This window comes from Peromyscus eremicus, unplaced genomic scaffold (assembly GCF_949786415.1).
Source record: "Peromyscus eremicus unplaced genomic scaffold, PerEre_H2_v1 PerEre#2#unplaced_2684, whole genome shotgun sequence".
Taxonomy (NCBI): domain Eukaryota; kingdom Metazoa; phylum Chordata; class Mammalia; order Rodentia; family Cricetidae; genus Peromyscus; species Peromyscus eremicus.
The window spans coordinates 1-55457 of NW_026736918.1; the positions used below are offsets into that span (position 1 = coordinate 1).

A 55457-nucleotide genomic window follows, 5' to 3' on the forward strand; every position below is an offset into this window, starting at 1 on the left:
GTTCTCCCTCCCTCAAAGAACAAGACCCTCCCCCTCTTCTGTTACTTCTTTTTAAGTCTCAAATCTTGTTATTCTTTTTTATTATGATTTTACATTACTTCTGAGTATGATTGTTTTGCTTACATGTATGTCTGTGCACCATATGTGTTCCTGGTGTCAGTAGAGAGCACCAGATCTTCTGGGGCTGGAATGGCAGACTATTGTGAATGGCTATGTGGGTGCTGGGAATCAAACTGAGGTTTTCTGCAAGAGCAGCCAATGCTCTTAACCACTGAGTCATATATCCAGCCCCAAGTTCCTGGGTTTGTTTGTTTGTTTGTTTGTTTGTTTTGTTTTTTACAACTGTAGTTTACAAAGCTAATAAAGCAGAAAGAGGGCGCCCTTCTTTTTATTTAACCTGCTAATTACTGACTAATTATGACTAGTTTTAAATGATGACATCATAGCCTATTGGCGTTTTTTTTTTTTTTTTTTTTTTTTTTTTTTTTTTTTTAACAAAAGCATAGTTTTTACGATTAAGGTTTTGCTGAAATTTCTAAACATCATTAATTTGGTTATAGCGTCTTTCTTTGTTTTTACTACTTCAGGTTTCCCAGTAGATACTGAGAATACATTATTTTGTTTTTACATCTTTATATTGTCCAGCACTTAACACTAATGGATTATTTTAATGGGTTTTGGCTGAAAAAATGTTATTTGTAATTATCTGTTATTTTTCCCTAATTGAAAAAATACTTTCCTGAGGATAGGTATGATTGCTTGATTTCAGTATCTGGAATCTAGAATGTACCACATGACATTTTTTTAAGTAAGATTTTATTGTATGTAACAATTGAACAATTAGTAAGTGAATAATAATATTAGTGTACAATAAGTGCAAATTATTTGTATGTATATATTAATAATTATAATAACATTGTCAAGTTATCTGGCCAGTGTTCCTATTTTTTTAATATTTTTTGGTATATTTAGCTTTATATATTAATTACATTTTATACATAAAAGTGACTTGCTGAGAAGTGAAATTTCAGGTACAACAGATCATTATATTGAGTAAAAAATAGTAGTTATGTTTTTAATATCTTGCTTTAAAAATCATGGCTTTAGTTCATTTTATGTCATAAAATGTTCTTGGAAACCTTACCCACATATATTATAAAATTTATTAACACAAGACATGGATTGCAATTATTAAATAATAGAAAGTGGTTGGTAGAGTTCAAGAAGGTATATTAGAAGTTTATGTAAATAAATGGCCTATGATTGTGATTATATTAAAAACAAAAGAGATTACCAAGGAGCTAAAATATATAGTATTCTAGATTCTTAAGAATAATGCATGGAGAGTGATGCTGACTGACAACGCAAGTTGCTTTCTTTCAGGATTACAGGATAAAATTTATAATCTGAGCACAATTTAAGAACAGAAACTACTTTATATGCCAAACTAAAATTTTCTGTCATTGTAAACTGCCCTAAGTCCTTAATTCATTCAAGACTGAGTAATAATTCAATTAAAAAAAAACTTCATTCAATATTTAATTTTTAATTCATCAATAGATAATTGGAATATTGGTTTGTATTTAAAAGAAATAAAGTTATTCAGCTCAAACTGTTGCAGGCTGCAATCACTCCATCTCCAATAGCGCATGTGAATAAAATGTGAGCTGGATATTTTGATATGAGTATGAATTTTTATGTGAATTATGTCACACATATAAATGGAGCAGCAATCAAACAAAGAATCAGTAAATTACAATAACAACACAAGTCTACATTCTGGATAGTCCAGGGTGTCAATTTCCTACAATTAAATACTAGAATTTAAGGATTCAGAAATAATGAACTGTGAATTACAGTATGTAGAGGCGAGAGAATTTTTGCATAGTCTTGCTTGCTCCAAAAGCCCTCTGCTGTGCCCTAATTGGCTTCTATTTCTCATGGATAGCAAGGCTCTGGAAATTTCTTCCTGCCCACGCTTCAAGGGATTCTGTGATATTTTTTTCCTGCTCTTCGCTTGAAGTAGGATGAATGAAACTCAGTAGAATGCTACTCAATGAAATCAAGCTCTCGATGAAGGATGAATATGACTTTGGAAACATTTGGTTTTGATTCCTAACATAAACATTTGTTTCAAACACTAACTTCTTTCAAGGAGCCATAGTTTGTGAATGAATGAGATATCTGAATGACCCTCTAGAGACTGGCTGCTGTGTGTAATTAACATAAAAAAATCTGCAAGTTGCTTGAGAATTCTCAGTGCATAGATAGAAGTCACCGTGGATAGTTTTAATTGCAAAGTGTAGCAGAGGTCCCGGACTGCGGTGATGCAAAAGCATATCTTTGTGGTTGGAAGGAAGTGCAGCAACATTTGTCAGAAGCCAATGCTTCTGTACAGACATGTGATCTGCACTTCATATTCTGCAATATTAAATAAAGCATGCCAGCAATATCCAGGAGATAAAAATCACCAAACAGAGGCTTTCATCACCTAGTCACCTTGTTCTCTTCATGACTATTGTCTGAGGAAAGTAGCAGGAAGGCAGAGAAGCCAGAATTTACTCAGAAAGGCTCATCATTAAATAATAGTTTTAATTGCTTACAATAAGTAAGTAAAGCTATCAGTAAATAATGCAATAATAAATGTCCTTATGTTGTACTTCACGGTATAACTGTCATGCGCATCAGCAAAAAATGGTTGTATTTATTTTTTCACACATTAATACATGCATTCACAAGACCATAGAATTCCAATTTAGAAAGTGTCTCAGGGGACTAGTTCTGATAGCACTTTCCAAGTGAAATATCACAGCATGGATTCTTCGAGAAGTATTTCCTCATACAGCTTAACCTTGACTTTACGTTAAAAAGAAGTTTGTATGTAAAAGTACAAAACTATTTTATCAAGTTACTTGTCTCATAAATTTAAATATTTCATAAATATAAGAAAAAGCAGTTATACTGATGATTTTTAAAAATAAAAAGATTGCATTCTGAAATTCTTTATTATTTTGTCTCAGTTGATGTAAATTATTGAACAGATTCTAAGAAATGGTTCAAGAAATAGTAGTTAAAACATTATGACAAAAGAAAATCAGATAATAAGCACTATGCTCTGAATTTATGTTAGACACTATGAAAACTGTTGAAAAAGATAAAAATATTACAAGTAATAGGATTGGCATAAATGAGTGATTATTGTAATAAATCTTTTTTTCTTTGTTTCCTATGCTATGAGACTTTATCAATAAGAGGATAACAATTAACACAGTCTCAGCCTATTGTTTATTGTGTGAGATATCTCTGGTTGAGGTTTTAATCAAAGCCAAATGGTTAAGAGTGTAACAAAGGAGGGAGAGGAATGAGCAAGCATAACAAATGCCTACAGAACATTTAGAAGCCAAGTCTTTCCACTTTTGCCTTCCAATCTAATCATGCATTTGTTGTTTATAGTTTTTCACACCACTCTTTAGGAGAATGGCTGCATGATACAAATCTACTAGCCTTCCTTGTTTCCTGCTCAGGAGTCAACCGAACACATAATTACTGAAGACTACTTCCTGTGCCAACCATTGAGCTGAGCTCATGCCACGATGACAAACCAAACACACTGTTCCCAAACATCCTCTCCAGTGGCCAGGGGACAAGAGTCAAAAGGTGAAATGAATAACTCTAACAGAGTCTATTTGAAGAGGTTTCAGCCCAATCCGAAAAGTCCAAGGAGCCTTGTGAAAGAGTAACAGTTGTTTTACTAGAAGACAAAAGAATGGAAGAGGATGAAGGAAATCCATAAAAAGGCAGCCTAGGGTTCTGCACCCGACTGACAAGGAGAAGCAAAGAAGAGGTTCCACAGTGGTCCCAGTGATTTTAGTTGTAGGTTACAAACTACGAGGAAATTGCCCTGACCTATCTTGTTTGTCACCTAATAACTGCGACACTGTGGGAGTTAAAATTTGTCTTCCTTTTTCTTCTATAAACTCCTCCACATAGGCATACACAAGATGTGGATTCCTCCTATCTCCTCATTCTTTTTTTCATTAAGATACAAATATTACAAGTAAACTCTGTGAAATCTTCTTTGTGCCATCCATGGTACTTACTGAACAGAAGCTACTTTGCATATAAAAATGCATACTGAAGAAGTATGAGCTGAAGTGAAGCTGTTAGCCTTCCTTCCTTCCTTCCTTCCTTCCTTCCTTCCTTCCTTCCTTCTTTCTTTATCCATCTTTTTCTTTCATTTTCTCAATTTCAATACCTACATATTTCTGTGACTATTAGTTACAAGCACTCTTTCAAACTGTTTCATTTTCTTTTCTTTAGCAAAAAAGAACATATTTTGATCCTTTACATAACATTCAGCATTATGTTACTGTATGGTAAACTCAATATAATAAAATAATTTATCACCTTCTATTCAGAAGTCATGACTACTAAATGCATTGCTGTCCACCTACCAGAGCTGGTTAATATTTCTTCTATATAAACTGTGTAAAACTTTATGGAAATCAGTGTTCAGATTACCATACATCAGTGGCTACATGTGCAAAAACACAAGTATGCAAACATATGTGTGTGTGTAAGGACAAGTGTATGAATAGATAAGATATAGTTTGTTTTTAGAACTTTCAAGTGTATTAAATATGAACCTGGGAGTTGCTGGGAATAAATTTTGTAGTTAGGATTACTATCTTTAATCAATCAGCCTTAAAAAAAAAAGAAAAGAAAAGAAAATTCTTAAAACTTAGGATGATCTGAAAGACTACACTGAGTATAATTGTAGAATCTGTAGGAAGATATTTGTCCCTGACCTGCACTTCCATCTCTCCTTGAACATGTCTATACTGTTCTTCCTCACAGTCCACTAAAGTATGCTAGCTGTTCCTTCTTTTCAATCAGATGCCATGAAAAATCCTGGCAATCAATTAATCAATCAATCAAAGAGTCTCTGTCTTTGCCTTTATCTGTCTATCTGTCTGTCCCTCCCCACCACACACATGTTCAGGCACACAATAAGGCCCATATGCACAAAGAAAAAAATACTAGCACTATTTCTCTGCTAAAACTCTGAAAACTGTAGATCCAGTATTTAGAAATAGGTGGAAAAAAATAACATAGTGATGTACAAATTTATTTGACAAGGATATTTTAATATATTTTAAAATAAGTTGAACACAAAAGGAGCTAAAAAGGAGCAACTTAGTTTTGTAAATGACAACCCAAGGCAAAACCATATCTTATTGTCTATATAAATGTGGCTTTATTGTTAGACTTCGATACTGTAACAGCACCACTTCCAGAAAACTTTATGCAAGAAGAAAAAGATGTTAGATGCAGGCTAGTCTAGCTAAGTAGTAGACCTCTTGCCCAGCCTGTGTGAGTCTCAGGATTTAATTACCAGAACTATAAAACTAATATAAAAGCATTTCAGAGCCTTTTAAAAAATTGTTTCAATAATATTGCTCACCTGAGAAGCCTCCTGAAAGATACAAAAACTCTTCACTAGAAAGCATCAAATGATTGCAAAACACCTCTCCTAAAATCTTGCAGTATTTACTGAGCAGAAATGATATTAGTGGTCAACATCCTAGCCAACTGACTATCTGAAGGACCTGCAATAACTAGTTCCCTAAATTTTAGTTATCATTTTGACCTTTCCTTCTCTCCTCTGATGCATTACTATCACTAAGATAAATTGTATTTTCTATGACACTAAAAAGCAAAACAAAACAAAACTCAGATGCTTTAAAAAGCAGGGTCATTTTGGTCACATTTGTAGGAGGTGACATTCTACAGGGTGAATAACACATCCAGGCTTATCATCCAGAATTGTATACTACGAAGGTTTTACCAGGTTTGATTCGCATCTCATTGATTTTAGCAATTAACAGACTACATGTATTTATTCATATTGTTTTGTTAGAAAATTATGCTATTTCACAGTTTTATACTATGAAAAGCAATGATTTAATATCCCAGAACAAGTGTATGAATATCCTGGAGCACTAAGTATGGAACATATTACTGGAACATGAAATGCTATCCAGGGAACCTGTAGCTCCACATGATCACATATTATGTACCAGTATCTCCATTTTGTAGGAATTGGAACAATTTCCTAAAAAAGTAAGAAATTCAGTAGTCATACAGATTGTCAATGATTGTCAAAGTAGAATGATAAACACAGATTTGTTCGGCTCCCTACACATCATCTCAAACACTCTACCCCCAAATGCTGCATCAAGAATATTCTTTGGAAATATGAAAGTTTTTAAAATGGTTTGTAGGTTCTGGGTTTCTAAACCTCCTTTTTGTTCCTGTGCTTAGATGCTGAAAGACTCAAGCTACTCAGTTTTCATGGGTAGTTATGGATGGAGGACGTTTGTGATGCATCAGCTCGGACATGTTTCTCATGATAGACAGCTAAAGAAAAGCTCAGGCAGAGGAGTACAACAGCTTAACATTTTACAAAAGTGTTGTTTTGAAATCTTATTTTGAAGCAATTGTTGGAGACAAAAACAACTGAAAGGGAGCAGGTATCCAGCATTGGTCACCACAGTGAAAGTAGCATTCAGTGCACAGCATCACATGAAGCCAATGCAAAGTGCAAATAGAAACTCTCCCTCTCCTAATCACCCTCTCAGTCACCCTCCCTTGTTCAACTCCCCCACTTGCCCTTTTTCTCTCACCCTTCCCCATCCCTCCTTCCAGATAAACGTCCTTTATAACATGCAAGCTTTTGTGGAGTTTTACTTTAATATTTCAGTAGGGGTCTGGCTAAGGCAAAGTCTCCAATACTGAAACAAGCATATACATTAATATTTTGGTGTAACCTATGATTCCCACATTACAGTGTAAAGAACTGATTTCTCATCATAGCTCTCAGTCCTGTACCTTCTGGGTGGCCTCTGACAAACTGCAGCTGAACCTCCTCCATCCATCCTCTGCTCTGCCTTCTTCACAGAGGATTTGCATTTCAGTCTGCCCCAGATTTCTAACACTCGCCTGAATTTCAACTATGCACAATTCTCAAAACAAGTAATACAAAGAAGAGAGCTAGGAACTACATTGTTTACACCAAAAAAGTTTGTTTTAGGCTACACAAAAGGCATTATTTTAAACCTTTGTGGAACTGCACCTATTATAAGTTACTACTATCGAGAATAAGATAAGCCAAGTCAGTGTATTTCAATATTCTTAAAATGAAGAAACTATTGATGAAAAGGTTATAATACTTATTTTTTCATCTTAAAAATATTCTATATACATCTCAAAATCAAACAATGGTTTTCTATTGTACATTTTATAATTTTCATACTTAATATAAAAGCAAAGTCAAGTTATTACGTCTTTTTGAAGAGGTACTATGAAATTAGAAACAAATGTTATAATTCATGCCTCACAGAGATATAAAAATGCGAGAAAAGAAACACGGAGGTAAAGAAACTATATTAGTACACAGAGATACCTGTTACATACTCTCTCTTAAAATAATTTTTTGAGATTTCAAAAATGTTTTATAGGAACAGCACAAGAATGTCAGCACTGTTCTGTTTTTAACAAATCAAGTGTTTATAATGATGCAAAAATTTTCAGATTAAAAGGACTTGTTTTTCTGTCTCGATGACAAATATCTTGCCTCTGAAGTAGTTCAGAGAAAATATGGTGAATTGACATACCAATTATTTCTAGTTAAAATCATCTGAGGAATTCTGGTTTTCTTTATTTGGATCACTGACCTACTCTGTCCCTGTGCAGCCAGTCTTCCGTACACAGTGTTTGATGGCACTTGTCCTTCATGGATCAAGGTGGGATAAATCTGACCACTACAAAGTGGAAACTTGGTTACAGTGAATCTGAATAAATAAACACTGAAGTAGTAGTTGCCTTCTGTCTCATAAATCCCATCTGCACATATCTGTTAGAAACATCTCTGCAAAGCACGGCCATGGCACGGATTTCCCCTGTTGCACATTCCGTCTGCATTAGCTGTTCTTTGTCTAAGGGCAAGTATCATGCTTGGACATTTCTTTGGACTTCACAATTACCTGAAAACCCTCATGTTCATGTGAATTTAGCCAAACTTTTAGAATTTTCTCTTACTAATTAGCTCTTGTGCTAAATAGGATCCTAGACCCAAACAAAGAGCATTTAGTAGAAAATTACTAAAATTACTAAAAAAGAATTTAGTAGGCTTATTTATACATCTCTATTCTCTTCCATTGATCTACATATTGGATTTTGTGTCAGCACTGTGCAGGTTTGTTATTGTAGGTCTATGCTGTAGTTTGGGATTGGGCACAGTGAAATGTCTAGCTTTTTCTAGTATTGCTTTGGCTATTTTGGATTTTGTATGCTTCCATGCAAATTTACAGATTAACTTTTTTAGTCCCATGAAGAGTGTAATTGGAATTTTGATGGGGATTATATTACATATGTAGATAACTTCTAGAATAAATTTAGTTTTATATTATCGATCACTCCCTAAATATGGAAAATCCATCCACCTTTCTGTCTTTTTCAGTTCCTTTCTTCTTTGTCATGTTGAATCCCCTTGTAGCTTGTATTAGGTTTGCCTACCACATGCTAAGCAAAAACTTTCTACTAAGCTACTGAATGTTATATGTTGATTTTTGTATCCTCCTATTTTGCTAAAGTTATATTACAAGTTTATGAGTTATTTTTGGTGAAGTCACGAGGACCTTTCTTGTGTTGAAACATATTTCACATACAGCATGCACTGGGAAGCAAAAAGTCTTTTCAACAAGTGTTGCAACCAGACAGTCACATACAAAAGACTGGTAGCAAATCTGTATCTCTACACTGTACAAAGTGAACTCAAAATGCATCAAAGATATTAACACAATATCTAGAATTCTGAAACTTCTCAAAGGAAATGTAAATAAAACATCAAGTATAGGTCTGGACAAGGACCTTCTGAAAGGGAAATATCCTTGAGAATTGACAAATAGGATTGATGATATTGGAAATAGGATTGATGATATTGAAAATAGAATTGATGATATTGGAAATAATGGGACTGATGATATTGGAAATAGGATTGATGATATTGAAAATAGAATTGATGATATTGGAAATAATAGGACTGATGATATTGAAAATAGGATTGATGATATTAGAAAGCTCTTGCATGACAAAGGAAACAACTGTCAGAGTGAAGAGACAGCGAGACATTGGGAGAAAAATTGTGCCAATCACACACTGGACAGAAGGTTACTATACAGAAAATGTGAATAACTTCAAAAATTAAACATCCAAAATGCCAAAATAACTAGTCAATACATGGCCCAATAAATTGAATTGATGATTCTCAGGAGAAGAAATCGAAACTACCAACAAACAGTGGGAAAAAATATCCAACGCCCTTAACCATGGAAGAAACGTAAATTAGAATTCCTTTAGGAGCTGGGGAGGTGGCTCAGCCAGTAAAGTGCTTGCCACATAAACATTGAGACCTGACTTGAGTACCCAGCACCCATGTAAAAAGCCAAGTGTGCTGGTGTCCACATGTAATCTCAGAGCTGAGGAAGAGCCTAGGGGCTTCTTGAACATCCAAGTCTAGTATCCACAGAAGCCTTGGGTCCTAGCCTCAGACACAAAGTGGACAGTTTCTAAAGCTGAGGCTGACCTCTGACCTCCACATTTATATGCACACATTTTCTCACACACACATATATATATACCCTCACACATGAAACGTATGCAGGTACACAGACAAAATAAATAATATTTAAATTAAAAAAATCAAGAATAGTGTTATTGTATGATTCAGCTCCATCAATCCTGGGCATGTACCTGAAGGACTTTAAGTCAGCATAACACAGCAATACTTGCATATCTGTAGTTATAAATAGCTTACATTACATAGAAAAATCAAGACAGGGAATGTGGTTAGAGGTTCAACAGAAAAACTGATAAAAACAAATATGACACATAAATAGAACAGAATTTTATTCAGTCTTTATGGCTTTATGCAGAATATGATCATGGCATCTGCAGGGGAAAAAGATGGAACCTAAGATTATTATTTAAAGTAAAACAGGCCAGACTCACAAGATAAACACTACATTTTCGTCCATACATGTATCTGTATTTAAATATCCTCATCTGAGTATGACATAAAAGTGGAAAGGGATCCATGAGAAGAAAGGAATTGGTCTAGAGAAAGGTGTTCCAGCTAAGTTTTGTCAACTTGACACAGGCTAGAGCCATCTGAGAAGAGAGAACCTCGATTGAGAAAATGCCCCCACCAGACTGGCCTGTGGGCAAGCCAATAGTATGTTTTCTTTTTTTTTTTTTTTTTTTTTTTTTTCTTTTTTTTTTTTAATTTTTATTTTGCAATACAATTCAGTTCTACATATCAGCCACAGATTCCCTTGTTCTCCCCCCTCCTGCCCCCCTCACCTTCCTCCCAGCCCGCCCCCCATTCCAATCTCCTCCAGGGCAAAGCCTTCCCCACAGACTGAGATCAACCTGGTGGACTCAGTCCAGGTAGGTCCAGTCCCCTCCTCCCATGCTGAGCCAAGGGACCCTGCATAGGCCCCAGGTTTCAAACAGCCAACTCATGCAATGAGCACAGGACCCGGTCCCACTGCCTGGATGCCTCCCAAACAGATCAGGCCAATCAACTGTCTCACCCACTCAGAGGGCCTGATCCAGTTGGTGACCCCTCAGCCATTGGTTCATATTTCATGTGTTTCCGTTTGTTTGGCTATTTGTCTCTGTGCTTTATCCGACCTTGGTCTCAACAATTCTCTCTCATATAAACCCTCCTCATTCTCGCTAATTGGACTCCCAGAGATCCACCTGGGGCCTAGTCATGGATCTCTGCCTCCAGATCCATCAGTAGTTGGATGAGGTTTCTAGCACGACAATTAGGGTGTTTGGCCATCCCATCACCAGAGTAGGTCAGTTCGGATTGTCTCTCGACCATTGCCAGCAGTCTGTTGTGGGGGTATCTTTGTGGATTTCTGTGGGCCTCTCTAGCACTTTGTTTCTTCCTATTCTCATGTGGTCTTCATTTACCATGGTCTCCTATTCCTTGTTCTCCCTCTCTGTTTTTGATCCAGCTGGGATCTCCCACTCACCCAAGCTCTCTTTCCCTCGACCCTCGCCCTTCACTACCCCCACTCCTGTCCAGGCTGTTCATGTAGATCTCATTCCATTTCTCTGTCGTTGGGCGATCCCTGTGTCTTTCTTGGGGTCCTGTTTTCCAGGTAGCCTGCCTGGTGATGTGAGTAGCAGTCCAGTCATCCTTGTTCCACATCTAGTATCCTGTTATGAGTGAGTACATACCATGTTTGTCTTTCTGAGTCTGGGATACCTCACTCAGGATGATTTTTTCTAGATCCATCCATTTGTCTGCAAACCTCATGATGTCATTGTTTTTCTCTGCTGAGTAGTATTCCATTGTGTATATGTACCACATTTTGTTTATCCATTCTTCAGTTGAAGGGCATCTAGGTTGTTTCCATGTTCTGGCTATTACAAACAACGCTGATATGAACATAGCTGAACAAGTGCTCTTGTGGTGTGGTTGAGCATTCCTTGGGTATATGCCCAAGAGTGGTATAGCTGGATCTTGGGGGAGATGGATTCCCAATTTTCTAAGAAATCGCCATATTGATTTCCAAAGTGGTTGTACAAGCTTGCATTCCCACCAGCAGTGGAGGAGAGTTCCCCTAGCTCCACATCCTCTCCAGCATAAGGTGTCTTCAGTGTTTTTGATCTTAGCCATTCTGACAGGCGTAAGGTGGTATCTCAGAGTTGTTTTGATTTGCATTTCCCTGATGATTAGGGAAGTTGAGCAATTCCTTAAATGTCTTTCAGCCATTTGAGTTTCCTCTGTTGAGAATTCTCTGTTTAGTTCTATAGCCCATTTCTTAATTGGACTGTTGGGCATTTTGATGTCTAATTTCTTGAGTTCCTTATATATTCTGGATATCAGTCCTCTGTCAGATGTGGGATTGGTGAAGATCTTTTCCCATTCTGTAGGCTGTCGCTTTGCTTTGTTGACCGTATCCTTTGCCCTACAAAAGCTTCTCAGTTTCAAGAGGTCCCATTGATTGATTGTTTCTCTCAGTGTCTGTGCTACTGGTGTTCTATTTAGAAAGTGGTCTCCTATGCCAATGTGTTCAAGACTACTTCCTACTTTCTCTTCTAGCAGGTTCAGAGTAGCTGGATTTATGTTGAGGTCCTTGATCCACTTGGACTTAAGTTTTGTGCACGGTGATAGATATGGATCTATTTGCAGCCTTCTACATGTTGATATCCAGTTTTGCCAGCACCATTTGTTGAAGATGCTTTCTTTTTTCCATTGTGCACTTTTGGCTTCTTTGTCAAAAATTATTTGTTCATAGGTGTGCGGATTAATATCAGGGTCTTCAATTCGATTCCATTGGTCCACATGTCGGTTTTTATGCCAGTACCAAGCTGTTTTTATTACTGTAGCTCTATAGTACAGCTTGAAGTCAGGGATCGTGATGCCTCCAGAGGTTGTTTTATTGTACAGGATTCTTTTGGCTATCCTGGGTTTTTTGTTTTTCCATATGAAGTTGAGTATTATTCTTTCCAGGTCTGTGAAGAATTGTGTTGGTATTTTGATGGGGATTGCATTGAATCTGTAGATTGCTTTTGGTAAGATTGCCATTTTTACTATGTTAGTTCTGCCTATCCATGAGCATGGGAGATCTTTCCATTTTCTGACATCTTCTTCAATTTCTTTTTTCAGGGACTTAAAGTTCTTGTCATATAGGTCCTTCACTTGCTTGGTTAGTATTACCCCAAGGTATTTTATGTCATTTGTGGCTATAGTAAAGGGTGATGTATCTCTGATTTCCTTCTCCGCTTTTTTGTCCATTGTATATAGGAGGGCTACTGATTTTTTGGAGTTGATCTTGTATCCTGCTATGTTGCTGAAGGTGTTTATAAGCTGTATCAGTTCCTTGGTGGAATCTTTGGGGTTGCTCAAGTATACTATCATGTCATCTGCAAATAGGGAAAGCTTGACTTCTTCCTTTCCAATTTGTATCCCCTTAATCTCCTTATGTTGTCTTATTGCTCTGGCTAGAACTTCAAGTACTATATTGAATAAGTATGGGGAGAGCGGACAGCCTTGCCTCGTTCCTGATTTTAGTGGAATTGCTTTGAGTTTCTCTCCATTTAATTTGATGTTGGCTGTTGGCTTGCTGTAAATTGCCTTTATTATGTTTAGGTATGTTCCCTGTATTCCTGATCGCTCCAAGACCTTTATCATGAAGGGGTGTTGGATTTTGTCAAATGCCTTTTCAGCATCTAGTGAGATGATCATGTGGTTTTTTTCTTTGAGTTTGTTTATATGGTGTATCACATTGACAGACTTTCGTATGTTGAACCATCCTTGCATCCCTGGAATGAATCCTACTTGATCATGGTGGATAATTGTTTTGATGTGGTCTTGGAGTCTGTTTGCCAGTATTTTATTGAGTATTTTTGCATCAATGTTCATGAGGGAGATCGGTCTGTAGTTCTCTTTCTTTGTTGTATCCTTGTTTGGTTTGGGAATCAGGGTAATTGTAGCCTCATAGAAGGAGTTTGGTAATGTTCCTTCTGTTTCTATTGTATGGAACAATTTAGAGAGTATTGGTATTAACTCTTCTTTGAAGATCTGGTAGAATTCTGCACTGAAACCATCTGGTCCTGGGCTTTTTTTGGTTGGGAGACTTTTAATGACTGTTTCTATTTCGTTAGGGGTTATTGGACTATTTAAATAGTTTATCTGGTCTTGATTTAATTTAGGTATGTGGTACCTATCCAGAAAATTATCCATTTCTTTTAGGTTTTCCAGTTTTGTGGAATAGAGGTTTTTGAAGTATGACCTGATGATTCTCTGGATTTCCTCAATGTCTGTTGTTATGTCCCCCTTTTCATTTCTGATTTTGTTGATTTGGATGCTCTCTCTCTGTCTTTTGGTTAGTTTGGATAAGGGCTTGTCTATCTTGTTGATTTTCTCAAAGAACCAACTCTTTGTTTCATTAATTTTTTGTATTGTTCTCTTTGTTTCTATTTTATTGATTTCAGCTCTCACTTTGATAATTTCCTGGCATCTATTTTTCCTGGGAGACTTTGCTTCTTCCTGTTCTAGAACTTTCAGGTGTGCTGTTAAGTCACTAGTGTGAGATTTCTCCAGCTTATTTATGTGGGCGTTTAGTGCTATGAATTTCCCTCTTAGTACTGCTTTCATAGTGTCCCATAGGTTTGGATATGTGGTGTCTTCATTTTCGTTGATCTCTAGGAAGTCTTTAATTTCTTTCTTTATTTCTTCCTTAACCCATTGGTGATTCAGGTGGGTATTGTTCAGTTTCCATGAGATTGTAGGTTTTCTGTAGTTTTTGTTGTTGTTGAAATCCAACTTTAGACCATGGTGGTCTGATAGAACACAGGAGGTTATTCTAATTGTTTTGTATCTGTTTAGATTTGCTTTGTGACCAAGTATGTGGTCGATTTTAGAGAAGGTTCCATGGGGTGCTGAGAAGAAGGTATATTCTTTTTTGTTAGGATGGAATGTTCTGTAGATGTCGATTAAGTCCATTTGAGTCATGACATCAATTAAGTCCTTTATTTCTCTGTTAAGTTTCGATTTGGGGGATCTGTCCAGTGGTGAAAGTGGGGTGTTGAGGTCTCCCACTATTAATGTGTGGGGTTTTATATGTGATTTAAGCTTTAATAATGTTTCTTTTACATATGTGGGTGCCCTTGTGTTTGGGGCATAAATGTTCAGAATTGAGACTTCATCTTGGTGGATCTTTCCTGTGATGAGTATGTAATGCCCTTCTTGATCTCTTTTGATTGATTTTAGTTTGAAGTCTATTTTGCTGGATATCAGGATGGCTACACCCGCTTGTTTCTTAAGACCGTTTGATTGGAAAGTCTTTTCCCAGCCTTTTATTTTTAGGTAGTGTCTATCTTTGAATTTGAGATGTGTTTCTTGTATGCAGCAGAAAGATGGGTCCTGCTTTCGTATCCATTCTGTAAGCCTATGTCTTTTTATAGGTGAATTAAGTCCATTGATATTGAGGGATATTAATGTCCAGTGATTGTTCATTCCTGTTATTTTTTGGTGGTGATGTGTGTGTACTTTTCTTCGTTGGGGTCTACTGCTGTGGCTTTATCTATTGCCTGTGTTTTCGAGGTTGTATCTGACCTCCTTAGGTTGGAATTTTCCTTCTAGTGCTTTCTGTAGGGCTGGGTTTGTGGATAAATATTGTTTAAATCTGGCTTTGTCATGGAATGTCTTGTTCACTCCATCTATGACGATTGAAAGTTTTGCTGGGTATATTAGTCTAGGCTGACATCCATGGTCTCTTAATGTCTGCATTACATCTGTCCAGGACCTTCTGGCTTTCAAAGTCTCCATTGAGAAATCGGGTGTTATTCTGATAGGTTTGCCTTTATATGTCACTTGGCCTTTTTCCTTTGCTGCTCTTAATATTCTTTCTTTATTCTGTACGTTTAATTGTTTAATTATTATGTGGCGAGGGGACTTTTTTTGGGGGTCTAGTCTGTTTGGTGTTCTATAGGCTTCCTGTATCTTCATAGGCATTTCCTTCTTTAAGTTGGGAAAGTTTTCTTCTATGATCTTGTTGAATATATTTTCTGTGCCCTTGAGTTGGTATTCTTCTCCTTCTTCTACCCCTATTATTCGTAGGTTTGGTCTTTTCATGGTGTCCCAAATTTCTTGGACATTTTGGTTCATGACTTTGTTGACTTTAGTGTTTTCTTTGACTGATGAATCCATTTCTTCTATTGTATCTTCAACGCTAGAGATCCTCTCTTCCATCTCTTGCATTCTGTTGATTATACTTGCATCTGAAGTTCCCAATCGTTTTCTCAGATTTTCTATTTCCAGCATTCCCTCTGTTTGTGTCTTCTTCATTTTTTCTATTTCCCTTTTCAGGTCTTGGACTGTTTCCTTCATTTGTTTCATTGATTTTTCTTGATTTTCTTTCAGTATTTTATTGTTCTCTTCCAGGACTTTATTGATTTCTTCTAATTTGTTTGCCCTTTCCTCTAGTTGTTTACAGCGTTCTTCACATTTTTTTTGTCTTTTCCTCTACACGAGCCTCTAGCTTCTTCATGATGACATTCATAAGGCTATTTTCTTCTGCTTCTTCCAATTTCTGATGTTCAGGTCTAGGTGTTGGAGGAGGGCTAGGGCCTGGTGATGGTGTATTACTATTCATTTTGTTGTATGTGTTTCTGCCTTGACGTCTGCCCATCTCCTTGTGGTTCGTTCCTGGCCTTATTCGCACACTTGGTTCAGAGCTGACAGATTCAAGAAGTCTCTCTCTCTTGTCCAGATGGGAGCTCTCTTGTCCAAATTGGAAGTCCGGGACAGGATGGAAGCTCTTGTTCAGAAGGGAAGTCCGGGGGAGGATGGGTGCTCTCCTCTCTCTCTCTCTCTCTCTCTCTCTCTCTCTCTCTCTCTCTCTCCTCCAGATGGGAAATCCACGGCAAGATGGGAGCTGGGGGCCAGCCTCTAAGTCTCAAGAAGAGGCTTGGGGCTCAGGCAGATGGGCGTGGGGGCAGGGCGTGGAGACTGCAGGGTCTGCCAGGGGTCTTGGAGAAGGAGATCCTTCCCGGTTGTGGTAGAAGGGCACCTGCCCAGGGACCAGAACCTGGGGCCAAGTTGGGCAGGTCTTCCCTGGAGTTGCTGGTGCCCAGGGATGGGGTCCGGGGCAAGCTAGGGCACTCACCTGTGCTTCAGAAGGGAAGTCCTGGGCAAGATGGGAGCTGGGGGGCCTGGCCTCTAAGTCTCAGGAAGAGGCTTGGGGCTCAGGCGGATGGGCGTGGGGGCAGGGCGTGGAGACTGCAGGGTCTGCCAGGGGTCTTGGAGAAGGGGATCCTTCCCAGTGGGGCTAGAAGGGCACCTGCCCGGGGAGCAGAACCTGGGCCCAAGTTGGGCAGGTCTTCCCCAGAGTGGCTGGTGCCCAGGGATGGGGTCAGGGGCAAGCTAGGGCACTCACCTGTGCTTCAGAAGGGAAGTCCTGGGCAAGATGGGAGCTGGGGGCCGGCCTCTAAGTCTCAGGAAGAGGCTTGGGGCTCAGGCAGATGGGCGTGGGGGCAGGGCGTGGAGACTGCAGGGTCTGCCAAGGGTCTTGGAGAAGGGGATCCTTCCCGGTTGTGGTAGAAGGGCACCTGCCCGGGGACCAGAACCTGGGCCCAAGTTGGGCAGGTCTTCCCCGGAGTGGCTGGTGCCCAGGGATGGGGTCGGGGGCAAGCTAGGGCACTCACCTGTGCTTCAGAAGGGAAGTCCGGGGGAAGATGGGAGCTGGGGGCCGGCCTCTAAGTCTCAGGAAGAGACTTGGGGCTCAGGCAGATGGGCGTGGGGGCAGGGCGTGGAGACTGCAGGGTCTGCCAGGGGTCTTGGAGAAGGGGATCTTTCCCGGTTGGGGTAGAAGGGCACCTGCCCGGGGACCAGAACCTGGGGCCAAGTTGGGCAGGTCTTCCCCGGAGTGGCTGGTGCCCAGGGATGGGGTCTGGGGCAAGCTAGGGCACTCACCTGTGCTTCAGAAGGGAAGTCCTGGGCAAGATGGGAGCTGGGGGGCCTGGCCTCTAAGTCTCAGGAAGAGGCTTGGGGCTCAGGCGGATGGGCGTGGGGGCAGGGCGTGGAGACTGCAGGGTCTGCCAGGGGTCTTGGAGAAGGGGATCCTTCCCGGTTGTGGTAGAAGGGCACCTGCCCGGGGACCAGAACCTGGGCCCAAGTTGGGCAGGTCTTCCCCGGAGTGGCTGGTGCCCAGGGATGGGGTCGGGGGCAAGCTAGGGCACTCACCTGTGCTTCAGAAGGGAAGTCCTGGGCAAGATGGGAGCTGGGGGCCGGCCTCTAAGTCTCAGGAAGAGGCTTGGGGCTCAGGCAGATGGGCGTGGGGGCAGGGCGTGGAGACTGCAGGGTCTGCCAAGGGTCTTGGAGAAGGGGATCCTTCCCGGTTGTGGTAGAAGGGCACCTGCCCGGGGACCAGAACCTGGGCCCAAGTTGGGCAGGTCTTCCCCGGAGTGGCTGGTGCCCAGGGATGGGGTCTGGGGCAAGCTAGGGCACTCACCTGTGCTTCAGAAGGGAAGTCCTGGGCAAGATGGGAGCTGGGGGCCGGCCTCTAAGTCTCAGGAAGAGACTTGGGGCTCAGGCAGATGGGCGTGGGGGCAGGGCGTGGAGACTGCAGGGTCTGCCAGGGGTCTTGGAGAAGGGGATCTTTCCCGGTTGGGGTAGAAGGGCACCTGCCCGGGGACCAGAACCTGGGGCCAAGTTGGGCAGGTCTTCCCCGGAGTGGCTGGTGCCCAGGGATGGGGTCTGGGGCAAGCTAGGGCACTCACCTGTGCTTCAGAAGGGAAGTCCGGGGGAAGATGGGAGCTGGGGGCAATAGTATGTTTTCTTAACTAGTAATTGATATGGGAGGCCCCGGCCAATTATGGGTGGCGCCACTCCTGAGCAGGTGGTCCTGGGGTGTAGAAGACAGTAAGCTGAGCAAGCTGTATTGAGCAAACCAATAAAAACACCCATCCATGGCCTCTGCATTGGTTGGTTCCTATCTCCAGCTTCTGGTCTTGATTTCCCTCTCTGACTTCCTTTGATGATGGACTGTGATGTGGAAGTGGAAGTGAAATAACCCCTTTTCTCCACAAGTTGCTTATGGTTCTGGTTTTCAGTGCAGTATTAGAACCCTAGCTAGGATAAGAGGGGAAGGGTACTCCAACAGGATACAGGAAAACACAAGGAGGAGAATGGCAGAGTTGGGAAGGCAGGGGAGCACGTGGAAGCAAGCAAATGTCATAATATGCACACAGGAATCTGCCACACAGATGCTCAGGCATGCTGTGTGCTAAGGAAGTTTAATAGCAGCCCTCCTCCCCCCCAACACACACACAAAAGGCACCTCATACAGAGAAAACCGGTTCTATAGAAGCAATCAACTCGATCTAATTTATGTTATTAAACTGTAATCTTTTCAGTGTTTAAAGTCATGCAGGTGTATCACATTAAACCTGTCACTATTAATATTAAAAAAAAAAAAACAACTTACCAACTGGCTCTTTTTGGTTCTGAAAGAGAATCTTGATATTACTTCCATCCATATTTGCCATGTTTATTGTATTTCCATCTGTCCAGTACAGTTTCCTTAATTCAAAAGATATAGATTAAATATTACATTCAGATCCATTTATTGAAAAGTAGCATATGGCAAAGAATAAAGTAAGAAAACATATTCTGGGCATAGAATTAATTCTTTTTTCAAAAGGCCTAAAAGTGTTGGGCCCCTGTGCATTTTCCTAGGAGGAAAGCATCTCTTCTGCCATTTTCCTTTCTTTGAAAGAATTTTATCTTATTCTCATTTTCCTTCTCCATCCAAATCTGATGTTTAACTAAGACTACAACAAACTACTTTCATTTTGTCCTTCATCAAAACTGAATCCTCTTGGCTGAGAAGGAATTAGAATCTGTAGATGGGAAGAAACTCATTTCATCTGTTCCTCCTGAAAACTTTGGTATCACTCAGGCTCCTGAAGTCACCAGAGACAAGAGCAGGGTGACTTTGCAGTGACCAAGCAGTAAGGAAGCATTCACAACCACCATTCCAATGAAATTGCTTTTCCTCCACAACTTTTTGTTCTAAACTCTCATTCCCTAGAAATACACACTAATGAGAACTTCTAAATTGCATTTCATTTAGATAAAAATCTCTCACCAGAACTCTGAATCTCTATAACAATTTCCATACTCACATTTACATTTTGACTGGATCCTCAATACCTGTATCATCTGAATTAAACAATCATTTTCTGTAAAATCTGAAATAAAGTACAAAATGTAAAAAGAAAAATTTAAATCATACTTTACCCCCTGATTGGGTGAGCTGCCAGGCACTGTGGCTTATCGATTCCATGGATAATTGAGGTTTTCAAAGAGCCATCTAGCCTGGCCACGTTAATTTGTGTTTCATCAAATTCTGAGCTAATCCAGTATAAATTACGTGAAACCCAGTCCACTGCTAATCCTCTGATGCTCTGAATATCTGCAAAACAGGATAAAGAAAATGGAGAGTGACTGAAGGTTCACATACACTTGGCTCCTCAGGTAAGTTATGCTCTGTCTAAGGGAAAACCTAATTTACACTTTAATTTGTCAGCAGAAATTGTACAAGATTGCAATCTCATTCCCTTATCAACACTTCTTAGGTGTGCATAATCATTAATGTCTAACTGCTGAGGCATTAGGAAACCTGAAGCAACAATTATCAACAAAATTAGAGTAACAGTCAATGATTCACCAGTCAGCCTTCGGAACAGACTCCGGTAGACACTGGTCTTGTGGGAAGAAGTGACCATGATTTGAGTGAGAATAATAGCTTCTGCAGTTGGTACCACACAGGTCTGGTTAGGAGAGAGTACTGTGTGTCATTAACAAATGAGCTGTTCAATGTTTTAAGTGCTGATTTGTTACTTATGCGAAATAAAATAATTCAACCTTCCCCAAACCAGCAGATTTGAACACCTTTCAACACAGACAATTATCAGGAATTTAATGGAATATGAGAACAAAACTAAAGGCATTTTAACATTCCTCCAAATGTTGACTCTGGAGTAATGACTGAAACCTAATTAAGTATAGAGTTAGTGCCACTAAAGAGGGCCTCTGCACTGTTTTTCTTTGATTAGTGAGTTGGGCATCTTGAAAAACAAGCATGGGGATGTGTTTTAAACACCCAGGGGCATTTTAGAAAGAGAAACATACTAAAGTGAACTGCTCCAAATCATGGAGATTAGTAATGTATAGTAGGACTGTTTTAGTAATTACCCATGTCATTTGAGAGCTTATCCCTGGACTTGTCTCTTTTTTCTCTTTATTTTCTAGTATTTAGTACTGCCAGGGTTCTTTAGTCACCAGCTCCTTGACCTTACAGTGGACATGTGTAAAGACAGACTGGTCAGTGAGATGTGGGAAGGGTGGAGGTACTGAGGGTTCAGGTGGTCCTCAGGCATGAGCTTCCTGTCTTACTTGACCAGTCAAAGCAGCTGCTACTTCACTCCAATGGAATCAATACATCTTCCCACTCAGTGTAAGCTAGCAAACTAGATTTTTTTTTTTAAATGGGAAAAGTCAATTAAAGTAGAAAACTCCAGACATACAAAACTTGCTAACAAAGCAGAAGAGGACCGGGAGTCCAGTGATTGTGCGGGCTGTGGAGCACAGAGGTGGGTGGGGCCTGGCTACTATACTTGCAAGGTCAGGAAGCCTTTCTTCAGTCTGCCTGGCCCTCACAGTGCTGGCTCCAGTCTCACATCCTCAGCCCCTCCCCTGTGTAGGGCTCCCTCCTGTCCCTGGTAAACCTCTACCTTCTGAATGTGGGCTTACGTTAGAGCACAATTGCATACTTTTTATTTTGCTCTTCTTGTTGTTGTTGAGACAAAAATAATACATTTTTTTACAATTAGACTTTCCTTCTCTCTCAGGGTACATTTCCTCCTGTCCCACCCTCTGGAGCTCACCTGCTTCAGAGAGGTAGTGCTAACAGAATGAGGTTTGGGGTCAGGCTCCAACCCTGAGGCCCTGGTTCTTTGTTATCAGTATCAGTTATGTAGGGTTTTTTTTGTTGTTGTTGTTGTTTTGGTTTTTTTTTTTGCAACATCTTTGCTCATCTTAACCTGAGGCAACATACAGATAAAGGATTTCTGAGAATCCTTTGGAGATGTAATATTGTTTTACTAGAAGACATATTTATAAAATACTTTTTAAATCAATCTGATTCTCAGAATATTTTAAATTATTTACTAATTGAACCAAATATATGGACTAGAGAGCATACATCTCTTTAATTGTAAAGCAAAACTCTTACATATATTATCAACATATATTTCTAATATGTTGAAAATTTCCTCAGACATGTGCAGCATACATTCAACATAAAGATTTACAGTGACTTAGTAAACACTCCATCTATAATCTGGAATTATAAGGGCACATCAATTATCTACAATACTCAAGTTAAGGCTAAAACACCTGAGGCTGAGGGTGTTTTTTGTCTGAGCACACCACAACCTCAATCAGAACTTTCTATCTTTGTGATTGTTTCGGCCCCAGATGACATTTTGCGTTACTAGCCTGACAGATGAAATCAAACCTGTCTTTTTTTCCCCATAACTAAACCCACGACTCATTGTTTTAGAGGACCCTAAAACTGTCCATGAAGGAAAAGTAGTGATGTGAAGAAAAGTAGTTAAAAGAAAATCACTGCATATTTCTTCTTTTTAATGAAAATATTGAAACAATATATTTTGACTCTTAACATCTGTTTTTTGATTAAGGCACTACAATGCCTTTGAGCAAGTTTCTCAGAAAGTTCAGCTTTCCTCTGTTTGGGGAAAACTCATTTTCTTGAACTAAACACAAATGATATATTCTGCAAAGTTCTTCCTTATCACAAAAGTCTCTGGTGAATGATAAATTTTAATTTTCAAATGTATCAAAATCACAAGACAGACGGATGAATGGCTGTATGTTAGACACACAGAGAGAGACATACACACAGACACACAAACAGATACACACACACACACACACACACACACAAATGCATGCCAGCTAAAGCTATAAAGGTAAGTAAATGAGATTTTAGAAATGTGGTAATCATCAAGACAAACCCCACACAAGAATCATCATTTTTTGTGGAATATTTGCAGCTTGGTATAATGTAACTCATAAGTGTGACAGCAAGACAGAATGACCATAGGATTAATAGAAAGATTTTATATATCATTAGTTATAAGTAGGTGGGGAAAATCATTCCTGTTTAAAAAGAAGAATTTTTGAAAAAAAAAAAAAACATTTTGCTCTAGATTTTTCTATCATTTCTTTAGATATACACAAGTGTCAGAATATCGTCATAGGGTTTATGCCTTGAGCAATACACTCTTAGGTATTGGCAAGAAATTCACTTGTCAGGTGGGAGATTTAAATTGATTGGAGACAAGAAGAGCCTCATTTTTTCTACAACAAGAACAAATTTTAGTCTTTCGTTGAAGAAATGTCCTAAGTAATGTTCTCATATTCCCATAGGTGAAGTCCATTGTGATAGTGAAAAGGAACATGATAAAATATCCAAATAGATACAATGTAAGAGCAAAGCTAAAGAGCAAATCAATCCAGAGTCCTCAAATTCAAACACTGTATGTGGAATAATCAAAAACAGCAGCTGGACACAGTTAACATGATGAACTGGAAAACAAAGAGAAAAAGGTTAGCCAGAGTAACTAGGGGGGAAGCTAGAAGCTGGGTCTGGAAGACAGAATGAGTAACCCAGTGTATTTAATCAATGCTTTCAAAGGGCAGCATATAAAAGGAGAAGCAAGCATATTGAGATAATATTGGGGTTTTTCTCCCACTGGAATAGTAAAAGGCAAAATCCCATAAAATACAAAATGAGAGTACTGTGAGAAGATGCAGGGGTGATTGCCAAGACACGTGAACAAATACAGAGGCCAACCAGATGAACTTGAGGGTTATCATTATATATATCATGGTGAAGCTAGGAGTAGGCTAGTACTAGCACAGCCAAGAGAAGATTAATCCGTCAATTTGAATACTGTGCTTGGTTGAATTATCTTAAGTTATAGCTGAACAACAATAACAAAAGCTGCCGGGCGGTGGTGGCGCACGCCTTTAATCCCAGCACTCGGGAGGCAGAGCCAGGCGGATCTCTGTGAGTTCAAGGCCAGCCTGGGTTACCAAGTGAGTTCTAGGAGAGGTGCAAAGCTACACAGAGAAACCCTGTCTTGAAAAACCAAAAAAAAAAAAAACAAAAAACAAAAACAAAACAAAACAAAACAAAACAAAACAATAACAAAAGCTGATTCAAAAATGAACAGAAGACTCAAATAGAAATTTATCCTTAGATGATATAAAAATATTCAAAAGAATTTGAAAATGTGCTCAAATATACTATTCATAAATGAAGGAAAAATGATTGAAAGAATGATCAGACACCCCCTCACTCCAATAAGAATGACAATTGTCATTAAGTTGGGTAGGTAGGAGGTGGGAGGATCTAGGAGGAGTTGGGAGAGAGTAAAGAACATGATCTAAATATATCATATGAAAAATCGAAAATAAAAAGTAAGTTAATAAAAATGGCAGTTATCAAAAAGACAGTAGGATTTGTAGAAAAAACCCTTGTCCACTGATGGTAAGAATGTAAACAATTAGAGCCCTGTGCAAAGCAGTTTGAATTTCCTCAAAGCTTAAAAACAGAACCACAATAAAATCAACAATCATATCACTGTGTATCTAATCAAAATCAATGAACCAGCATCTTAAGACATAGTTCAAGTCTCATATTTATTCTCTACTCTTTATATGATCCAAGAAATGGAAGCACAAAAGTGAGTACAACAAGAGAAATCATGGTACCTATGAATAATGGGATATCATGTAGCCAAAGATGATAAAAATCGATAGATAGAACTTGAGATTATTACACTAAGTAAAATAAACCAGGCATTGGACTGACAAGCACCACATGCTCTCATTCATTTTCAGATCCTAAAGTGGATGATGTCATTGGAGTCACAGTTAAGTGGCAGTTAACAGAGACTGTGGCAAGTAGAAGAAGGCATCAGAAGGGTTAATCAGTAGAACAAAAGTTCTTAACTTAAATGATAAGTTCTATGTGCTTTAACACTGAAGGTTTTCTACAGGTAATGGCAGTGAACTGCACATTAAAAAAAAACTAGAAGAATTTTTGAGTGTTTCCACCATTAAGAAGTGATATATCCCAAAAGATTGATAAGTTTACCATGAATTTAAGTGTTATATCATATATGCATCAAGATTTCACAAGGTACCATAGAATTATGTAAATTTTCATGTTATATAACAGTTCAAATAAATTTAAATATTTAGAATTAAAACAAATATAAAAACAACAGCAGATTAACAAATATTGGAAAATCTTCGTGCCTTTGTGTGCTGATAGTAGGGATGTGAAAGTGAAGGAGCAGGATGGTGCTACCTCAAATCAAAACAAAAGAGTTATCATACAACTCAGGAATTCCACATTTTACTCTCATTTTGTGTGAAAGGATCTTATGCATCCCAAGCTGACCTCAAAGTCATTATGTAGCTGAGACTGATCTTGAACATCTGATCTACTTGCCTGTACCTCCCAAGACTGGGATTTTAGGCCTCTGCAAACATGCATAGTTTTTTTTTTTAATTTTTAATACATGTAAAGGAGAGATGAATTCTCAAAGGGACTTTGTATTATAATGTTCAAAATGATATTTTGAAAATAGTCAAATTTAGAAACAACCTATGTTGACTACTAGATGAATAAATAAACAAGATGCACTATAAACATCCAGTGAAATACTGTTCAGTCTTGAAACAGACACAAATCTGATGTATGCTAGAACATGGAGGGAACTTGAGGATATTCTGCTCAGCAAAACATGTCTATCACTAGAAAGATGGCTCAGTTAATGTGCAATTGTGAGGACCAGAGTTTGGATCAGAGCACCCAGTTAAATGCAGAATGGGCTGGCATACTTTCTGTACTCCTAGCATGTGGGTAGTGGAGACAGAAAGTCTTCAGGCCAAGCTAGGTAGCCAGAGAATCCCAATTAGCAAGTGATTTTGTCCAAGTGAGAGACCCTGTTTGCAGAACTACAGTGGGAAATTCTGATGTTTGCTGTGGGATAGTCTTTCTGTAAGCTGTGAATACATGTTGCTCTCATTGGTTAATAAATAAAGATGTTTCTCTAACGATGAGGCAGAATAAGGTTAGGCCATACAATCAAACTGAAGACTAGAGATGAAGAAAGGTGGAGTTGGGGCAGATGCCAGCCTGCTGCTGAGGAAGCAAGAAGTATAGAAAATGATATAACAAGTCACAAACCATGTGGCAGTGCATAGATAAGAAATCTGGGTTAATTTAAGTGTAAGAGCTAGTTAGTAATAAGCCTGAGCTACTGGCCAAACATTTATAATTAATACAAGCCTCTGAATGATTATTTGGAAATAGCTGTGGGATGGGGCAGGATAGAGGAAAGCCTCTTTTTATAGATGTTAATCTCTGACCTCTACATATACATGCACACCTGTGTACTAAACTGCGTGTGTATTCACAATGCAAAAACACATACAACACATATAAACACCTCCACACATATATAAAATGCCACTCAATAAAAGAAACACCATACCTCTTCTTGCTCACTTCTGCACTAGTTTCTCTAACCTCTGTCTAATTATCTGTCACCTCAACCCTTTGTCATATCGTAACTTCTGTGCAATATCAAAACTCTGTCCCCTTCTTTACACCTAAGGTTCCAGACTAATTTTTGTTCTTATTTTTGAATTTGGAGGAAGGGTCTTGGTAAACAATGCTGGCCTTGAACTCTTGATCCTTCTGTCTCTATCACTTTAGTGCTAGATGTGCACCATCACGAAACACTCAGTATCAAACCCAGGACTTAATGCATGCTAGTCAACAAGTCTACCAACAGACCCAAATCCCAGACTTGGTCAATTTTTGTTTTGAATTTAGAATATTTCTGTAGATTTCTAATATTATCCTTGCCCATTATTTCTCAGTTTCACTATCATTGCAATCTCCACTTGATATATCTTTCCAAGGGTTTAGCTCACCTATATCACCTTTAAATCTTACCTGTGGTCCCCCATTTTGTTAAGGAAAAAAGAAAAAAAAAACAACAAAACAATCCCTTACTTTTTTATAATCTCTTGGGGGGATATGATGCAACATGAAGTTTCTATGGTGTATAGCTACTTTCTTACCAGGGTCTCCCGAAGGTTTCTAGATCTTCATGCCTATGGATTCATCAACTGGGAACCCATTTTCCCCAAGGCCTCCTTACTTCCTCCTGACTCAATGAGTACCTCAATAACTCCATGTCAGAAATCAGTGTGAACTGTGATTCAGTTGTCTAAGTGGCTTCCCCATGGTACAGTCCTTATTACTCTTAACCTTACATTGTAGTTATTTAGTCACATTGAGATATACTGCCACATGTGATGTCCCTTTAGTTAGTGAAATGTCTTGAACTTTTTAATCTTTGAGTACAGAGCATTTCATAAGTCTAATGCCTGAGGTGTGGAACCTAAAAAGTGCTATAGAGTTTCTTTAAAATCCTGCACATTAGAATGAAACTGCATACTCATTTTTCTAATTGAAAATATGAAAAATAGGCATAGATAGTATGGGCATTTACCAGATTTATCTATGTATGCAAAGTTCTCAATGGGTGGAAGTTGTTGGCATCATTATGGTTGTTTTGGTTTCTTTTCTTTTTTTCTCTTTTTTTGCATCACAGATATTATTATTCCACCACAAAAACTTTCTGGGTGAACATGAGAAATGGAAAATTCTGATCAGTCATCAGTAAGCAGCAGATGTCCCACAGCTAATCTTTCTAATGTTTCTAAAGTCTAGAAAGCATTGTTATTGTGGACCTGTTCTCATTACCTTAATTCTTCCTGTACTAATTGTTAGAATAATTATTATTTTCAAACCATTATTAGATTTAATACTTTGCAATATATAGAGAGAAAAGCTTTGCTTCTCATTGACAAAATAATTGCTATAAAAGTGGATGATGTTTCAAACATGAATGGACAGTTACTAGATAAATTCCATTAGATTCAAAGTTCATTGAGAATTACATATTTAGATGAGCATGATAGTACTCACTGATACCACCAGTGCTATGAAGGCAGAGGCAGCAAAATAGTACAGCAGACATAAAGCTTCTTTGCCAATAAAAATGAGATTTGCCTGAAAATGATGTGGACTCTCATAATCTTGCCACTGTGTGTCTAAAACTCTTTGCTCACATTTCAGATGAACAAAAATATTTTGGAGGAGAAAGACAATGGTGCATTTCACCAAGATAATACCAGGGGATCTACAGACAATACTGAGCACATAGGAAGCACATGCTGTCAGAAATAAGCATGTGCTTAAAGCTAAACCTCTTTTTTCTTCAACTCATGAAGTTCTTTTATTTATAAAAGGGAGGGACATGGAAGAGAAAGAACCTGTGTGGTCAACAGTGAAACCAAACTCAGGTATAAATGAAGCTCTAATATTCCCCAAAATGGCAAAGATGACTGTAGGTTTCACTTATCTATGAAAGTGGAAAGCAACATGAACCTCAAAGTAAGTACATCATTAGAGGGTTAAATTAAAGAATAAAATAAAAGGAGGAACTCTAGAGAAAAATATGAACAAAACAAAACATGTCCTAGTTGATTTTCTTCTCTTCTGCTGTGGTAAAACATTGTCCAAAAGCAACTTGGGGAGGGAAAAGTTTATTTCATCTTACATTTCCTAGGGCACAGTCCATCACTGACGAAAGTCAGGGCAGGAAATGAAGGCAAGAACTGAAGCAGAGGCAATGGAAGAACATTGCTTACTGATTTGCTCCCCATAGCTTGCTCAATTTACTTTTTTATACCACCTAGGACCATCCACCCAAAGATTGCACTGCCCACATTCAGATGAGTTATTGCACATCAATCATTAATAAAAAGTGCTCCAGAGACTTTCTCATGGGTCGATCCTTTGGCTGCAACTCTTCAGCTGAGGTTCTTCTTCCTAGATGGCTTTGGTTTGTGTTAAGCTGACAAAAACTAACCAGCACAATCAACCCAATTATTCTTTCTTACATTAGGAATTTGAAGGTACATTCATGATTTGTAATATTCCTATTGTGTTAACTACCAGCAGTGTGCTAAATTTTTCAGAGGCACACTGTTGTGCAAGAAAAGTATACTTCTGACCAGTCCACATTTGGGAGGTCTGACTGGGCTCTGGGACCACCTTAAAAGCATAGTGCTTTGAGCTGATGAAATTCTGCTCCAGTAACTTGCAATGAAATCCTGAATCATCTTATTGCAGCATAATGAAGGATACAGGAGTGCTAATAATGTGGTTCTGAGGGTAAGCTTTTTTCTGTAAAGTTCTTCACTGTGCCTTTGAGGCAACAGTTCAGTTTCTATGACCTTGAGCTTTCTCATCTATAGAATGGAAATTATTCATTTGTAATATTAGATGTGCAGAGAATAAGTGAGATGGCCTTTGTGTCACACTAATGTTAGGTTATTTATCATACCCACTCAGTAAGCCTGACAATATGAATGATGGGAAAAAATTTGGCCCAAGAAGGGACTCAAGAAAAAAGCATTATTGGTACCAGAGAATAAAGCTGTTTGCTGTCCAGCTCTTTCTATGAATTATAAGGTCTTTTTCTCTCAGAATAAAAATATATTTGATTTTTGTGATGGCTAATCTTGGTTGTCAACTTGACTAAAATCTAAGTAGGTGGGCAGGCCTATGAATGACTTTCTTTTTTGGATATTTTGAGGTAGCAAGACCCACCTTAATCCTGGGCCACATTTTCTAGTGGCAGATTATATAAAAAGCACATGGCAGATGGAAGCTTTTGTTTTTTGTCTTCGTTCCTTCACTTTCATTGGAAAGTTCTTCTATTCTGTTCCCAAGACATTTCTTCCCTGCTATTAGAACTCACTTCTTCAGGATTCCAAAACAGGGTGAAAACCAGGGGCTTTCTAAGACTTCCCTAGAACTTCAGCACAAGATTGTGACTGCTGAAATATTCAGCTTTATGGACTGAACAACTTCTAGGTCCTTATCCTTTCTATCAGAACACATCTGTTGTTGGATTGCTTAGACCACAGCCTTACGGCAGTCTAATATATATATATATATATATATATATATATATATATATATATATATATAGTATATAAGTATATATTGTATATAAGTATATGTATATATTGTATATAAGTATATGTATATATATTAAATAAGTATATATATTCAATTAGATCCTTTAGAGAATACCAACCAATATCATTTTATGAGAGTAGAAATAACACATATGGACATACATGTGTATGTATATGCATTTTTGCACATACTGCATATAAATAATACTATTAAATTTTTGATGAATATGCTTATAGTCATATATTACCAATTATCATTATAATGAGTTGTCCCCATTCTGAGCTACTTAGTGTAAACAGTTATTAAAAAAAGGTCTTTCACAAATAACATATAAATGCGAAGTCTAGTGGTGTAGAAGGTAGAGAATGTTAAGACAGGCAAGCTATTGTTTCCTTTAAGAAAGCTTGAACCAGTCAGTGTTTTTCTCAGGAAGCAGGGATGGTTGGGTATATTTGGAGTTCAGTTTGAAAACCTCACTTCACATTCGGCTTAAACTGAGGAAGGTATGAAAATGAAGCTTCTTAAGAAAAACCCTGAAATAGCACCCTGCATCCTACCAGACCACCAAGAATTAAAGCTGAATATCAACAACAACAACAGAAATAACAGCAAACTTACAAGCTCATGGAAACTGAACACTCAAAGAAATATAAGTCAAGACAGAAAGAAAGAAAGAAAGAAAGAAAGAAAGAAAGAAAGAAAGAAAGAAAGAAAGAAAGAAAGAAAGAAATTAAAGACGTTCTAGAATTCAATGGAAATTAATACAATGGGACACAATGAAAGCAGTGTTGAGAGGAAAGTTCATATCATTAAGTGTCTACATTAGAAAAATTAGATAAATATCATACTAGACACCTCATAGAACACCCAAAAGCTCTAGAACAACAAAATAAATAGAAAAAAAATAAGCACACCCCAGAGGAGCAGACAGTAAGAAATTTTCAAAATGAGGCCTAAAATCATTTAACTATAAAAAAGAGGACAATACAAAGTATCAGTGAAACAAAGAGTTGTATATTTGAGAAAATCAACAAGATAGACAAACCCTTATCTATACTAACTAAAAGACACAGAGAAAAGATCCAAATTAATAACATCAGAAACGAAAAGGAAGGTGTAACAGCTGTCACCAAGGAAATCTAAAGAATCATAAGGACATACTTTAAAATCCTCTACTCCATCAAATTGGAAAATCTAAAAGAAATGTATAATTTTCTTCATGGGTACCACTTACCAAGTTAAATCGAGGTCAGATAAACAATTTAAATAGACCTATAACCCCTGAGGAAACAGATGCAGTCATCAAAAGTCTCTTAACCAAAAAAGGCCTAAGGCCAGAGAGTTTTGAAGCAGATTTCAACCAGATTTTTAAAGAAGAGCTAATACAATGCTCCTCAAATTACTCTACAAAACAAAAATAGAACGAACATTGCCCAATTAATTTCATGAATCCACAGTTACCCTGATACCCAAACCCTACAAAGAAAGTGAATTGCAGACACATTTCCCTCATGAATATTGATGCAAAAATACTCAATAAAATACTTGCAAACCAAATCCAAGAAATATAAAAAGGCCATCCACCATGGTCTCAGAGATGCAGGGATGGTTCAACATATGAAAATCTGTCAATATAATCCACCATATAAACAAACCGAAAGGGAAAAAAAACACATAATCATCTCATTAAAGGCTGAAAAAGCCTTTGACAAAATCCAACACCCCTTCATGATAAAAGTTCTGGAGAGATTACTAACACGGGTACATACTTAACATAATAAAGACAATGTACAGCAAGCCTATAGTCATCATCAAATTAAATAGAGAGAAACTCAAAGCAATCTCACTCAAATCAGGAACAAGACAAGGCTGTCCACTCTCTTCATATCTATTCACTAGTACTTGAAGTTCTAGTTATAGCAATAAGACAACTGAAGGAGATCAAGGGGAAACAAACTGGAAAGAAAGAAGGCAAAGTATGTTTATCTGTAGGTGACATGAATGTATACATAAGCCATTTTCAAAATTCTACTAGGGAAAACCTATAGCTGGTAAAAATTTTTAGCAAAGTGGATAGATATAAGATTAAGTCAAAATATTAGTAGCCTTCGTATATACAAATAAAAAAAGGGCTGAGGAAGAAATCAGGGAGCTAACACCCTCCACAATAGCCTCAAACATTATCAAATGTCTTGGGGATAACTCTAATCAAGCAAGTGAAAAACTTGTATAAAAAAATTCATGTCTTTGAAGAAAGAAATTGAAGAAGATATCAGAATATGGGGAGATCTCCCATGCTCATGGGTAGGTAGGATTAACATAGTAAAAATGGCCATCTTACCAAAAGCAATCTACAGAATCAATGAAATACCTATCACAATCCCAACACAATTCTTTACAGATCTTGAAGAAACAAATCTCTACTTTATATTGAAAAAGAAAATCCCAGGATAGCTAACACAATGCTGAACAATAAAAGAAATAATAGAGGTATCACCAGCCCTGATTTGAAGTAGTATTACAGAGATAGAGTAATAAAAATGGCATGGTACTGGCATCAAAACAGACATGTTGATCAATGGAATGGAATTGAAGACACAAACATAAACTAACACACCTATGAACACTTAATTTTTGATAAAGAAGCTAGAAATACGCACTGAAAAAAAGAAAACATCTTTAACAAATGGTACTATTCAAACTGGATGTCAGTATATAGAAAAATGCAAATAGATTCTGCACAAAACTCAAATAATAAGCGAGAAACACATACTGGTGCTGTGGGATGTTCTGTATGTTAAATGTGTTGCTCTGATTGGTTAATAAATAAAACACTGATTGGCCAGTAGCCAGGCAGGAAGTATAGGTGGAACAAGGAGAGAGGAGAATTCTGGGAAGTGGAAGGCTGAGGCAGAGAGACACTGCCAGCTGCCGCCATGAAAAGCAAGATGTAAGGTACTGGTAAGCCACAAGCCATGTGGCAACTTATAGATGAATAGAAATGGGTTAATTTAAGATAGAAGAACTAGATAGCAAGAAGCCTGCCACGGTCATACAGTTTGTAAACAATATAAGTCTCTGTGTGTTTACTCGGTTGGGTCTGAGTGGCTGTGGGACTGGTGGGTGAGAGAGATTTGTCCGGACTGTGGGCCAAGCAGGACTGGAGAAAACTCCAGCTACACACTGGAAAAAGGAAAGCATCTTCAACAAATGATACTATTCAAATTGGATGTTATTATGTAGAAGAGTGCAAATAGATTCTGCACAAAACTCAAATACAAGTCAATTAAAGACCTCAACATAAAACCAGATACACAGAACTTGATAGAAGACAGAGTGGGAAACAGCATGGAACTCATTGGTGTAGGAGATAACTTTCTGAACAGAATACCAATAGCAGGCACTAAGATCAAAAATCAATAAATGGGATTTCATGTAAAGTTCATGAAAAGTTTCTGTAAGGCAAAGGACACCATCAACAGAACAAAATGGCAGTCTACAGAATGGGAAAAGGTATTACCCACTTCACATCTGATAGATGTCTAATATCCAAAATATATAAAGAACTCAATAAACTAGTTATCAAAAATCAAATAATCCAATTTAAAAATGGGGCATAGATCTAAATAGAGAATTCTCAATGGACGAATCCGAAATGACTGAAAAAAAAAAACTTAAAAATGTTCAATATCCTTAATCATCAGTACAGTGTAAATGAAAATTACTCTGAGATTCCATCTTACACCTGTCAGAACAATTAAGATAAAAAATATGAGTGACACCTCATGCTGGTGAGGATTTGGAGCAAGGAGAATACTCCTCTATTGCTGGTGGGAGTATAAACTTATACAGCCTATGAAAATCAATGTTTTGTTTTCTCAGAAAATTGGGAATTGATCTATCTCAAATACCAGCTATACCACTCTTGGGCATATACCCAAAGGACACTCCACCCTACCATAATAATGCTTGCTCAACTATGTTCATTGCAGCTTTATTCATAATAGCCAAAACCTGGAAATATCCTGGATGTCACTCAACTGAACAATGGATAAAGAAATTGTGGTACATTTATACAATGGATTGTTATTTTTAAAATGATATTTGTATTTTAAAAAGTGGAACTAGGAAAAAAATATTCCTGAGAGTAGTAACCTAGGCCCCAAAAGACAAATATGGAATGCATTCATGTATGTGTGGATATCAACTGTTAAGTAAATGATGATCAAGTTCCAACCCACTAACCCAGAGAAATTAGGTAAAGAGAACTGTAGGGAGGAAGCATAAGTCTCACTGGGTAAGAGAAATAGAATAGATTCCGTGGGTAGATGGGGTATCTAGAGGGATCAGGTGGGGAAGTGATGGAGGAAGAGAGCATGGGGAGAGAAAGCTGAAATCGGGGTACTTGGGGACTGATGTGGAAATGTAGTGCAATAAAAACTTCCTGGAATCTATAAGAGTAACCTTAGCTAGGACTCTTAGCAATTGAGAATATAGAGTATGAACTAGCCATCTTTGATGGCCAAGCAAGGCTTCCAGTGGTGGAACTGGGATACATTCAGTTGAGTTGTTGGCCAAAGAGATCCAAATGAGGTCCCTAACAACCCAAGCTGATGGAAGGTTGCCTTCTGAAAATGGACAGCAGGGCTTCATTGCCAAGGACAACTTCCAATCAGCTTATTGAAAGTAGAGAGTTTGAGTTGGTGTGGGCTTGGAGCCTTCAACCCTACATTCTAGTCTCCTTGGCATGAGAAGGTACTCTGTGGGCTACAGAAAGAAGAACCTGGACACTAACTCAGCCACAAACCCCACCATCTACAATCTATTTTGCCTGCAACATGTGCTGGGGCAGTGGCAGTGCAGAGTATGTGAGAGTGGCCAACCAATGTTTGGCTTAACGTGAGGCCCACTCCACAGGAGGTAGCCCATGCCCTAATCTGCCTGGAAGGCCATCAAACTGGAGACTGGATATCCTAGAGGCCTAGGATAAAACCAAACACCACTGGAAAAAATTACTAATGACATTCTGCTATACTGATAGATTGGTGCCTTGTCAAGTAGTTGTCAGAAAGGCTTCTGCCAGCAGCAGATGGAAGAGGGTACAGAGCCCACCACAAAATATTATGCAGAGAGAGTCTAAACTGGAGGACTCCAAAGGGTTGCTCACCTCAGAGATCTGGGAACACCACAGAAGACGGGGAGGAAAGACTATAGGAGTCAGGGGATAGAGAACACCAGGAGAACATGGCCCACCTAGTCAACTATGCAGAGTTTACTTGGGCTCACAGAGACTGAAGAGGCAAGCCAGGGGTCTGCATGGGTCTGTACAAGGTCCTCTGCTTATGTTATGGCTGTTAGCTTGGGGCTCTTGTGAGACTCCTAACAGTGACAGCAGGTGTATCTCTGACCCCTTTGTCTGCTCTTGAGACTCTTTTCCTCCTATTGGGTTACCTTATCCAGCCTCAGTATAAGGGCTTATGATTTCTTGTTTTGTCCTGTCTGGCTGTCATCTCTTAGAGACCTATACTTTTCTGAAGAGGAAATGGAGGGGGAGTAGATCTGGGGGAGACAGGAGCTGGTGTATCTAGGAGGAGTGGAGGGAGGAGAAATTGTGGTGGGGATGTATTGTATGCAAGAAGAATCTATTTTCAGTTAAAAGAAAAAAAAGGAAAGACCCATTGAAAAGGAACAGAGCATAACTATGTGTGGAGGAAGCGCAGGGTCTGCAGAGGCCATCTACAGGGCTACAAAAGGACTGATGGACAAATAAAGTATACAGTCTACTGTTGGAATTTGTGATACTCTGATGAGGTCCAAAGCCAAACTTTCAAAAGTTCATTGCTGGCTTTGCTGCTAATGGAACTTTCTACCAGTCTGTATTTTTTTGTTTCTCTGACAAGACGCCGTGACTGAAAGTAGTTATGGAAGATAATTTTGCTGTATGGTTCTAGAGGTATGAGTCCATATGGTAGGGAGGTATAGCAGCAAATTGTAAGCATGGCAGCAAGTTCAGAAAGCTGAGAGATCACATTTACAAAGGCAAGAATGAAGCAGAGATGGGGAATTGATAGTGCAGCAAAGCTATTGATGAACCACTGCCTCCACCTTAGAATTAAAGGGCATCTTATGATAAACACAAACTAGGCTCATTCCTGCTTATGATTAGACCTTTGTTTCTCAAAGATTGGGCTATGCCCCACCTGTAACCTTAAATACAAAACCATCTTGCAACCCCACATTTCTTTCAAAGGGTGGAAATGTCTACCTTGTTATTGCCACCTTGTTAGATGCTGATCCTGTAACCCTGTCTAGTTTGCAAACCAAATCCTTCATTTCAAAAACCCCCTACCCCTGAGCTCTAAAAGCCTTGTCTTCCTCATGCCCAATGATGAACTCTTCAACCCTGCCTTTGGGAAGACAACCCATGTACGCAAATTTAAAAAAAAAAAAAAAAAGCTTTCTTTTGCTTGCTTTAATTAATTTGGCCATGATGATTTGGGAGAGTGGTCTTTCTCCTCCCATCTTTGGGGCTTACACCTTAACTCTCAAAGACCTTCCCTACATACATTCTCCAGCAAGACTCCACACCTAAACTTTCCCAAACACCAACAACAACTACTGGCCTACTGTTCAAATACATGAGTATATGGGGACATTTCTCACCCAAACGCACACCACTCTGGAAGAAAGGCAAGTCCACTGAATGTGTGAAGAATGGGAGAAACTTTGACAGAGCTTCTACCTGTACCTTCAGGTTAAACTCTCTTTGTCTGCCTTTATATTTGTTCCCTTCGATAGCTCCACAATCTGCCCATGTTTCTTCAAAGTCTGTCTTTCTCCACCTAGTTCAAGCCTCTAACACATATCAGAACCACCAAAGCAGCCAAATAATCTTCAAAGAGCTATCAAAGTATTCACCTGCACAGTCCAGGACTCTCTATTAGACCGCTCCAAAAGCAAAGCTAAATGTCTTACTCTGCCCTCTTTAAAACAGGTACCATTCTGTATATTAACATAGAAATCATGGCTTTTAGCAGTATATGTGTAAAGAACTTTATGTGGTCAGGTTCTATTTCTTCAGCTCCCTGGGCTTGCCTGTGCTATGCCCTCTCTGGAGGATATGGGTATCACAACGGCTATCCTGTATCTCTCCCTCTATTTCTTCTCCTACAGAAAATACTTGTCCAGAATACTTTTATTTTATATCGTAATGAGTAAATGTATTATTAATGAAATGATATCATTGCTCAATTTGGACAGGCAGTTGCAATTAAAGTGTGCTAAATGGAAAATTCTTGTGTTTTTCTGACATATACACTCCACAAATTAGGACTGAATTTTAGTTCTACCACTGAAGCCTGTCCCTTAATATTTATAAACATCATGTTTAGCCGTATACAGGTCTCAGAGCATTTGGAGAAATATATTCACATTGTGGATAAAGGTCTTGAGCTCCTTTCTGAACTCTAGAGGAGGACCATTTCAGGGAATATAATGACATCTTCACGCCCGTTATACATTTTACATCCTTTACATCCAGCACTGGAAGAAACAATTTCTGTAGAAAAAGGAAATCATCACATTAGTTCTTCAGACTTCCCTTTAATTGAGTTGGAAATAAACTTGATCACTTCTGACAAATTAATACTGAATTAATATTCAGTGAGTTGTTTTCACAGGATCAATATGTGATCAATTGGTCTAAATAACGGCACACCTCAGTTGTTAGTTTTCTATCCCCCTGTGCACGCCTGAAACTCCCAAAAGGATGTGGTTTGAGACCTGCATCCTATATTGCTCTAATTAAGAACGTAAACACTCTTAACTTCTGAGCCATCTCTCTCTTTTCTGAAAATGAGACAAAGGGAGGATGGATCTGAGGGAGAAGGGAGAGGAAACTGGCTGTGATGTATTGTATGAGAAAAGAATCTATTTTCATTTAAAAATATTAGATTAAAAACATGTTACTAATCTTTTGCAAATAAAGATATTTAGTAAAATGAAAAAGAAAACTAAGCACTTCTCAAATACAGTTTGATTTAAAATTTTCAGTACTCTTCAGTGCAAAGGTGCTTGAGCAAGTCAATAGGAGTAAGATTGCCCTACCTTGCAGTCCTCTTGAAATGTCTATACAAAGTGCAGAGGGCCTACAGTCGCAGGGAAAGCAACTTTGATCTGGTTTTCAGTCACAGTGAATAGTGTGCAGTGAAGACTCATTCACCAAGCCAGTGACTGACATGAAGTGAAAACAGCCAACATACAAGCACATAGTACACTAATTCAATGCTGAATATTCTGAGTCCAACCACTGCATTCACATATATGTTTAATTCCAGCTGGATTTTATAGTTTAAAAATTATTATTATTATTATTATTATTATTATTATTGTTATTATTATTATCACAATGTGTATTTATGTTCACGCACATGCACATGAGCCCATATATGTCACAGCAGGCACTTAAAAGTCAGGGGATAACTTACAGGTGTAGACTCTGTAGTAGAGTAAGTATTTTTACCCACTGAGCCATCTTGCCAGTATTTTTTTTTCCAGTTAATTCAAGTTAATCTCCTGAGAGCTTATGAGAAAGCTTCTGGAATATTTCCCAGTGTAATATTTTTAAAGAGAGGCTTGGATACAAAACTTAATTAAGAGGACTGGAGCAGTCCTTGCTGTACACTATGCTGTCTCCATGTGAGTAGCATTTCATGGCAGCCACAAAAAAAAGCTTTTTAATGTGTTTGGACATTTGAGAATTTTAATTTGTTCAGGAATTTTCCCTTTGAATGGAACTAAATTTCTAGTTATCAAAGTGCTGTGTGATTTAACTGTGGCATTTGACATTTGTAGAGATGGAGTATACTGTTGCTTCTTTGAATAACCAATTTCAGCTTTCAATTGAGTTGAACAGTACAGGAATAATGTAAAAGAAACTGTTTACTACAAACGGAATAACAAACATTGTTGGGGTCGTGCAAATTTTTACCTCTTGAAATAACTGTTTCTAGGCCTGTTCCATTAATGAAAGCCCGTGTTATGGTTTGTGTTTTGATGTCTGTCCAGTACAAACGTTCCTCAGTGGCATCAAAGTTTATTACAGCAACATCATCAATATCTGGGACAGTGAAGGCCGTGATGAAGTTCACATATGGATTGTCAATGTCCACTCCTCGGATCTCAGAACGTCTTGCATAAAGAAGAAACTTTTTCATTTCTAGAAAAATAAATTAAAGTGGTCATTTTTCTTATATTGTTGATGAGTTTAAGACAATCTAGAAAATCTAAAATAGCAACTTTTGATGACTTCAATTTTAACAAAAGAGGATTATAATAAAATCTGATGGAAACAATGTATAGATCATCTATCCTGAAGGTACTCAAAACAAATATTTGTAAAAACAAGTTAGCAAATCATTAAGTAATAGCATTTAGTTTGAAATGTTAAGAAATACTTAGTACTCGGTTTTTATCTCAGCATAACAAAACGTTGCTTACTAAAGCCAGGTGTGGAGGTACAGGCAGATCTCTGAGTTCCAGGCCAGCCATGGCTACATAGTGAGACCCTGTCTCAACAAACAACACAAACAGAAAAAAAAACAATAAACAATAAACAAACAAACAAACAAAACTAGAACTTGCTGGATGTATTTCTCAACAACAATATTTCATATTGGTGTATAATTAAAATAATATAGCCTTTTATTAAATGATTTTTAAAGTAATTAAGAGTATTTTTTTCTAAAAAGAAGTCACTGAACAAAATTAGGCATTATTTTTTTTAAGTCAATTCAGGTAATCTCTATTAAAATTAGGGCTCAGGTAGTGTTTATTGTAAATTTTTTGTTCTGGTATTGGTAAGTCGTAAGGTACTCTTGTTGTACTGTTTGTGAAATAGGGGTTATAGTTATTCTAATATTTATTGTTGGGTTGTTGTTGTTTTGAGGAAGTCAGTAATCCAACAAGAGGGTCCATGGTACTACTCTTCACATATAGTGAGACAGACTGCCTAGCATACAACTCCTGGATTCTCTGCAGGGATCTGTAAAATCACCAGCATGCTCTATTCCCTCCACTCTCCACTAGCTGATGGGTGTCTGTCATTTCTCTGTGGGGCTGGACCTGTTAAGGACAATATTAAGAGAAAGAGAGCACAGTGAATGCCATGCCTCTTCATGTCTGTAATATGCATGTGACCTTGCCATGGGTATAGAACTTGTTACATAACTTCATTATAATAAAAGATGGGACACACCCCTCCCAATAACATACCTGAGCCCATGACAGAAAACACCCCAATGTCCCCAGCATAGCCCTCTGATTCAGTGGAACTTGCAGCTCCCCATACCAAATATTTGTTTTCTCAAATACCTCTTGTCTTAATTACTGCTTGATGGCCTTCTGTGTCCTTTTATAAATTATTAATTGACAGAAACATGAATCTGGGTCAGAGGAGTCTAGTCTTGCCTTATAATAATTACAAAGAATTAAAGGCAATAGTAAGAGTCTCATAATTTAACTTCTGATAAATGATTCTATTTTCTGCTCTATGGATTAACTACTTTACCAAGAAAAATATTTATTTTCATTAATACAATTTAATATATATATATATCTCCAAGCTATATGGTTGTCTTTTTGTTGTTGTTTGTTTTCATTTCCCCCTTCAGGTTGGCAATGTCCTGTTAAATGAACAGGAAACTAAAACTGGTGAGTGCCTCCTGCTATACAGGTTACCTAAGTTATCTCTTCGTCAAAGTGCATTATACTCATACATCTCCCTGTTTTACAGAGATAAATTTTGCTAATGCATCAAATAAGAGAGTAGCAAGAAAAAATGAAAAGGGTAATAAACAGCAAATGTAACATACTACAATTTAAAGGATTGTCGGTTTCCCCAGAAACAGCAGCTGAATTCTTAATAGAATTCTTAATCAGCCACACCTAATGTGTTCTTTAAGACATTCAAAACCTCTTCCCCTTCACTCTGAGTAAAATCTGAATGCTCACAGAATCGGAGATACGTCCATTCAGATGTGGCTCTGAACTGTGGGAAACTCACCATAGCAGGTCTTCTTGTCAGAGGAAAGCTTCATCAGGTGGGGGCAGGCGCAGGCTGCACTCCTATTGTGATGGAGGAGACACAGGTGAGAGCACGGGCCTTGACCCCCATTGGCTGCACAAGGATTGGGAGCTGCCAAGGACACAGTGGAATAGCAGCAGTGAATAGGGAGAAGGTCGGGACCTTCTGAGGTCGGTTCACTTAGTGATCCAAAGTAAAGTTTTCTTCCCTGAGCCCACGGAGTTACTATGAGAATGGCAGACAGTGTGCACATCACTGGAATCTTTCCATCCCCTAAAGTTCACAGCTAAGATAACTTTCTTCATTCCCCCTCTTATTACAGAAGCAAAGACAATTGAAGAACTGGGGAGGGAAATTATCAGGAATCACTGCTATACTAAAATATAGCAATGATATATGTTATATATACTAACATATAGCAATAAAGCTCAGGTAGATCCTGTCATAGACGTTGGAACTTCTGATGGAGGTATCCATGTTCCTAACCTGCCTTAGATGCTGACTTCTGGCCTGATCTCTTGCAAATGCACCAGGGAACTGCGGTAGTAGACATCTTCCTTCTCTCCCACTTTCCCTAGGTATATAACACATGCTAGGCAGAGCACCCAGCACTGAACTACTTCCCAATCTCTCTATCATGACTTGGGATTAGGTTTTTATTTCATGCTTATTTTGTGTGTGTGTGTGTGTGTGTGTGTGTGTGTGTGTGTGTGTGTGTGTACAATCCATGGAATGAATGTGGAAATCAGAGGACAATTTGCAGAAATTGGTTGTCTCATTCTACCATATGGGTCCTAGAGATCAAATTTGGACCATCACATCCTGTGAGAAGAGACTTTACAAGCTGAACCATCTCTCCTACCCCAAAGATTTTTATGTCAATTGATCAACAACTATTATCTTCATTCTTATTTTAATAGAGCTTGTCTATTTATTTAATAGAATATTTATTATTTTATTATTGCTATTTTATTATTCATTATAATGTGGAGGCCCAAATTACTCAGGGTCTGAGAATCTGAGCTTGCTTTATCCAGAAGGGCTGCACAAGGGAGTGATTCGACCACGGGCTGGTTACCAGGTGTTTGGAAGGGTCTACACTTGGCTGTGAAGTGTGCTTTGATCTAGAAAGGGGGAGGTCTTTTGCCCCACCTTTTGGCATTGTTATAAAAAGCCCTTTTGAAGAGACAGAAGGGGCCATTGGGTATTGACCCAGGTACTCCCGAAGCTATCCTGTGTTTCTGTCTTTCTCCTCTTCACTATCTTTCTACTTAATATTTTCTTATCCCTCTCTCCTCATAGGAATCCTGGGAAAAGTCAGAGATGGCCTCCCACATTATAACAGAATAAAGTTGTTAGATCTAGGTTACTAAATTGAAGGCAGAAAGAGTCATGCCTTCTGACCTCACTGGTAGGAATTTAGCTTTCAACTAATGAATATGTCGTTTCTAGCAGATGGACTTATTACTCTGGGTTGACACAGTTCAAGGCATACCACCAATGCTATATGCAATGTCACATTGAAAAAGGGAAGCCACAGAAAGATCTCTCTGACCTTCTCTGTCCACTTCTCTTGAGATACGTCATAAAACCTGGGTCAGCGTTTTTTGACCTTTCCCTACAGCCAGTCCTATGGCTGGCCTGTGAGAGGTGCCTTTCAAATCTCCAGAGGAAATGGGTATCTTCATCTCCATGGAAGAATGCTAACAGACCAGTCTCAAAATGCCCCCACCTAGGGCTCTGCCCATCATTTTCCATCACATTTATCTACTAGCATCCTTGTTTCATCAAATGGAGATGAAAATGCACAGCTTGTAATATCTTTCCTCTGAGACTCCTTATAAATAAAATTTGATTCAAATGAGTTTATGTTCTTTTGTTGTTGTGATAGCAGTTTCAACTGTGAACTAGGAGTATAAAAAATTTATTTTTCCCATCTCCAAGTAGTTAGCATTAGTGCTATAAGATTTTAAATCACAAAGAATAAAAAGGTGAGACTATATAATCAATATAGACAAGGTGTGAGAAATTAGCTGTATACTCAATATGCATTTGGGAGTTTATCACACTTCCCACATGAAGTACAATAAAATATTTTTTTTTTTAGAAAGGGAAATAAAAGTTTCTGAAACAAGTCATCTGCTAAGAAAACCTGATAACAAAAGAAACCAATAGAAAAAGATAAAGCTGCCAGCCCGGAGACTCCTCATGGCCAGACTCTCAGTCACCCAAATTCCTATGCAATCTACCTTGTCTCACTATTCAACTTAATTTGCATTAATTAGTATTCCAAAGAGATTGTTAGAGTTACAAATGCAAGTGAGCATATGGGAAAGATGGAGGCAGTGTGGTGCTGCAGGAGAGGAGGACCTGAAAGAAAGAAGACACTAGATGAGAGAGGGTCCTAGCACCTAGAGCCAGGGCTCCCAGTGGCCGCATGGAGAAAGAGAAAACTCAAATTTCCCCAACTTGAAAAAAAAAGAGGAAAAGAATGAAGAAAAAGAGATAAAAAAAACATACGAACAAATGTGAGGTGAGGAAAGAATAATAGGTTTTTAAAATTATACTGAACAGAAAAATGACTCCACTTGGAGCAATTAAAAGCAGGTTCTTTAACAGTCCTGTGTGAGCTACTTGATTTCACTCTATTTTTAATTTTTAGTCCAGAATAATTCTCACTCGTCTCAGCATGCTACAATTATAAACTCCCTTTAAAAAAATCAAACATATTAAAATTCTATGTACTTAGAATAAAAACTCACACTGATTTTATAGCCCAGTGTCTATATTAATGGTAAGGCTATAATGTATAATTCACAATATTTTCTGCTTCACAGCTTGGAAAATCCACAAAGAAATCTTGCCTTTCATTTTAATCTCATTTCACTTTGAAATAATACTGCTAAGTCTTTTAAAAGTTTTCTTCTTAGTAAACATCTGAGCCAGCTACCTATTCTAATGACCCAGTTGAGGAATTGGGTTCACAATACTCCTTTTGTGACATAAGGTGAGGGTTAACAGATGGTAACCCCGGATCAAGTCCAGCCTACTGACGGTTTTTGTAAAGTCTGAATGTATCATAGCTGAGCACCTTAATTCATATTATTCATGTCAGCATATATATAATATATATATATATAATATATATATATATAGCGAAATATATATATATATACACACACACACACATTCATCAATTTTGGCAGAGGCTTCCTGTTCCACAAAACCTTCAAACATTTCTTCATCTAGAAATGTTTTGTCAACCCTTGATAGAAAATAATTAATGGTTTTCTGTCAAATACTATTATAAAATCTACTATCAATACAGAGATTGTGCTTCCCCCAATACTGTTTCATTGTATCCAAGAGAGAGAAAGAGACGACCACCGTGGAGTGTTACAAGCACTGACAGTTGACAGTTTCTTTTTCTAAATCCCATGAAGTCTAACAAAGAGCATTAGAGATGCCTGTGTCATCTCTCCTCATTTACGCAGTTTAACGACTGACTAAGCTCGTGGTTGCTCCAAACATGGAGCAGCTGGTTGAAACGCCGACATTGTTCTTGCCCCAAGGAGTCAAGGAGTGCTATGTTCAATCTTTTTCTTTTCTTTTTTTTTTTTTTTTTGGTTTTTCAAGATAGGGTTTCTCTGCAGTTTTGCGCCTTTCCTGGAACTCGCTGTGAAGACCAGGCTGGCCTCGAACTCACAGAGATCCGCCTGCCTTTGCCTTCCGAGTGCTGGGATTAATGACGTGTGCCACCACCGCCTGGCGCTATGTTCAATCTTTAAGGCTTACACAGCTCTCTCTGATTGTGTAACACACTCAGAGCAGATTCCCTCCGTCTTCTGCACGGTTGCCTGCAGTTACTGTAGTCAGCTCTTAATTTAATCAGCTACATTTGGTTGTCTTTCTAAAACACGGACCTGACAGGCTTGATGAGTTTACATGGGTCCCATCCTTCCCTCACGCAGACTCAATAACACACTTCCCTTGGGACTCCTCTAAGTGGTCCACCAATTCCTCCTGGTCATCCTCCAGCTCTTTATTACTATTATACTAAGTTTTGTTTAAAAAAAAAAAAAAGCCATTAATCTTAAAAACAAAAACAAAAACAAAACAAAACAAAAAACAACCAAAAAACCCACAACATTTAAGCTTTGAAGCATTTTCCTCGTTTACTGCTTTATATAATTATTTGTTGCCTGCCCTAAAACTTCCCTAAGTTGTGTTTTTGTGTGTGTTGAGGGGCAGGGGGGGGGGGCGGGGGGCGGGATTGTTTGTTTTACAGAGATCTGCCTGCCTCGGCCTCTCTCTATCAGTTTATTTTTTTATTTGGGATTGTATTGGAGACTGAGTCAGGGTTTTGCGTCGGCTCAGTAGTCTGTGAATTTATTTGTTATTGTACTTGTTTTGAGCCTGGAGTATTCTGGGTGATCAACACTATGGATTTGTTTATTTACTTGAGATTGTACTGGGATTGAGTCTACAGTCTTTGTGTGTTGAAGGTTGCTACTGTAGCAAGAAAGTTTCCATACAGCAGAAGGCAAAGAAAAGATGGGGCTGAATTCAAATAAAAAATTATTACCAAACAAAGAGGGATGAACTGGGCTAACGAATTGCATTTCTGAACTACATGTGGCAAGGTGATAGGATCTGTGTATTTTTGTTCATTCATATTTTTTTTTTCTTAAAATTCTGATGGCACCCATGATTATGTTAGGCTTAGCCACCTATGGACCCACTGCTGACTCACAAATGTATGTGATATGTGATTGGAATTAGCAACAATAAACACCTGAAAATGAGTGAAACCTCCTAAAGCATACAAAGACTGAAGCTGAGAAGAGATAGTCAATAATACCTAAGTATAAAACATGGCAGGAGAACTAGTATTACTCACACATCACTTAAGACCAAAGTGGACTACTGTGAATGAAACATTACTGTTAGAGAAAATTTCATATTTCATGAAAACTATATTTAATTCTAGTTTATTTCTAATCAAGAAAAGAAAACACTTGGAGGACATATAACCATTTTTTTCTGGAAAATTCTAATAAAACACATGCAAATGTTTTTATGCAAAATGAACTATGTATGCTATTTATTTAGCTAATAAAATCATGTTGAATGCTAAATATAGGGGTTGGTCTTGTTTCATGAGAGAAAGATTTTTCTATCCCTTTTTATAGTAAGAGCCATCATACTAATAAATATAACTGGTGCAGAATAATTGCCAATGTAACAACAAATTATCTGTGTTTTTAATATTATTTAGGAAAATGTCAATCTTTATACTTGATGCTAAAGAAATTAAGGAAGCATCTTATTTATTTACTTTTTATTTACACTATTGTGGATCTAACTCAAGGCCTTTCTCATTTTATGCCAGCTTCTAAACCTGAAGCAGATACTCAGCCAAACGTAACAAATGAATACACATACTGCTTCAATCTCACCTGATTCCATCAACACATTCAGCAGGTAATTCCACTACCTTATGTCACATTTTATACTGTGTTCAATTTTTATAAAATATAAAAAATCACATTTGATACTCCACCAATATATGTACTATAGCAATGATTTATTAAAAACACAAGTAGCTTTTCTATTTATTTGTACACAGTTCTCTTAAAAGGGAAACCGCAAACATGTAATAGGTAAAATGCATCTTAGAAATGCATTAACATTTCATAGGTGAAGTTTATGTCAGAATCACCAATAAACTTTTAGTCATTATAAAGTGTAATGTTACTTAAATTACTTGCAGTTCATTTCATTTTTCCATTTTCATTTAGAAGACAAGCAATTTTTTGTCAACAACTTTTAGCATTTAAAATAGATTCTGTTTCAAATCAAATAAATCATCCACTGATAGTATATAAATATATAAAATAAAAAAAGGCTGGGGATAAATTTCATTTGAAGAGCATTTTGATAATAAGTATGAGATTTTAACTTTAGTTCACAGTAATACAAGAGAGAAAGAGAGACTTACAATGCAAAGAATATATATGTTAAGTGTTCTTATGTAGGGTAGAATATTGCATGTACACATATTCACATACACAGGCACATACACACACACGAATATGGATGTGTGAGAAAGAGGAAAGAGAAGTATGATTGATATATGTAGCATTTGAAGGAGTAAGTATGAAAGTGAAGAATCAATTGTATCCTACAAATACTTGAGATTGTCCTCTACCATGCTAGTCATGGCTTTGTGAATATTTTCCTTTTTTTTAAAATTTGGGGACCTCTAGTACCCATAGGGAAATTGTTGGAAATCACATATGTGTGTGTATATATATATATATATATATATATATATATATATATATATTATATATATATATTATAATGAAATGTCTCTGTACTCCAGATTGCATAAGTGATGTTTTTGACCTTTAAGAAGCAATGATATTGGCAATGTTCTTAGAATCTAATATTTTGTCTTTATGTTTTGTTTTTGCAAAATGAGATACTATTTTCCTTTTTTCCTATTTCTCTAAAATCTTTACTATATATAATGAATTGCATATTAAATGTTTTAATTTATTTATTAATTAAATGAAATTAAGGTAGGTATATCATAATACCTACACTGAATTGTGATTATTATTTCTCATAATAGACAAAAGTGTTTTGTAAAGAATATCTGTCAACTTCTATATGAAAACCTATTTGATAAATTCTTATCTGTGTTTACTTACAGCAAGCTTTAATATATCTTTTGTTTTTCTCTTCTCTGACTTGAACTTAGAAGTTGAACATAATGCCAACCAAAACTATAATATTAAAACACAAAGATATAATATTAAAATATTAATATCCATACCTCACAGTTTCTGATTCCTTATCATAGTAATATTGATAATTACTATTCAAAAGGTTTATATAACTATTAGAAAAATAGAAAATATTAAGTTATAAAGGAATATGATTAATTATTAAGATATTGTTAAAACCTTGTCATCCATTTAAGATGAATTTTCAAAACTGACATATTATCTCAATAAATGTTTTTACAGAGACATATATCAATTATTGTTTTAAAGCATTTTAAGAGATGGGACTCTGCTTAATTGGTACTAATGAATATATACTATATGCCATTATTGTTTCTATTGGTTTGCTTCATTTGCTAGCAAAATCTGGCTATAATTCTGAGCACAATGAAAACCATAAATTTCATTAGAACCATTCTTAAATCAGCATGAGCAGAAATCTTTGCAGGAGAAAGGCGACATTGCTTTTGCTTCATTTAACGTTGCTCTAAAAATCAATATAACTAATCAATTTGTCAATGGTGGATGAATAAAGATTTTTTTCTTTATAAATACTGTCAAGAAAAGTTTTTCTAGAGAAATATTTTATTGAGCCAAATGGAAGCATTCATTATTACAACTACTTTTTGAGAAACAATCTATTTGTAAAACACAATGGATAAATGACATAAAAATGATCTACAAAAATGAATTCCCAAACACCTGAACATGATGTCTGACACCTGAAATCTCAGCCTCTGAGAAGTCAAGGCAGAGGGACCATGGAGAGCTCAAGGCTGCCTGCAGGACAAAATTGGATGCCATCTCAACAATCAAAACAAACAAGAACTGAAAAGACTAAAAGACTAACTTTTCAAAATCAAAACAACTTATTTTAAGACCCCATGTTAGGAAATGTGCTGAGAAATTTTTTAAGCCTTGTTTCTAATAATTGATTTAATGGAAATTTTAGTTTTTAAATTTAAATTGTCCCCATTTGCAGAAGAGTAAACGTTGAAAGTCTTTAAAAATAGTCACATCAGGCAACAATTCTTAGCATTTGATTACAGAATAGGAGACATAACTATCATAATACCACACCTTTCTAAATAGTTCAGTTCATTTATGTTCATCATTCCTGCCACTATCACCCCCATATATAGGATTCTTCATGGAAAGTAGGGGATGATGGCATTGCTATAAGAAGAATGCATAAAAATCTATTTAATATGATGGATTTTTCATCTACAGTGAAACTCCTCAGTGTATCCCCATTATTTTACTTCTGTGGTTTCACCTGTTTCTCTGAGGGCAATGCTATATTTATATCATTTCAAAACATTTGCACCTCTAACAATTCAAGATCAAAATACCAGCACCTAGTCTTTGAAAATAAATGTTTCTTGAAAAATAATACTGTCTTTATTAACAGAAAATTAAGCCCCTTTAAAGCAGATTTTGTTCAGACAGTAGAATTGTATTTTCAAAAGGGCAGGTCTGGAAATTGGGTGATGTTGACAAGATGGACAGGTATGATTCTGTGACAGTCTTAAGTTATTTTAAGAAAAGATTCTAAACAGAGCAATAAGAAAATATATCTTTGATCTGTAATCTCTCTATAATTCATGTATCTATATAATACATATATTAGCTGTATATCCTTCTATAATCTGCAAACAAGTCAAATAACATCCTTATTCTCCCTACAGGTTTTGCTGACTTTCCCTAGGCAGCCAAATCCAGTAAACATGATAGTGATTTAATTGATTTGTTTATAACATATCTGCAAGAACCAAATCTTAAAGCCAATATAGTGTCCTAACCTCTCAGCTTTGGGTTGATACTTTCTTTATTCTGAATTCACACTATAATGTCTTCTTTTGGTACTGATCTTGATCTCCACATTCTTGTGTGCCAGTTTTGGTTTTCTCAAAGACTGTTCTCCCTCTTGTTTTCTGGAGTATCCTTTAGAAATCTCATCCAACTTCTTGACTCCAACATATAATCAACTGAATGAAAGCTCTAGCTCCAGCCACAACTCTTCTTTACTATTTTTAAATTTATTTTTTTCAAGTTTATCCACTAAACTATTTAATAAAACTATGGACTAGAGGCTGATCCCAAGTTGTATGGGGCATCTTAGCCATATTTTTACATGAGCTTTCCCTTGACCTTTTTGCTAACTGGCTGCTGGGAAATATTATTTTAAGGTGTGTTACTTTTGTTTATGTTGTATTTCTTTAACTCTGTGAAGCTGTGTTACTGTGCCTGTCTAAAACACCTGGTTTGGTCTAATAGAGAGCTGAATGGCCAATAGCAAGGCAAGAGAAAGGATAGGTGGGGCATAGTGATATTTTATTTGTGCTCTAACAAATAAAGCTTGCCTGGGGATCAGAGGAAAAAAGCCAGCCACTATATTAAACATAGAGGCTAGGCAGTGGTAGCACATGCCTTTAATACAAGCATTCAGGAGGCAGTGATTCATCCGATCTCTGTGAGTTCAAGGCCACACTGGAAACAGAGCCAAGTATGGTGGCACGTACCTTTAATCCCAGTGCTAGTTAATCATAGAGGTCTGGAGGTCTAGACAAACAAATAGGAAGTGATATAGCTGGGCAGGAAGAGGAAGTGATGAAGCTGGGTGGAGAAAGGAAGTAAGATGGTAGGGCACAGAAAGGTATATAGGTGTGAGTAAACAGGAAGTAGCTCTCTCTGGAGACTTAGGAGTTGATAAGGTGAGGTTGGCTGTAGAGCTTGTCCTATTCCTCTGATCTCTGAGTTTTTAGCCCAATATCTGGCTCTGGGTTTATTTTATTAATAAACCATTTAGCAATTTGTCTTACAGGGCTTGCAGGTAGAGAGACTATATATAGAGAGAAATCTGGGAGGAGAAATCTAGGAACCAGAGAAGGAGGAAGACATCAGGGGCCAGCCACCCAGCTACACAGAAAGCCACGAGGTAAGAATAAGATTTACAGAAGTAAGAGAACAGGAAAATCCCAAAGGCAAAAGGTAGATGGGATAATTTAACATAAGGAAAGCTAGCCAGAAACTAAGCCAAGCTAAGGCCAGGCATTCATAAGTAATAATATGCTTCCATGTGTGAATTTAATTGAGAGTTGGGTGGTGAGCCCCCCAAAGAAGAGCAAAACAAACAAACAAACAAACAAACAAACAAACAAAAACAAAAAAAAAACAACCAACCAACCAACCAACCAAACAAACAACATTTTGGCACCCAACATGGGGCTATACATCCATGTAGGGCTTAAGAACACTTAGGGGGGGGAAAAAAAGAGGATACGCTTCCTTTAAGAGGTGCTGCTGTTCAACCAGCAGGGCAGCTGCTAAGTGAAAACAGCAAGCTAAGTAAAAAACGCTTATGGCAGCTCAGGTACAGGATTCCATAGCTAGGACGGTTAAATGCAGTTCTTGGGTAGACAAACCTCTGTAAGTTCACAAGTTTTATGTTTGGCTTTCCTGACCAGAGAAACAGACAGTACCAGCTGAGAGTCACATGCATAGGAGTCAGGTGTACCTAAGCAGTCTAAAGTTTGTTCATGTGGTCAAAAAAGGCTAGAGATGTGTAGTAAAAGAGATCCAGGCAGAAAAACCTCTAAACAGGTTATGGTGTGTTTAACAATGTGTATAGGCTTAGGAAAAGGAAAAGGGTACAGTCATAGAAAAAAAATGAACAGTTTATAAAATAAAATCTTTAAAGGGAGAGTAAAAGAAAAAAGCCACATAAGATGGGAAATACACAGGTAGTTGGGATCCTGTATGTGTTGATTTTGAATTTTTTGACAACTGAGAGGCAAAAGACAGCTGCTAGACACATGGAATTGTGAACTGGACTGCTAAATTGAATCAGTCTAGATATGTTAGGAATGACTTAACTTTTAAAAATTCAAAAAATATATTTATCAAATGGAAATTAAAAATACTTTTGAGCCGGGCGGTGGTGGTGCACGCCTTTAATCCCAGCACTTGGGAGGCAGAGCCAGGTGGATCTTTGTGAGTTCGAGGCCAGCCTGGTCTACAGAGCAAGATCCAGGAAAGGCGCAAAGCTACACAGAGAAACCCTGTCTCGAAAAACCAAAAACCAAAACAAAAAAACAAAAATACTTTTGAGTTTTGTTCCTATAGGAGACAAGAGGCTGTGGATTCCTTCAGTATTAATATGGATCAGTTTGATCAGGCAAGACCTCCTGAAACTTGGCAGGTGATATCTATCAGCAAAGGTTACCGCTGGTCTTCCCAGGACTTGGTCATTATCTCAAAATTTTCACTCTAGGTCCTAAAGATACTTCATCCACAAACACCAGGAACAAGTATGGAGAAAACTATGCCCACATTCCCAAGAGTTGGGGGTGTGTGGGCGGTTTTGGTTATTTGATGGGTTATGGATGTTTGTTATCTTTTAGGGGAATACAGAATATTGATACAAATTTAAAGTTACTTTTATTACATTGTATATATGTTTCTACTCTTGTTAAAGGATTTTTGTATATCGATAAAAATTTAAGGTTATTTTTATTACAACATATTGTATGTATGTTTGTATTCTTGTTTAAGGTATTGTAACTGTGCAGTTTATTTTAAAATGTAAGGTAAAATTCTAGTTTTTGAAAGCTATTATTACAAACTATACAGGATAATCAGGAACATAGATTAATGGATAGTCATTTATAACATTCAAAATTACAGATATGTTAGGTATGTTTTCTAGGTTAAGCAGATATATTTTGGATAGATGGTCTTCAAATACCTCAAAGATCTATAGAATATGGCATTTAAAATGTTTTGTTAACAAAGTTTTTCATGACAATGAGACACATCTCTTCCTGGCAGCACAATTTACTTCAAATGCATTGGGCATTGTAGAAATTCCTTATGGAGTTTCATTGTGAAAAGGTTGGCCACTAGGCAAAGAAACTGTTCTTGCTTTTGACTGCTGACAATATGCTGTGCAGACTGGACATGCAGAACACACAGGAAAAAGACTGTTGAACTTTGCCAAAACAAAGCAGAACAGTTCTTTAAATTTCCTGCTTCACTAAAAAGTCTTCCAGATACTCTAGGCCTTTAGGCTGAAGATGGATGCTGCAATGTTATAGAGGAACATTGGGTGACTGTCCAGGCAGCCAGATGTCTCTGTTGTTGGGTAATATTACATTCTTCTGGGTCTCTGATTGGAGCTGAAGACTAGATAGTTATAGTTTCTGTTTTCCTTTGTTATGATAGAAAGTAAATTGGGTGTAAAATTTTGGATTCATTAAGATAGGATAGATAATGTATTATTTTCTTTGAATATGCTAAATACAAATGGCAGAATTCTGTGAATGTAATCCTTACTTGATACTTGTAATTATATATAGTCTTACTATGTTTAAGTTAAAACCCTTTCATTTTTATTTAGACAAAAAAGAGAAATGTTGGGGAATATTATTTCAGGGTGTGTTACTTTTATTTATGTTGCAATTGTTTAACTCTGTGAAAGCTGAGCTACTATACTTGTCCAAAATACTTGATGGTCTAATAAAGACAATAGAAGTAACATAAAAAATAAGCCACAAAAAATAGATATTACACAGAGAATCTGGATTGTGTTGTCTTTGGGATTTTTAACTGCAGAAAGACATTTTGTGGTAAAGGCTACTCAGTTAAACCAATATTTTAAAGGTATTTTGACTTCAAAACTTATGTCTAAGGATACATTGCTTTGGAAAAGAGGTTCCGCTTTTGTTTCCATATAAGATGAGAACCTGTGGATTGCTTCTAGGCTAATATGGTTTGATTGGCCAAGATGCCCTGAAAGGTCTCCGATGACACCATGGCCCAGATGATCCAACATCCAGAAAATCTTCAAGGCACCTGGCTCAGAGAATACAGTATCACAGACTACCCCAGTCAGGACTTGACCATAATTCTTAATTTCCTCAGGATTCCCATAAAATTGCCAGCACCCCCAACCAGCAGGAAGTAGTATGAGAAGCTATGCCCAAATTTCCAAAATAATGTTTATAAATGTTTATTTTATTTAAAGGGGTTGATTTTAAATACAATCTCTTTCTAAAGGAGAAAAGGGGATAGTATGGATATGATAGGATAAAAGGGTAGCTTATTGAATCTTCTTTTAAAGAGCAATAACTTGTTTGAAATGTTTTTCATGGCTATGGATTTTAATTCATTGATACAAATTTAAAGTTAATTTTTATACTGTATGTATATTTATTCTTATTTAAAGTATTTCGTTTGTGCAGCTCATTTGTAATTGTAATGTATAATTAAGAAATGCAGATTATTAGTCATCCGTGATAATCAAACTTATAGTAATGTTAGTAAAGTTTTCTAGGTATACATAGATATATTTCAACTAGGTAGGTAATCTTCAAACATTTCTAAGACCTACAGAATATGGCATTTAAAATGTTTTAAAAACTTAGACTTTCTGGATAATGAGACATGTTTGATCCTGGCAGCACTGATTTACTTCAAAAAGGAAGATGGGCATCAAAGACACTCCATATGGAGTTTATATTCTTCTTGGCAAAAATAACCATTCGGGCAAGAAACTTCTCTTGCCTGGAATGCTGATAATATGTTATATCGACTGAACATGCAGGACCCATAGGAAGGTGACCACTGAACATTGCAAGACGAGATAGTTCTTCAGGTTCCTTCTTTGCAGAAGAAACTGCCAGACATTCTGCAGGACACAGGGAGAAGCAACTGAGAAACTCAAAGCCTATAGGCTAAAGATGGATGCCCCAAAGTTACAGAGGAACTTTTTATGACTTTCCAGGCAGGCAGCTGTCTCTGTCATTTCCAGAATTTTGGAAGTTGCTTACAATGCATTTCTTGTTTACTTAGGTAATATTATATCCTTATGCAGTCTTTGATGTAGTTGAAGACTAGATAGTTATAATTTTACTTGGTTATGATAAAAGATAAATTAGATATGAAAATTTAGACTCACAAATATAGGACAGATAGAATGTTTTCTTTAGTTTTGCCAAATACACATAGACGAGATATTATAACTGTAATTCTTGCTTGATTACTGTTCTGTTATATGTACTTTTACTATGTTAAAGTTAAAATCTTTCTCTTTGATTAGACAGAAAAGGTGAAGTATTGTGAGATGTCTTTCTGTACACTGTGAATATGTGTTGCTCTGATTGGCGGATAAATAAAACACCAATTGGCCAGTAGTCAGACAGCAAGTACAGGCAGGGCAAGCAGACAAGGAGAATTCTGGGAAGAGGAAGGGCTAAATCAGGAGTTGCCAGCCAGACACAGAGGAAGCAAGATAACAAGACAAAACTGAGAAAAGGTACCAAGCCACGTGGCTAAATATAGTTAATAATTATGGGTTAATATAAGTGTAAGAGCTCATCAGTAATAAGCCTGAGCAAATGGCCATACAGTTATAATTAATATAAGCCTTTGTGTGTTTAATTGGGGGATGCAAGTGGGAGAGATTTGTCCTGACCACTGGCTGGGCAGGACACAGATAAACTTCTGACTACAAATTCCCTCCTTTACAATAACCAAATAGTGGCCACATTCTGTGTCTCTTTCTGCAAATAGTAAATTATTGCTTCACTGAAGCAGATGAACAGGGTAGATAATGATTACTGATTACTCTGTAATCCTCAAATGTGGAGGCAGGAGGCAGTAGAACATGTTCTGATCACTCAAAATGAATTAAATATTATTTAGGAAATAGCAAGTTGTCATTTTCTAAATGTAAATAAAGACTATATTTACCTGAGTCCTGAG

General features: G+C 37.5%; 1 protein-coding gene across 1 annotated transcript; it reads right to left on the reverse strand.

Annotated features, from left to right (window-relative positions):
• Positions 1 to 9807: 9807 nt before the first annotated feature.
• Positions 9808 to 41152, reverse strand: LOC131902131 (low-density lipoprotein receptor-related protein 1-like). The gene is made up of 4 exons (XM_059253162.1): positions 40879 to 41152; positions 19886 to 20060; positions 19071 to 19165; positions 9808 to 10011 (listed from the first exon to the last, which is right to left on the reverse strand). The coding sequence occupies exons 1-4, from the start codon at positions 41150 to 41152 to the stop codon at positions 9980 to 9982; spliced, it is 576 nt and encodes a 191-aa protein (XP_059109145.1). The 3' UTR covers positions 9808 to 9979.
• Positions 41153 to 55457: the final 14305 nt, after the last annotated feature.

Excerpts from the sequence above, each read along its gene's own strand:
- LOC131902131 (XM_059253162.1), bottom strand. The coding sequence starts at position 41,152 with ATGTGCACACTGTCTGCCATTCTCATAGTAACTCCGTGGGCTCAGGGA. Across the intron at positions 20,061-40,878 it reads TGACAAGAAGACCTGCTATG|ATATTCAGAGCATCAGAGGA; the intron begins GTGAGTTTCCCA and ends CCTGTTTTGCAG. Across the intron at positions 10,012-19,070 it reads GAACCAAAAAGAGCCAGTTG|ATGCCATGATCATATTCTGC; the intron begins GTAAGTTGTTTT and ends TTTCCCCTGCAG.